We start from the raw sequence: 56,342 nt of genomic DNA, 5'->3' as shown, positions 1-56,342 counted from the left end.
TGTGGTGACTGCATTCTAATATTCTAACTGTTTTCTGAGAAACTTTATTGAAACCCGCCTTCACGGGTACAGCTTCGAGCAAGATATTCACATGGAGAATAATGGAAAGTTATGTGGCTTTAAGATATAGAATACGTAATGCTAGCATGGGCCAGAATTTTTTTTCTAAACATTAATAGAAGAGGCAATTCCTAGATTGCCCAGGCCAGGGGTGGTCAAGGGTATCCCTTCCTCCAGATGTTGTTGAACTACAATTCCCATCAGCTCCAGCCAACATGGCCGATGCAATGCAGCAACATCTTACCTGCCACAACCTGAGCTAGCCCAGATCAGAGCACCTGAGATAGTCATGGGTGGGTCAGTCCTGGCTACAACAATATTTTCAAGGCCCAAGAGATGATAGATAGATGATAGATAGATAGATGATAGATAGATGATAGATATATAGATAGATGATAGATAGATAGATAGATAGATAGATAGATAGATAGATGATAGATAGATAGATAGATAGATAGATATAGATAGATGATAGATAGATAATAGATAGATAGATAGATGATAGATAGATAGATAGATAGATAGATAGATAGATGATAGATGATAGATAGATAGATATAGATAATAGATGATAGATAGATAGATGATAGATAGATATAGATAGATTAGATAGATTAGATAGATTAGATAGATTAGATAGATAGATGATAGATAGATAGATAGATGATAGATAGATAGATAGATGATAGATGATAGATAGATGATAGATGATAGATGATAGATAGATAGATAGATGATAGATAGATAGATAGATAGATAGATATAGATGATAGATGATAGATAGATAGATGATAGATAGATAGATGATAGATAGATGATAGATATAGATAGATAGATAGATAGATAGATAGATAGATAGATAGATGATAGATAGATATAGATAGATGATGATAGATAGATAGATAGATAGATAGATAGATATAGAGTTTTACCTCGGGTTACAGATGCTTCAGGTTACATACGCTTCAGGTTACAGACTCCGTTAACCCTTCGGGTTAAGAACTTTACCTCAGGATGAGAACAGAAATTGTGCTCCAGTGGCACGGCAGCAGCAGGAGGCCCCATTAGCTAAAGTGGTACCTCAGGTTTAGAACAGACCTTCAGACCTTCAGAACAGACCTTCAGAACAAATTAAGTTCTTAACCTGAGGTAGCACTGTACAGTGGGACCTTGGTTCTCAAACGCCTTGGTACTCAAACAACTTGGAACCCAAACACTGCAAACCTGGAAGTAAGTGTTCCAGTTTGCGAACTTTTTTAGGAAGCCGAATGTGCTCCGTTTTGAGTGCCACACTTCCGTTTCGATTGTTACGCTTCCATTTTGAGTGTTTTGTTTCTTATTTGAGTGCCACACTTCCATTTTGAGTGTTATGCTGTCTGTTTTTGCTATTTATTTTGTGTTTTTGTGACTGTGTGGAACCCAGTTCAGCTACTGATTGATTGACTGATTGTGTGACTGCAGTACATTGTTTATTGCTTTCATTTTATGGATCAATGGTCTCGTTAAATAGTAAAATTCATGTTAAATTGCTGTTTGGGGGATGTTTTTAAAAGTCTGGAATGGATTAATCCATTTTGCATTACTTTCAATGGGAAAGTGTGCCTTGGTTTCAGATTGCTTCGGTTTTGGAACGACTTCCGGAACGGATTAAATTTGAGAACCAAGGTACCACTGGATATATTGGCTGGGGTGAGGTGAGTGGGGACCCAGGAGAGGGCCTTCTCGGTGGCAGCCCCTAAGCTATGGATCTCCCTCCTCACAGAGGCGCATCTATCATCTTCATTCTCCACCTTCCAATGAATGCTGCAGACGCATCTTTTCCCCTTTGCTTTTGACACTTGAGATGTATGTTTTTAGGACCCACCTTGCTTTGGTGATTTTAAGTTATTTAAAACAGTTTTCAGTGTTATGCTTTAAAGTTGTAACCCACCCTGGAACCTCAGGGTGAAGGGCAGGTAATAAATAAGTACAGTGGTACCTCAGGTTAAGAACTTAATTCATTCCAGAGGTCTGTCCTTAACCTGAAACTGTTCTTAACCTGAAGCACCACTTTAGCTAATGGGGCCTCCTGCTGCTGCGCGCCACCGGAACACGATTTCTGTTCTCATCCTGAAGCAAAGTTCTTAACCCGAGATACTATTTCTGGGTTAGCGGAGTCTGTAACCTGAAGCGTATGTAACCTGAAGCGTATGTAACCTGAGGTACCACTGTAAGTAAGTGCAAAGTGGGTCCTCTGAGATGGGCACTCTATAATTGGGGGTGCAATAACAAAAAAGGACATCTCAAAGGAGCTCAGAGAAAAATCTCAGAGTCTAGGAAGTTACATGTGGTAAGAAGTGATTCTTGGTGTACCATGTTCTCACATGATAAAGAATTTTGGGGGTTTTGTCATAATGTTTTGGTTTTCCTAGGTAAAGGTAAAGATCCAGTCGCTGATGACTCTGGGGTTGCACGCTCATCTTGCACTATAGGCCGAGGGAGCCAGTGTTTGTCCATAGCCAGCTTCCGGGTCATGTGGCCAGCATGACTAAGCCGCTTCTGGTGAACCAGAGCAGCGCACAGAAATGCTGTTTGCCTTCCCGCCGGAGTGGTACCTATTTATCTACTTGCACTTGGCATGCTTTCGAAGTGCTAGGTGGACAGGAGCTGGGACCAAACAACGGGAGCTCACCCCGTCGCAGGGATTCAAACCGCCGACCTTCTGATCAGCAAGCCCTAGGCTCTATGGTTTAGACCACAGCGCCACCGCGTCCCATTTTGGGTTTTCCTACAGTTTAACAATTTTAACAATTTCGTAGAATTTAACAAATTCAGTTTCAGTTTCGGTTTCCATACAATTAGGTGACCAAAGTAGTTTCAGCACCTAAATTCTAAATGAAATGGATTTAGGAAAATCAGTTTCATTCCAAAGTGCCTTGAATTGGCCAGCAGACATTTCCTTAGGAAAGAGCAGTTAGCCATAAACCAATAGTTGTTCCAATATATGTTTGTTTGTTTGTTTGTTTGTTGTTTTTCAGGAGCAGCTATACTCCATTAAGGTAGCAAGGATCACCCCCTCTGTCAACAAGGCATTTGTCAGCTTCCTGCTAATAAACCAAGAGTGGAACATGCAAAGTTGTCAAACAGACTTGTCCAAGCATCTTGTCCCCATCCTCAGGCCTTCAGAACCGATAGTCAATCAACAAATAGGATCAGGCAGGACTTTGGACCAGGGCCAGCCCACCTATGAGGCAAGGAGAGTCGACAGCAGGAGCAGCAGATTGGATGTTGATCTCTGTTCCCTCCTTGTTCCTGATGTAGATCTTCATTCAGCCCTTCTTCCCTGGCAGGGTAATGGGGCCCTCAGGTGCCAAATTGTCTTGGGCCTGCCTTGTTCTGGACTAGGGATGTGGGAGAAATTCAACTTAGTTTGCATCTGAAAGCAAACTTGCCTAATTTGCCTTTTCTGAAATGCAATGCAAACTGGAGAGTGGCCATCCTTCAAAATTAATTATTAATTAATTTAATTAATTAATTCAATTCATTTTAATTAATTCTCCAAGCAAGCAATGCACAGAGGCATATATTGGGGGTAAAATCTGCACACAGGTGCATGTATTGGTGAAAATAATATACAAAAAAAAATTCCTTAGATGCAACCCTATTCCCTGTATAAGGAAGCTTTTTAAGGTTTAAGGTTTTACTTTGTTTTTATATATACTGGAAGTCACCCAGAGTGGCTGGGGCAACCCAGTTAGATGGCAGGGGTACAAATAAACAGTGGCGTAGCATGGGGGGTGCAGGGGGGGCCGGCCGCACTGGGCGCAACATCTGGGGGTTAGGGGGTGCAAATCCACGGGTTAGGGGGCGCAAATCCACGGATTAGGGGGCACAAATTACTTGCCTTGCCCCAGGTGCTGACAACCCACGCTACGCCACTGCAAATAAATTATGATTATAATTACGATTATGATCCATTTTCAACAGAGCTCAGCAACAGAAGTGCAGAAGTGTATTGAGGCAGCACCAGGTGTTGAAATTATGCACCCCCTAAGAATTTTGCACCCAGGGCAACTGCCCCTGTGTGGACCCCCCCCCCCCAAAAAAAAAGCTACGTTACCCCCAGAACCACTTCTACTTCACTTTCATTTTGGGGCTGGTCACACTTCAACACATCCTTGTATATACCCATAAAGTACTCCTGGTGAGTTTTTTTTTGCACCTCTTAGTTACTGAACTAAGGCAGATTCATCTACAAATTGTCACTGTATAGCAGATAAGAACTCCTGACTCCCATGGGAAAACCACCATTGGTACCATATGTAAGCAAGGAGCAAAGCATGCCTTGCAATCATTTGGCAATTTGACTGAGACTAAGTGATTTACCGGGGAGGACCTGGTTGGTGGCAGCAGGCTAGTGGTGTACGGGTCAATAGTCCGTGAGATGACCGTGGGCTCTGTATGGATGCCACACATTGTACTTTCACACCTGGGTCACTGCATGCTATATTTTAGACTCGTGATCTGGCGAAACAACTCCCCCGTTGGACTGTTGAAGGAGGGTGGGAATGGGGAGCGGCAGATCTGCAAGCAGCTATTACAGCCACATTTATAGAGTAACAAGTCACTGCCTAGTGAAAATTTCTACCCACACTCATCATCGGATTCAATGAAGAAACACCAAAATAATGAAAACAAGCTTTGTTTGAAGCAGGTTTTATATGAGGCAATTAACAGAAAGCTAATGCTGAGCAAATGGTTGCATTTAATTACAAGGTAATTAGCAAAACTACTGTCATTCAGCAAATCTTCCAAATCCGCTACGTTATTTGCCCCTGTGGCTACTTATTAGTGAAAGCTTCCAATTTCCTTTTCTACCCTAAAGTGGAAGTTTCTGACATTTGGAACAAAATTGCAGCTATGTATTCCTCAACTTCGAGGAAATATGTGTGTGGGCACACACAAACTTGCATTCTTGAAAGGACATCTCTGAGGACACAAGCTGTTTTAATTAGAAACTACCCCTATTTGTACTGCCCAACTGATACACGAGACAAAACCCTTCAAAATGTGCACTTCTCCACAATAATGAAGGACCAAATGATGTGCACAAAAAGGCATTGTACTGGAGGAAATGGCATTCCAAAAAAAAGGGTAGATCAGTCAAAACTGCGTTCAAATATGTGTGCATTAGGAGAAGTTTGCAATGAGACGACGAATCTTCGTGGGGATTTTTAAACAAAAATATGCACATTGCTGCGGAAGTGCGGAGAACGGAACTTAAGATCAGAAAAAAAGAGAGAGAAACTGAGGGGAACAAACAAATAGACATAGCGGAAAAGGAGTGGGGGGAGGGCAGCCAGGTGAAAAAATGGACAGGGCTTCTGCACCATTACTAGTTGTGCAGAAGAAGAGGTGATTTCAGTGGGTCTGCTTGCCATTTAAGCTTGTGATAGGAATTTTGAAGTCTTAGATATATGGTAATGTTCATAAGTGTACCAACCAAGCACATACATAGATCAGCACAGGAAGGCCAACCTGGAACCATTTTGATTCCTAAACTGGCCAAATCTTTTCTCTGCAAGGTCAAAATGGAAAAGCCTCCCCATTGTCTTTTCCTTCACAAATCCTGTCTTAAGGGTATGTCTGTGTTTGAATAGGGTGTGAGCCTGTGACCTGGCCCAGGAACTAAGTATTTATCATTACAAAAGACTGGCCAGGCTACCCAGGAAATCCAATCAAGTAACCTGCCAGACAGGAGATAAACAAGGGCAGGAGGAAAAAAAAACAATATTAAAATTTCTGTTTTAGACCGCCTTTTCTGTGATGTAGGTGTGATGTATCTGAGGGGTGGTCTTAGGTTACACCCCTTCTGTGATGTATGTATGATGTTTCTGGTCTTGATCTACAGGGTGGGAATTTTTAAAGTCTTTATAAGGCCTTGCATGCCATTTTTCTGGGTCCCTCCTCTCTCCTGCAGGTGAGGGGAGCACCCTGTTGCAACAGATCAATAAAGGCCAAGCCTACAGGCTGCTGTTTTGCTCCACATAATCCTGGTTGGTTTCTTTGTTTTTGTCCAAGGGAGCCCTCAGATTTTTCCGTTAACAAGCTACACCTGCTGAAATCCCCGCTTCTATGCAACTAGTAGGGGTACAGAGTCCTGCCTTCTTTTGCACCTGGTCTTGCTAGAGAGGCAGTATAGATCATTAAGATGCCCATCTTCTCTGGGATTACATTTTATTAAACTGGGTAGGATTCAGTTCCAAATCAGGCATCAGATCAGATTATACATTATAATTGGTAAAGAATGAGCAGGGATGGGAGATGGATGCAGCCCAGTTCCATGCATAAAATCAGAACTGTAGAGTTGGAAAAGACCCTGAGGATCATCTAGTCCAAATAGCTGTCTCATATGGGAATCAAACTCGCAGCCTTGGCATTATCAACACCAGGCACTCTAACCAACCGAGCAATCCAGGAATCCTCAGTTCGAAGGAACTTGCGCCCAAGTCAATGGGCAAAGCATTGCAGTTGAAGGAAACTATGCCGAGGTACAGGAAGTCCTTGGCATAGCTGTCAACTTTCAGATTTGGAAATAAGGGAACAGCAGCCTCGAAAATAAGGGATCAGCAGCCTCAGGGACAGTCTACGGGATATCTAACAATCTGGGATAGCAGTGGGAAGCAGCGGAGGATAAAGACCTTCTGGGAAATGATATATAATGAAATGAAAAAGGTATTTAAATATACCTTTCTGAAGAAACCAGAGGCCTTTCTCCTAGGCATGGTCGGCCAATTGGTGTTAAAGAAAGATAGAACCTTTTTTATGTATGCTACAACAGCAGCAAGAATACTTATTGCAAAGTACTGGAAGACACAATAACTACCCACCCGGGAAGAATGGCAGATGAAACTGATGGACTATACGGAAATGGCGGAAATGACTGGCAGAATCCGAGACCAGGGAGAAGAGTCGATGGAAGAAGATTGGAAAAAAATTAAAGTATATTTACAGAAAATTGCAAAATAAATGAATGTTAGAAGTATATTGGAATGAAGTTATATGGTTTTAGCAGAAGGGTTATTTAAGAATTTGAATATTAAGTGTTAATGTGTTAAATTGGAAAATTGAAAGTTAAATTGTGTTAAGATAAATTATAGAACAAAAATTGAAGAAGAGGGAAAGGATTTGTCGAATTAGATAATTAGAACTAGAAAACGAAAAAGGGAGGTGCGAGGAAGTTGAGGAAATAAGCTAACGAAAGATTTGGATATAAAAATTTGGATGTGTGTTTTTGTTTTGTTTTTTCTTATGTTGTATTGTTGTATTGTTTTCTTTTTTCCTTTTTTGTTGTCAATGTACTGTTTGTTGAATTTATGTATTATTGGTTTTTTTCTCATTGGTTTTTTTTTTTTCTTTATAATTATAAAATACCTAATAAAAATTTTATTAAAAAAAAAATAGCAGTGGGAAGCAGCGGGAAACGGTGCTGGAATAAGGGAATTTCCAGCAAAAAAGGGGAAGGTTGACAGCTATGGTCCTTGGTCGCTGAGGTTGTTGATTTAAAAACAGATGCTGACTTAAACCACTTCAGGTGGCTGCATTTTGAAGAACAAGAATAGCAACAGAATTCTTAGGGATGTCTAAGGAACCTACCGCTTTGTAAACTAGAAATCACGATTCCATGTTTCAGAGAGAGACAGAGGCCTGGGAGATTGCACAAATGTATACCTGTGCTTTTTCATCAAAATGAAGCGCTTATCGTCGTTACCAAGAAAGCTCAGCTAAGTAGCAGATTAGTCTCCAAAAACACCCAAGCCTTGGATGTTCTACTGGCATAGACAGTACTAGGTGAATCTTGTCTCATTTAACGTTGACGGTTTCTTTTCCCCCACACAGAAGGATGATCTGGGAAGAAATATTGGGAAATGTTATCACAACACCGCAGTGCAAAATGAGGTTTCTGCCCCGAAAGAAATAGTTCAAAATGAAAAGAAGGCTTGCTGTCATTCAGAAAGGAACTGACCCTTTTACACCGGGTGAACTATATTCCTGTTGCAATGAGGGAGGCAGTGTGGATTCAGCCAGTGCTCAAAGAATTGTTCTTCAGATCTCTGTTCCAGTTGCTGGAGGTAAAGCAGGTATTCCTGTTAAAGGAAAGTATTTTTTTAAAGCCACTCAGAGATGGGCCACTGAGTCTGTTGGTTAGATGTACTGAACCACCTTAGAGTGACTGTTGCTTTACCCATAGTATATGCTAAGAGCAAACTTATTGACCCAGTTTGCACGTAATGCTAAGCCAAACTATGGTTTAGCACGAATGAGTTAACATGCAGGTTCCCAGAGAGATCACAGCTGCTTCTCTTCCTTTTGCCCTGCTGCTACTATGTACAGTGGTACCTCGGGTTAAGAACTTAATTCGTTCTGGAGGTCCGTTCTTAACCTAAAACTGTTCTTAACCTGAAGCACCACTTTAGCTAATGGGGCCTCCTGCTGCCGCCGCGCCGCTACCAAGCGATTTCTGTTCCCAGCCTGAAGCAAAGTTCTTAACCTGAGGTACTATTTCTGGGTTAGGGGAGTCTGTAACCTGAAGCGTCTGTAACCTAAAGCGCCTGTAACCCGAGGTACCACTGTACTAAGCCATGGCTTAGTGATGTGTCTGAATTCCGGCTTGTGGTTTATCTCACTTCAGGCAAAAAACAAGCTGTAGGTTTGTTCTATGACTTATCCCTCACCGTTCATGTGTAGTGAGACAAACGCTAAGCCAAACCACAGCTTAGCTCACTATAGAGCAGTAGAACTGAAAGAGGAGCAAAACAGCCCCAATCTTCTCTCCAGGAACCTACACATTTGCACATTTCTGGTACTACCCTTATGAGAAAAACCCCACCCCACCCTCCCACTATATATAAGGGTCTGGTGACTTCTGTTTCAGTGTATCTGAAGAAGTGTTCATGCGCACGAAAGCTTATACCCAGAACAAACTTAGTTGGTCTCTAAGGTGCTACTGGACAATTATTTAAATTATTTCGACTGCGTCAGCACGTCAACACGGCTACCTACCTGAATCTGTTTTATTAAACTCAATTTTATTAAAGGTTTTCAACGTATAATACAACAAAAACCAAACTAATCTGCTATCTAAAGAGAACAAAATAATAAAAAATGAAAAAAGAGAGTAAAGACAAAGAAGAAAGAAGAAAAACACTCACACACAAACAAAATTTTATATTCTGTCAACTTTCTATCTTAATCTTCCTTACACAGTGATCCACATCTTCCCAGCTCCCACCTGGGACAGCTCCCATCTTTCTTAGCATCACATCCTGGAAAAAACACTCTATTCTGTCTCTCTACTATCAATTTTCTCTGTGTATGTATCTCCATATCATAGTTATAAGTAGTATGATTTAATATTAATTTTAAAAAACTATCAAAAATTAAATAATAAGAAATAAACAAAGAAGAAAGACCTAATCAGGTTTGTTTGTTTTTAAGTATCAGTAAATAAATACAGCACATTTTAAAACACTGCGCAGAGACACCTAGATCTCCATTAAGGCAGAGGTCACCTGCATGATCGCCCCCTCCCATGCCTGCTTTGCATTTAAGGCAGTGTTCTCTGGTACAAACGGGACGTGGGTGGCACTGTGGGTTAAACTGCAGAACCTAGGACTTGCCAATCAGAAGGTCAGAGGTTCGAATCCCCACGACGGGGTGAGCTCCCGTTGCTCAGTTCCAGCTCCTGCCAACCTAGCAGTTCGAAAGAACGTCAAAGTGCAAGTAGATAAATAGGTACCGTTCCGGCGGGAAGGTAAACGGCGTTTCCGTGCGCTGCTCTGGTTCGCCAGAAGCGGCTTAGTCATGCTGGCCACATGACCCGGAAGCTGTTCGCGGGCTCCCTCGGCCAATAAAGTGAGATGAGCGCCGCAACCCCAGAGTCGGCCACGACTGGACCTAATGGTCAGGGGTCCCTTTTCCTTTACCTTTACCTCTGTGGTACAAGTTGCTTGGCTTGCGGACAAATCAGAGACAACATGAAAAAAGAACATGATGGTGTAATGTGGCCTCGCTTCACAACAGTTTGTAGTGAATGCTGTAAGACCAAAGTCCCTCCTGTGTGTGAATGGTAGTTGAAGGTCTGTAAAGATGAATAAATGACAAGCATATGGAATATATGAGACTAAAAGGGTAGACAACTGGGGGGTGGGGGAATCCTGGTCTCTTTTATTAAGTTCCTAAAAATGATCAGTAATGTAAATATAGAATTACAGGCTTAATATTATAGTGGGTCGTTGTTGTTTTTAAAAAATGAGGATTTGTCGTGCATACTCTTCTATCCTTCATTTTGTACATTTAAAGCATTGCTTGATTGGTGCCCCCTTCCTGCAGATGAAATACAGCTTTCTTAACTAAAAACTGAGCCATTTTGTTAGAATGGAGTAGCAGGTGTGTACAGTTATTGATTCTCAGACCTGGAAAGCAATGGCAAGAAGTCGCACAGATAGAACACAGAGGTACATTCAATCATGCCGTTGTAGAAATGATCCGCTTGAGTTTATTTTGGCAAAAAAAGTGTTCAAAAGCTTAACAATAGAAGCTTTGTGCTGATTTTAATGGTTTGCTTAGAATCTGTCGCATTTAAAGATAAGCCAGCAAAAACAAATAACCTAAAAGCATCTGTTTTACTTAACTGAAATATTAAAATCACCCTCATTGGTTCATCAGGGAAGCCAGCTTTTCTTGGTCTGTCTTCACGACGGGTTCTCAAAAGCTGCTTGGCTTGTTTTTCTGGTAGTATTGGCGAGGCATCTTTTTAAAAAAGCGAAATGGACAAGAATAGTTAAGTTTTCAGGTACAGGATAAAGTGTTTGGAAGGCTTATATTATAGATGTGTGCGTGTATCTCTCTCTCTCTCTCTCTCTCACACACACACACACACACACACATATATATATATATATATATATATATATATATTACAATACACAAAGTGTTCTTTCATTACAGTGCCTTCTCAGGAGGATATTACATTCCAGGAGGCATGAGTGGAATCTGAAACCATTTTTAATAATAAACTAGGGCTTGTTTATAAGTTGGATAGGTTAAAGTAAACAAAACCTACATAGAACCACATCTCTTCACAAAATTAGGAAAGTATAACGGCACCGTCTACTTGTGATCAGATTTACTCTTTTTCCATTGGGTACAATCCACTGGGGTGTGCGTGTGTGCATGCAAGCCCCATTGAAATGAATGGAAGGCGTGCTCTGAACAGCCCTCATTCATTTGAACACAGTATGTGCAGGAGAACATCCTGGTTAATATTGCACTTCATCGTCTAAAGGGCTGCTATGCAAGATAAAGGCATTTATTTTATTGATTGATTGATTGCTCTGAGAGCCTTATCTAGGCAAAGAAACAGCATGGATCACTGAGCAAGAGCTGCAGTAAAATACTGGCAATTAAAAAAAAACAGGTTTACAACTTTAAAGGACCCTGTGCAACGTTTTGTCGAAGTTAAGTGCACTGAATTCAAAGGCAATCACTCCAAGTTAAGGATGCATAGGATTGTAGCAGCTCGGTGAGATCTTAAGCATATTTACCCAGAACAAGTACATAAACCCTAGTAGGAAGTGTGTTCAAGAGAACAGCAGCTAGCAGTTTGTTTACTGATCTCTGACTCTAATATCCACAGGATGGATCTCTTTCAGACTGCAATCCTAAGAACACTTGCTGGGAAAATAAGCTCCGTTGAATTCAGCGGGGCTTACTTCTAAGTAAACATGCGCAGGAATAGGGCTGATATTGATCTCTATAGATTATCTTCCACACTAGCCCGGTTGTCAAGCTGTCAAAATTAAAAGGCTGCAGTGTAACACCACAGTAGGAAGCTCAGCCAGAATCGTGGAGAAAATTTCAGTAGCAAAATACAACAAGCCAGTCTGCTGTCTAGAGCTCCCGACAGAATAGTACATATTCCCTTCCACCCCCATTGCTAATAATACCTACCTACAAAAATGGTTAGAAGGGTCAAAACAATAACAAAAGCTGTCTTCATTTTGATTCTGCTGCTTCTTAGTCTGCTCCTCCAAAATGAATTACCCCGACGGAGGTATTAGCCTACTTGAGGCAGCTACGTCAGTCACAGATGTTTGTTTATTCTTTGACTACTATGACTTAAGAGTATGAGTTTGAGGACATCTGGTCCTGGGTTTTGAATATGGCTATTGTGAGCTTTTGACATTCTTGGGGGGGCTAATCTATTCCTTGGGAAAAGAAACAGACAGGCCTTCTTTGCAGTATTTCAACACTTTTAAAAAACAAAACAAGACATGGAGAGGAGCATCAAAAGGGCAGAAGTAAACAAGGAGGAGGGTGTCTGAAAGGTGCTGTGTGCCAAGATGTATCGCCTGAAGTGTTTGTGTGTGATTATAGAGAAGGAAGCTAGCTCAGGCAAACACACTGTCTACACCAGAATCATTATGATCAATTGTTTCCAAAGAAGAAGAGTTAGACCATGGGTAGGCAAACTTAAGGCCCGGGGGCTAGATCCAGCCCAATTGCCTTCTAAATCTGGCCCGCGGATGGTCCAGGAATCAGCATGTTTTTACATGAGTGGAATGTGTCCTTTTATTTAAAATGCATCTCTGGGTTATTTGTGGGGCCTGCCTGGTGTTTTTACATGAGTAGAATGTGTGCTTTTATTTAAAATGCATCTTTGGGTTATTTGTGGGGCCTGCCTGGTGTTTTTACATGAGTATAATGTGTGCTTTTATTTAAAATGCATCTCTGGGTTATTTGTAGGGTATAGGAATTTGTTCATTATTTTTTTCAAAATATAATCTGGCCCCCCACAAGGTCTGAGGGACAATGGACCGGCCCCCTGCTGAAAAAGTTTGCTGACCCCTGAGTTAGACTCTGAAACAGGCCAGATGGCCCTAAGTTGTGGAATTTCCTCGCTACAAAGATGTATCTTGTACCTTCACTTTGGCACCTGAAACTTGTGTTTTCAGGACTCATCCTATTCCCATGGCTGCAGTTTGTTTTAACTGTTTTTAGTACTGAATTTTAATAATAACAATAACAATAGCAACAACTATTATTATTATTATTATTATTATTATTATTATTATTAATTATTTATACCCTGCCCATCTGGCTAAGTTAAACTGTTGTAACCTGTCATAGGACCTGTTGGTGTAGGGGTGGTTATAAAATTAACAACCAGGGCTCGCTACTGAAATTCCTACACCGTGCCGAATTCTCCTTTCTCCCCGTTATATTCAGTTCAACTTACTCCTTGCCCTAATGTCATTAAAGTGTGGCACTTTCCTCACCCAACAGGCAGGGGAGGGTGTGTATGAAAAACAAACATTGTGCCAATTAGCAATGGACCATATTGAAATAAAAATTCATTTTTGTCATCATCTTCTGGAGTTGATGCGGGATGATGGCTGTGATGGTTTTCGACCCAGAGCCTATATCATCCAGGAAACCTTATTGTGGGCCTTGAAGGGCTGGCAGAGGGGAGACAGGGTGGGGAAACTGCATTCTATTGACTCGCTTCTGGTGGTGTTTCAAGACAACAGCATCCTACTGAACTTACCAAGATCCACTTTTGTTCCATGTGCAGTCTAGGGCTGCCAGCTTCTGAACTTGGAATCTGTAGCTGCAACAGCAATTTGATTTGAAAAATGAACTGGCAATTGCATTTGGCTCTATGCCATTTAAAGTATTACCCATTCACTTCTGCATTATCAAACCTCTATTAAAGGCTCAGGAAGAAGCTGGGCTGTGATTCTATTTACTTAGCCAGTTGGAAATACAACTTATACCATGCAGTTGGGCAAATGGGTTTAGGCATCAGCCTTTGAATGCGGCTTCTCAAGCTCAGCACACAAACAGCACATCTCAGACAAGTATTCCATTTCTTCCTCATCTTCTTTCAATTTAGCTCCCTCTAGCGGGATTGCAATCTGCCAATCCACTTTCTCTGTAATAAATCCCTCTGAGGCTAGCTCCGCTCAGTAAACCCACTTGAATTAACATGCATGACTAATTGAATCTGTTAATTTCAGTGGGACTACTTTGGGTAGGTCTTCGTTGGGTACAACACTTTAAGAATTTAATCCTGCAACAAATGGATTGTGGTTGTGATATAATTAGGGAGGGAAAACCCCTCCTGATAGCACTGTTGATATTGGTCTTTTAGCTTCACTTTATGTTTGAATTACAAGGTGAGGAGCACCAGACCCTTCAAGTGTCCCTATTTTCCAAGGACAGTCCCAGATTACAGAAGCCATCCCGGTTTCTGATTTGAACCAGGAATGTCCCACTTTTCTTTAGGATGACCCTATTTTCATCGGAGAAATGTTGGAGGATATGGAGTTATGTGTGACACCTGAGCCAAGGAGATAAGTAACTACAATCTTTAGAAGACATGTGACGGCAGCCCTGGATAGGGGAGTTTTTTTAACGCTTAATGTTTTATTATGTTTTTATATATGTTGGAAGCCATCCAAAGTGGCTGGGGCAACCCAGTCAGATCGGTGGGATATAAATACTACTACTACTACTACTACTACTACTACAAGCAACAACAACAGACGAGGAAACCCCACTTTCATTGGAGAAATGTTGAAGGGTATGTATTATTTTATTTTCTTCCCCATTCTTTACCAAGACCCCAGGGTGGGTTACAGCAATTTTAAAACACTGTATAAAGCAGTTTTAAGCAAATTACAGTCAAGAGAATAAGTTAAATCCTATATACAGTACGTGTCCATTGTCAAAGATCAGGGTGAAAAGGGGACAACATCTTCAGCGTACAAGGAAAATGCATGATGGTGTCTATCTATTGGGAAAGCCAGATGGGCAAGATATAAACAAGAAAAATTATTACTATCATTATTATTACTTTATTATTATTGTTGTTGTTGTTGTGGAACAGGGTGTCCCTATTTTCATCGGAGACACGTTGGGGGGTATAGAACACCCGTGTCTTTTGGGAAAGGCTGACTTTTTCAAAAAGCAAATAATAGTCAAGAGAAAGTACAGTCCAAAGCACAGGCGGGAGGGGAGTCAGTGACGCAGAGCGGGGCGGCAGGTGATCAGCTCCCTTCCTCCTTCCCTTCGCCCGTCCCTTTCATCAGCATCCCTCGTTCGGCCTCTTCCCCCTCGTCACGTGGGCCGGCGGCCGAGCGGCAGTTTCCTAGCAACCCCGCATCAGCAGCTTCCTGGCCCGCCGTTCCTCCTCCTCCTCCTCCTCCTGACCCCGCCCCTCTCCCGCTCAGAGAGCTCTTCCGCTTCCGGCGCTCATCCCTTGCCTGGCTGCCTCTCCAGAGGGTCCCGTCGAGCTGTCGGTGAGAGACGGGGGGGGGGGGTCGGGGTTGCTGAGGGGACTTGGGGGGAGGGGGACCAGCAGCAGCAGCAGAACTGCCAGGGCTGTTCGCTGCTGCTTCTGCCTGGAAATGTCCTGGGGCGGTGAATTTGTAGGAGGGGCAGGTGGCCGCCCCAGGTTTATGAAGGGATTTCGCAGCCTCACAGTGTGTTGAGGTTGGGGGGGGGGGCGGTTCGTTACTATTATATATACAGTGGTACCTCCGGTTACAGACGCTTCAGGTTACAGATGCTTCAGGTTACAGACTCCGCTAACCCAGAAATCGTGTTTCAGGTTAAGAACTTTGCTTCAGGATGAGAACAGAAATGGTGTGTTGCCGGTGCGGCAGTAGCAGGAGGCCCCATTAGCTAAAGTGGTCTTCAGGTTAAGAATAGTTTCAGGTTAAGAACAGACCTCCGGAACGAATTAAATACTTAACCCGAGGTACCAGTGTATATGAAAAGGAAAAGCCAAGCGATAGGCCTAGGAAATGAAAGCCGAGTGAGGTACATGAAGGTTGGCAGGTTGGTATCTGAAGAAGTGTGCATGCATACAAAAGCTTAAACCAAGACAAGCTTAGTTGGTTTACAGTGGTACCTCGGGTTACATACGCTTCAGGTTACAGACTCTGCCAACCCAGAAATAGTACCTTGGGTTAAGAACTTTTCTTCAGGATGAGAACAGAAAGAAGGGAGGCCCCATTAGCTAAAGTGGTACCTCAGGTTAAGAACAGTTTTAGGTTGAGAACGGACCTCCGGAACTAATTAAGTACCTAACCAGAGGTACCACTGTATAAGGTGCTACTGGACAATTTTTTATTTTTATTTTGACTGCGTCAAACCAACACGGCTACCTATCTGAACCTAGGTTATGTAACGTTTCATTTCCGGTTATTATAAATGTCAGAAGTCACACAGAGTGGCTGGGGCAACCCAGTGAGATGGGTGGGGGTACAAAGAATAAAATTATTATCATTATTAAGGGTAGAAGAAGGTACCACAACTGAGTGAGCAGCCACTGTTTTCGTGGAATCGCAGAATTGTAGAGATGAGCCCAAGGGTTGTCTAGTCAGCCCCCTGCAATGCAGGAATATGAAGCATCTGCTGCCCGCCCCCTCAACCCTCAGGCTAACTCAGATTGTTGTTTTTTTTAATTTCAGATGACTTAATCCAGAACTGCTGCACCCTTCTGCTGTCCTGCCCTCATGGACTAAAGTTGGCCCAAAAGGCACAAGCCTGGCATTAAAAGGGGCAGGGAACCACCTGTGTTGCACCCTGGGTGTGGGTGGGTGTTAAGGGGTAAATTGATTGTTCTTGTTGTATGTGTGTAGAGCAAGAAGCAAGGTAGTGATAGCCATAACAAGGAGAGAAACGAGGTGCTGTTGTTTATAGCATGGAAGGCGAAAGTGCTTGACTCTGTTTTTGGAGTTGGCATTTGCTTCTGTGCATCGGCTTAGTGTTGGGTTTCTGCTATAACAAAGGACAGGTGAGCTATAGCAAGAAAGCAGTCACTGTTGCCGTGATGGTGTGATGTTGTAAGGGTACATTGATAGGAGAAAAACAAGTTGTGGTGAACTATTTAATAGCACGAGAAATATATGTAGCATTGGAATTACGTAAAACTAAGTCTTCTGCTTCGTCAGGTATTTTAGGACAAGTGGATATTTGATTTCAAGACACAGATGTTTAAGCCTTTCTTTAGGGGAGCCGCAAATAAAAGGAAAAAGTGAGGCTTTGTGCAGTAAGGTCTAATGAGGAAGGAACAGGCAATGTGGTTAATGATGGCAGATTAGGGAAAACTCCTGAAATGAACATGAGCAAATCTATGTTGGGACCTACATGATCAAAACGTGCTCCCTTGTATCAGGTTTAATTTGACACCTAGAGATTGATACTAAATCAATTAAGGATGGAAGGGGTTGAAAGGAACAGCTCCATATTCTCTCCAAGACCGTTTCAAGAATGGAGTCTGGCCTTCTGGACTCTGTGCTCGGTGATGGTTCCCATACTGATCACCTTGTGGTGCAGCTTTCGGCGATCTCGGAGGCAGGAACTGATGCAGGACATTTTGCGTAAGAGCAAGCACAATTGGCAGGACACAGATCTCTTCAGCCAGCCCACCTATTGCTGCATCTGCTCTCTGCACATCCTTCAGGGAGCTTTCTGCAACTGCTGTGGGCTGTGTGTCGATGAAGAGTGCCTGAAGAAGGCTGACCGGCGTTTCCTCTGCAAGGAAATAATAATGAGGGGTGAAAGCGGCTTCAGGACCTCTATGGTACACCAGTGGATCCGTGGCAACGTCCCTCTGTGCAGCTACTGTGTCGTGTGCAAACAGCAATGCGGTACCCAGCCCAAGCTGTGTGATTACAGGTAATGCTGGGAGTACAATTTATTTATTATTACATTTGTAGCCCAGGCACTCATAAAGTGGCGTACAGTTTTCTCCCCCTTCTGAATTTATCCTTGCAACAGCCCTGTGAGGTAGGTTAGGATGAGAAATGGTGATGGCCCAAAGGTGAGCTTCATGGCTGAGTGGGGATTTTAACCCTGGTCTCCCAATCCTAGTCAAACACTTAACTACTACACCACAAAAGGGTCACAGTTATGAGACACGGTGGTGGCAGAATGCTTCCCTGTGGAGGTGAGTCATCAGAAATGTGCTCTGCATTTTCTCATTGTGTTCACAGGCTACCTCTAACTTTCCATGAACAAGATGATGAGTACTCTTATCTGTGATCTCTGTACCCTGCTGAATGAAGCTATGATTTACAGTATTTCCAAAGACTACAAAGAAAGTAGGCCAAGTAGAGAGGTGTTCTTAGTGAACGCTTTTCAACTTTACAGCTTCCGTCTCCTGGAGAGCAGTACAACCTGTTCTTACTGGCTTAGGCGTTTAATTTAATACTAAAAGTACACAAGAGTCCATTTTAGTAGGTTAAAGAGATAGAAATATATATATTAAAACAGGAAGGGAAGGTATTCATTCTCTTTATTCCACAAGCTGGCCTAATGAAAGCATGAAAGGCCCCACACCCCTGGTTGCTTGTGATGAGCAAATACTTTCTTATAGGTGTACATTGGTTGGCTAGTAACTCTTTTTATGGTCTTTTAGCTTAGTCAGCCAAGCCAGCCTAGTGGGATAAGGATTACGGATAAATCAAACCAAAATAATTACTTAGTAGAATTCTAGAGTCATCTATGCGTTGTATGTAAGTACAGCAAGTGTGTTTACAAAGCATCATCTTATCTCTTAGTTTGGATGGTGCAGCCTATTGTCAGAGATTATGGGAGTTGTAGTCCATCACAACCTGAAAGAGCCAAGTATTCCCCATCTTTGCTATAGGGAATGTGACAGGCACATGACAGCTTTTTCCTCTGGCTTTTCTTGACAACTCTCTCCTTGGAAACTTACTTGAAGCCAAAAGTGGGTGGGAAAGCCTCTCTTGTTTTCTTACATTTAGTGATGAGTTGAGTGAGAACCGATGTGCCCAAGGGCAGTGTAACCGAAAGTATGATTCTTCTGATGCAACTGAAATGCATCTTTGGATTAGATTGCTGCGTGAAAAATACCAAAGGCAGAAATCCTGGGATGTAAACCACCCCAACTAGTGTGGAAGCCCAGTCCCTAATCCCAATTGCAAGGGAACAAGCTGGTGATTAATATTCATCTATGGTGAGCAAATGGTTGCCTGCACATGCTCAAAGGCTCTGTTTTATTTATTCAGTGATGTTGCGTAACTGAGCCTTGGCCTTGGAAATAGGCCCCTAGGCAAAACTGTAGCTGAAATTTTAAAGCATTAAGAGCTTTGTAACGAGTCATACATTAATTGGACATTAATACATGCAAGTTCTTGTGCAATAATTTGGCACCTGTGTGCTAAAATCAGAGTGAAGGTTTATGAGTGGAACATGAGGTTCTTATCCACTGTGTCTTGCTCTATAGAGTATACAACTGCTGTTCTAGTTTAGAATTGGATTAGCACACAGAGTCCTAAATATAGTGTCCAGGGCTTTTTCAATCTGCTCTCTGAATAGTAAGAGTGAGAATCCCACCTCTTGTCCAGTTATCATAGGCCAGGCATGTCCAAAGTCCATTTTGGGGACCTAATCAGGCCCACTGGTCAGTTTAATCCGGCTCCTGTGGCAGTTTATTTCCTGGGGTAAAATTCTAAAAAAAAACTTCAATCCTAAAAGAAGCTCAACAACTCCAACCCTAAAAAAGGTCAACAACCTTGGGGTAAAATCATAAAAAAAGCTCAAGAACTTCAATCCTAAAAAAAAGGTCGGCCCTTCACTTCATCAAATCTGGCCCTCTTTGAAAAAAGTTTGGAAACCACTGTCATTGGCCATAATATACATCACTCTCAAAGTTATTTCCTAGGGTCTTGGTCTTGCTTGAGTAGTGCACTTTCAGAATCTGGAATATATAGAACCTAGGGCAGTGTTTTGCAAACATCCTGAACGCATCTCCTCTTTCTGAAGTTTAGCTTTTCTTCCCACCTAACCCTAATCCAGCATGAACATTTCTGTAGCAGTTGTGTGGGTCAGAATCCTCGCACACAGACAAACGTGTGTACATTTCCCTGCTCTGCATGAAGTTTTCTTAACTGTGGCAAAGAGATGTTTAAAAGATTGTTGTAGCAAAAGTGCTTGTTGTAGCAAAAGTGCTTCACAATTCTCATTTCTTCATTTCCCCCCAGTTTCTTGCCTGCCTCCAGTCCAGGGTGGATTTGATTTAAATCAAATCGATTTAAATCATGATTTAAATCACTAGTCAGTAAGACATGTGATTTAAATCATTATTTTTACAGAAAAAGTCATTCTTGCTGGTATAATCTTAATGTTTACAACCAGATGAAGATTTCATTTTTGGAATAATAAATTTTCAGAGTAGTTTTTACACTTATATCAAAAATTACTGATTTGGTTATACTGTTAGAAATACACAGACGGATAATGATGAAATTATTGTGAGGTTTAATAAGTTAACTGTTTATATTTGGACAGCTTTTCTGCTGTACTTTATTGGAAGGAGAAAACGAATCATTAGTAACAATTCAAACAATTTATTTAACTAAAAGAATAACATTATAGCATATGTATCCATGTTTGTTAACTGATGTAGTTAAACGATTAAAAAAAAAACAGACTGAGTTTTAGTACACATGAAAAACTTAAAACAAATCCTTATTTCCTGATGAATAGCCTTGGACTATAATGTAACTTAAATAGAAAACTATCTTTAGAAATACTTTTCCTCCTAAAGCATTTTATTTTAAAAATCCGATTTAAATTTTAAAAAATCAGATTTTTATTTATTTATTTATTTATTTTAAAAAATCATTGATTTTTATCCACCCTGCTCCAGTCTCACTCACACACACCCACCCTCCGAATCAAGCCCAGGTCTTGATTGCATAACAGATGCATATGTTTTAATCTCTGCCTTCTGGCACAGTTGAGTTCAACAATCAGGAAGCGGAGAGAAATGCAAGCTTTTTTTCCTGGCCAGGGAAGTGTAAGTGCCAGAGAGAGGTGGGATGAGAGAGGCAGGTAGTTTGCCATCTGGCAGGGGCTAATTGTTCCAGGCAAATGAAATGGCTGAAACAATAGTACGTTAAAATGCAGTGCATTTAATTGCCTTTTTTACTCGTGCATCTCAGTGCCATTGACATAATGTGCTTGGGTTCTTTAGTCACCTTTTCCTTTCTGTTTGTTCAGAAAGTATTTTGGGTCACCTTTCCAACTAAGGACTCTCAAGGTGGCATCACAACTCCCCTGCGATGGTGATGGCTATAAAATTCTTTCTAAATTCTGGCAGCAGATGGTAAGGCTCATAAAGGTGCCCTGTTCACCTGGTGGGTCTTATATTGCTGATCTGGCGCTTGAGGGAACAACATAGTTGATTCTAGGAATTGTTTCTTTTGGAGTTTTGAGTGCTTTTTTCACCTTGTGGTTTTTAAGTTACCGGGCCAAACTGCCTCTCAAGCTTTTAGCCAAGCTTGAGTTAAATGTCCTCTTAATAGCTTAGTCTGTTTAGTGTGCATTAAGGACCTCATTCACTCCTATCCTCAATGAATCCCTACTATGTAGTATTTTACAATGTTTAATATTAATAAGTTTGTACCAGAGTATGTTGTGTACCTTTTCCAGCAAGAACAGCCAAGGCATTAATATGCCCCCCCCCCCCCGCGCTTCACAGGGGAGGATATTTATGGCTAGTCTCTTTCATCCTATTTGTAGATGTGCCTTTATTAACATGGGAACAGCCAGCATTGCTTCCTGGTCATAGTGGACATCTGCATCGAAATTATTATTTGTTGGTCCTGGCAGTTCTTTAGGAGATTATAGCCATCCATCTCTATACAAAACGTGGCTTGGCAGCACCGCTGTCAGACCCAGGATCGTGTGCATTTTCCAGGTGGATCAGGGAGTGAAAGACTTTGGTCAAGTGGAAGTGGTGATCGCACCTGTTGTGATGTAGGGTGGTATGCAACTAAGCTTTACTCCGAGTAGACCTATTCAAATTCATGACCGTGGCTAAGTTAGGACCATTAATTTCAGAGGGTGGAATTCCAGCATTGCACTATTACAGTTTTTCCATCAGTGCAAGACTCTACCCCAATGCACTGTTCTGGGGGTTTTCCTGAACCCCCCTGTCCCCCAAGCTGATTTGGGGGGGGCAGGGAACAGTGTTAGAAACTGAGATACGAAAGCTAGGAGTTAAATGGCACCTTAAACCTAGGTTATGGGCGCAACAATGGAAGGTCCAGGCGCGCTTTTTTAATAACAGGAATACAAAGCTGAAAATGAATGAACTGCGGCTAAAATATTATGTTCTACGTGGCCGTAGTCCTTCCCCTGTCTACCCTCCTCATATTCTTAAGACGGCCTCTTCTTCAGTCTTCAGAGAGTAGCTGGAAGTGGGGAGGCAGAAAAAGATCCTCCTTTCCTTCCACTCTGCAGTTTTAATCCAAAATCTTAGGCGCAGTACTGCGCCCAGAACTCAGAAACGGCTCACACTAATGAAATCCCCAGTCGCAAAATGCACCCAGAACAATGGGAGTTTCAAGCCCGGGCACAGAATTGTGGGAAAAGCCTCTCAGCACTCATGAGAGTCCTATTACCGGCTCATGCTAGCACAGCTGTTCAGTTGAATCTGGCCCAGTAGGTTTACTCTGAGTAAAACTTAGTGGGATACCACTCAACATGGGCATCTTTTTACTGTAGCTATACCAATACGCATTTTGTTATTCCAGTTCAAAGGTACAGAGTTGGTATGTAGATTTTTTTTTTAATAGCTTGACTATTGCTAGAGATTACTATATAAACCTTTCTATTTGTACAGCTTATCTGCTTGTTGGTTTTTTGGTGTTCATTTTTATAGTGTTCATTACATAGTAATGAAAATCATTTTTTTTAAAAAAGAATCCAGTAAAAATAGAATAAAATTGAATCCTGCACTGAACTTGAACCCCGAGACAAACTCAAAAACGTAGATCTTGCAGTGCTTCATTCCAGTGCTCAGGATTTGACTTGGGCTTGTCTTTAGCAAGAGAGAGTTTTGTAACTAGTGGGAAATGCTGTGAGTGTTTTTATATACGTCCTTGCTGGCTGAATCTGGCATGCATCCTTAAAGTGGGGGGGCCTCAGAGAGAATAATGTGGAGGTGGGGGAAACGGGTCTCTGGTATATTGGGGCTTTTTGCCCTTTAGACTTGATTGTTTACTGCATTTATATACAACTTTTTTGACTCATAGGTGGCTTATGGTTTAAAATAGAAAATAGGGGCTGCAAAAAATAATAAAACAGGCAAATTGTCTGAGTGTTGTAGCAAATACTATGCAAGTGGAGCTCCACTCACATGATAGGGAATCCCCTACCACTCCCCATAAGCGCCCAAAATCTGCTCTGGACAGTTCTCCAACTCTCTGGAGCAGATTTTGAGGGAGGGGATTGCTGGTGAGAGGAGCAGGGAGTTCTGTTGCTCAATTGGAAATCTGCAAGTGCTAGTGGAACAGCAGCATGGGATAAAACCCAGAACATTAAAAAGTTGGTCATACAAACTCCCCCGTCTGGTCTTCTCATTTTCTGTTATAAACAACAACTTGAATTTAGAGACTGTATAGACGTATGGATTCTGACTGGTGTGCAATTGGAATTTATAAGTTTTGGGAATGCAGAGCTAAAGTAAATTATCAAATCATCAATTCTAGCATACGGGGGGGGGGCAACAAAATAATATAATTTGGCATCTGAACAATTGTAGTTATAATTTGGTATCATAATTTGGTATTGACAATGAGGCTTTTATTGGGTTATTGTAACTGAAAACTATCTATCTATATATCTATATCTATCTATCTATCTATCTATCTATCTATCTATCTATCTATAAGAGAGAGGGTGAGACTGTATAGACATATGGAGGACATTTTTCTGAAACAGTTGTGGAACGTCTTGCATACGTCTTGGTTTGCATACGTTTTGGATTACAAACACGTCAAACCATGAAGTGCATGTCCCGGTTTGCAACCTTTTTTTGGATTACAACCCATTTTGGGGGGATTACCAACAAAAAATTTTTGGAGGCCTCATTGGCGAAAATGCGCCTTGGGTTATAACCTGTTTTGGTTTACAAACAGACCTCCAGAACGGATTATGATTGTAAACCAAGGTACCACTGTACTTGTTTCATCCTTCAAAATCCATGTAACAACCCGTGAGTTGAGAGAAATAAGGAGGCAACAGAGATTTTCTTATTTGATGATTGCACCGTGCAAACTGTGGCCCCACCTACTTTTCTTTTGGAGCCTATTAAAAATGTCTTTCTCAGCAGCTGCCTGGCAAAAAAGAAAAAGAAAAAAGAAAACAGTTGCTTGAGTTCAGTCAACCTTATTATTTTCTTTTCAGGTGTGTGTGGTGTCAGCAAACCGTACACGATGAATGTATGCAGAGCGCTTTGAAGAACGGGGTGTGTGAGCTAGGAGAATTTCGCAACTTAATTATTCCTCCATATTACTTATTCAACGTCAGTCAGATGCGAAAAGACAAAAAAGTGGACTATGGCAAGGTAAGCCTTGCTCTAGAGCTGCATCAGAGATGGGGAACCTATAGCCCTTCATAGGATGGAGGAGAACATTGTGCAAGTGGGAATTAAAAGAGAAAAACCAGGAAACCATGGTTTCCCCTTTACATCCCAACCAGGGAGTGTTTTTTTCCTCTGTGTCTCCTGCTGACTTGCTGGCCATGGTTTGATAGAGGGCAACAAATTACAAACACTGGTTTGCACATAATATAAAGCCAAGGCTTCCAGATTTGTTTTATTTTGCTAATACAGTGGCAGGAGGCAGCAAAGCAGGAGCGGTTGGTATGCTGTTTATTCCAGATAAACCATGCTAACCCAATGTCCGTGGCTCCATTCCATCTGAAGGATTAGGTAATAATCTCACGGAGTTCTTCCATGCTGTAGGAGCTGTTGATCCTTTGAAGATGTCACTGGCATAGTTTGCATTAAATTTGCATAAAATACAGACACACAAATTAGCTTATGTGATTTAGCCCTTAAATATTGTTTGGAAGTGGAAAAAGTAGCGTTTTGTCTAAACTGCAAAGCTGTTTATTTTGCTGTAGCTTTTTTTCTGAAATATTATTCTAAAGGGTTCAGTCTCTCTTTCGTAGTTTCAGTTAGTTACCCAACAATGAAATAAGAAGGGAAAGAACCAAGTGCTTTTTATCTGCTTCATCACACAGATCTGCATGCAAATACTTACTTGTTTGTTTCTGTTCTGCAGCTAGCTGCCTCCTGTGGGAAAAACTGGACTCCCCTAATCATTCTGGCTAATACTCGGAGTGGAAACAATATGGGGGAAACATTGCTTGGGCAATTTAAGATGTTACTAAACCCAATTCAGGTAATTGTATTCATTCACTGAAATTGTTTTATTGTTGAATCAATCTTATTGCTGCGTGGGGGGTGGGGATGATATATTTTAAACACATTATGCTAAAGTCCCTCAGGGTACAATCCCGAACATGCTTTCTAGGGAGTAATCCCCTCTGAACACAGTAAGATTTAGCAAAACATGCACAGGACAGCATAGTGTAGTGGTTAGAGTGTCACACTAGAACTGAGGAAACATCTTGGGCTGGTTACTGTCTCAGCCTAAATCTACCCCATGGCAAGTTTAAAAGGAAGGGAACATGCCCTACTACTTAGCTGCTTGAAGGAACAGCAAGACAAGACCATAGTTACAATAATTATAGCCTGCTTGTTTGCTCAGGAAAACCCTGTTGTCATGTTTTAGAACTAAGCTTAAAGTGTGTTTTGAGAAGCCTGATCTTCCTGAAGTAGTACTACAGCCTTGCAAATCAATTTACAAAAGTTTTAGCCTACAGCTTTTTTAGCAACTAATTTTGCTGTATATGGGTGGCTTTAAAAACAACAACTTAAAGAAAATGGAAACTCAGGTTTGGGTCATAGGAAGAAAACGTTTAGAGTTTAATCTTTAAAAAATCTTGATGCAACTTGAAATGGGCATGGGAAATTACGGGTGTGTGTATGTACCATTGCATATGAGCCTTTCATTACAGATTCCTTTGCACAAATTGTAAATGACCAAACACAAAACAAAGAATCCTTCTTACCCGACTTCCCCAGAAAAAAAACCCCTGGCACTTGTTTACAAAAAACAGCAACCATGCACTGCTGTGCAGGTGAACATTTACATCTCCCCTCTCTTCTGCCAGCTTAAGCCAGAGTTCTCTAGAAGGATTTTTTTGTTGGCTGGGCTTGACCTTAGAATGTGTGAAGAAAGAGGATCTCTGAAAAGGTTCCTTTCCCCCTTCTTACTTTTAGTACATCAAGTAGCCACAAACAATTCTGCATAACCCTCAAACCTCACACAAACACGCTTTCTGTTCCAAGCTGTTTTGTCTGAAGGCTTTTGCTGCAGAAACTGCAGGTGCCTTAAAACCATTCCTTGGGTTCTTAGGCTTCTGCTTCAAGACAAGGACAAGGTAAACAGGATGGGGCTTGTGCGGGGGGGGTGGGGGAGTAGACACTTTCTATCCAAAGCTGGACAAAATTCACAGGATGTACATATCACAGAGCATACACCATCTTCTGACCTGGGTCTTAATTAGGCTTGCCATATTTCAAAAAGTAAAAACCAGGACACCCTTTTTTTAGGAAGAGCCCAAAATTACTGAGCTTTTTAAAATGAAAATGCAACAAAAAAAACACCCAGATTTTCCAGTTTACTTGCTGAATATCCAGGATAAACTGCTGCCTTCCGGAAATCCCCGCCCAGGATGTCGCTTCCACTTTTGAAATCCTGGTAATAGCTGGGAAATCCCCGGCATAGGGCAGCCCTGTCTTGATCTGTTGAATTGGTTCTGTGGACATAGGGTGGTCCTTGGTTATCATTTGTGGCCAGGGGCAACACAACGACTCCCTCCCCTTAAACGTGTTGTGCCGTTTTGTGACCTTCCGTTGCCAGTTGTTATGGAGTTCCTGTGCTTTCCTGCTGATCAGGCTGTGTGCACAGCAGGATTTAATCAAATGTGCTACACGGCAGCAAACATATCTCCTACGAAAAAAAGAGCGCAGCACATTGTTGTGTTTACTCTTACAGATTGGACACTGCACAGTTGTTTTGTGCAAGCCTTTTGCACTATGGTTACACTGCACATGGAGAAAGGCCCTTCTTGTTTCTCCGTTTTAAATTGGTCAGGAATGTTAAGTGTGTTTTTAGAGGAGGAGGGGGAATGGGTGCTGGTTTTTTCCCTCTCTTTGCGTTGTGTATTTTCTTTCTTCGTTGTTTGTTTCAAAGCCGCACTAAAATAACCCACTTGCATTTCGAAACACTTGCAGCGTTCTCCCTACGTTTTGTGCCTTGAACTCAACTGGGCAATGGCACAGGATGCTATGACAGGAGCCTTTTGTTCCTTAAGTTTCCTGTTTAATTTTTTTAGTTCTCTTCCTCCCAAATCTCAAATGAGTTTTTAAATCTAGGGGAGCCAGGCTTTTGAAATTCTCTGTGCAAACAGGCTGTGTCGCAAGTAGCCTCAAAGCGTAACACACCTAACGTATTCAATAATATCTTATCTCGCTTGTAAAGACAAGGCAGAAAATCATCGCTATATAGATGGAAATTCTCTTTAGGCACAATTAGATTGTAGTGTATCAGTGCATCGTTTTGCTGTTTGCTTTCTTATCATAGTGACAATATTTGACCTGTGAAGTAAAATATTTCTGACTGCCATTTTAGGAATAAGCTCCTTTTTAAAAGGTACAAAATAATAATAATAAACCTGTCTCTTATTTTGTATCTGATTTCAAGTCTTAAAAGGTATACCGCTCTGGTATTTGGTGGTCCTTGCCGTTAAACAAATAAATTCTATTTAATTTCCAGATTTTTGAACTAACCAAAACAACACCTGCAAAAGCACTGCAGCTCTGCACTTGGTTGCCTTGCAATTCTGCTAGAGTACTTGTCTGTGGTGGAGATGGCACCGTGGGCTGGGTCTTGGATGCGATTGATGACATGAAGATCAAGGTATGGTGTCCCAAAGTGACTTGGCAACCCACTGATTTCTTCGCACTCCCATCTGTGCCAGGTTCACTTGACCCAGTAAAGGTAAAGGTAAAGGGACCCCTGACCATTAGGTCCAGTCGTGGCCGACTCTGGGGTTGCGGTGCTCATCTCGCTTTATTGGCTAAGGGAGCCGGCGTACAGCTTCCGGGTCATGTGGCCAGCATCACTAAGTTCTGCTCTGGCGAACCAGAGCAGCACACGGAAAAGCCATTTACCTTCCCGCCAGAGCGGTATCTATTTATCTACTTGCACTTTGACGTGCTTTCGAACTGCTAGGTTGGCAGGAGCAGGGACCGAGCAACAGGAGCTCACCCCGTCACGGGGATTTGAACCGCCGACCTTCTGATCGGCAAGTCCTAGGCTCAGTGGCTTAACCCACAGCGCCACCCACGTCCCTACCTGACCCAGTACTGCAGGCCAAACAACCCATGTCGTCACTTTACTATATGCTCCCGGAGTAACTTTAATCTGCCTCCTTTTTACCAGGAGTACCATTTAAAACTTTTATGGGGTGGGGAGAGAATGTTCTCAGCAAGGCGTAGCCTTGGATTTCTCCAAACCTTTAATGGCACAAAGGCCATTTATAAGATCATAAAATTATAAATGAATTCATTAAAAATAAGTGAAAAGTGCTTATTCCGGAGACCATTTATGAAGGCTACCTTTTCATATTTCTAAATAGGACTGTCATAGATCATTGGCAAAGCTGCCATAAGTAGTCAGCCCTCCTCTCTCCCCACCCATATGTTGTGCATGGGCACATTTAATTGTTCCACAACCCTTGCTCTGTGCTTCTAACACACAGTTTCCCAAAATGGCACCCTGTCATTTTTCCTGTTTCATTCTTCACTACTGCAAATTTTGCTACTGCTTGATTTTTTCCAACAAAGAACTGCCTGCTTTTAGGTGCATTTGGTCGCTGGTGTGGTTTTAGTTCTGCTTTCTTTTTTTTTAGGGCATTGTTTTTATTTTGTGACAATTACCTTTTTCATGACTGGAAAGGATGTTTTGTTGGGCGTTATTGTCGGGTGATCAGTTCCAATGTAACTGATCTCAAAGGTGGTTATAATACTTCACTTGTTTTCCCCACCTCAAAGACTATCATAGCTTTGGAAGCAGGTTGCAGACACCCCAAGGAACCCCGTTTTTCCATTTGAGAATCCCTGTTTATATAGGTTTCTTACAAGCAGCTGATTTCAGGCTCCCATCCTTCATTATTATTATTATTATTATTATTATTATTATTATTATTCCGGTCTGGTCTCTCTCTATTTGTTGGTATCTGAAATATACATTTAAAGGTAGAGAAGAGGAAAGTTACATACCCTTTCCTTTGATTAGTATTATAATTTTGTCATCTGCTCTCTTTAGCCTTCCACCTGTAACATAGAATAGTAATTTTTGAACCTGATTTCCAGTTAATGGTGTTTTTAGGCAGTCTTTTATATTCTGGGATTAAATTTGAGGAGTTGCCAACCATGTAAAATCAAGAGCCTTAATGCTGAATCAATACTTCTGTTTGGCAGGGCCAAGAGCGCTACATCCCACAGGTTGCCATCTTACCCTTGGGAACGGGAAATGATCTGTCGAATACACTGGGCTGGGGGGCTGGCTATGCCGGAGAGATCCCCGTGGAGCAGATTCTGCGCAACGTGATGGATGCTGATGGAATCAAGCTGGATAGGTGAGCTTCCAAGCAAGCCATCTCTAAGATCCTTGCTTGTTCCTCCCATCCTCTAACCTCTCTAAAATATCACTATAGGGGAACTGATACACTGAGTTCTGACATCTGTCCTCAGTTCTGTGCATTGCTACAGCTCTGTTTCAATGCCTGCCTGAATCATATCTAGGTGTGAGTAGTTATGATTAATTTAATTTAACCAAAAAAGATTAAACCCAGGGGTGAGTGGGGAGGGCGGTCCAATTAAAAGGGGGAAATGGTTAGAGGTCACATAGGAAGCAGCTGTACATGGAAGCAAAGCCCATGGTGATTAGAGATCACGGAGCCCTTCAATAAGCTGCTTTGCAGAAACTGAACGTCTCATTTTTAATCCAAATGCAGGCAAGTACAAGCGGAGCATTTCCAGTTTATAAAACTGCAGCAGGATTTTAATGGGTTTAGGTACTGGGGGCCCCATGGCATATGCTATCTGTATTTATTTCTTTATATAAAATTTGTTCTCTTGTACACGCTTTCGAGGCTTTGGGATGTTAGGTGGTCTCTAAATGGAATCACAGAATTGTAGAGTTGGAAAGGGACCCCAAGGCTAATCATCCAGTCCAGCCCCCTGCAGTGCAGGAACCTTGCCCAATTTGGGGCTCAAAATCCACGACCCTGAGATTAAGAGTCTCATGCTAAGATATAGAACTTGCTAACGCAAGTTAGGAAAGAGATCATTAAACAATATATCCTCTCCTGCATCCCTGAACATGCCCACATGCTAGAGAATTTGGCTTTGAAATGCAAACAAAAATGTACAATCTGCGCCTTTTGTCCCCTTCTGTAGGTGGAAGGTTCAGGTGACAAACAAAGGATACTACAACTTAAGGAAGCTTAAGGTACGATTTGGAAATGTGTGCATGTATTTAATCACTCTAAGCCTGGGGAGGACAAAAAACGCTGCTTGGTCACCAATGGACACCTTCTGGCACTGAAACATCTTGGTCCTATGGGTTGCTGGGATTTTTGGAAAGAATAGAGGTCTAGTTAAATTGTGGATCTAGTAAGCTGCTGCTCCATCAATCATGGTTCCTCAGGACCTCTGGATTCAACTTAGTTACACTCTCCAGGGGTGGGACTGCATGGGGCTGTGTGAAGGGAGATTTTTATTCCATATACTACCACCCTCCAGTGAGTGGATCAGGGGTTCGGACAGCTGCCTAAATCACATTGTACAGTGATACCTTGGTTGTCGAACAGCTTGGCTCCCAAACAAATCAGCTCCCGAACACCACAAACCTGGAAGTGAGTGTTCAGTTTGCAGACGTTTTTCGGAAACCGAACTTCCGACGTGGCTTCCGATTGAGTGCAGGAAGCTCCTACAGCCAATCGGAAGCCACATCTTGATTTCTGAATGGTTCTGGGAGTCAAACGGACTCCTGGAATGGATTAAGTTTTACATCCACTGTATAAATTTTTCTACAAACATAGAAAACTTTAAAAAATAAAATAAATCTGTTAAAGCAACTTCTGAGGAAGATCAGGATTCACAACAGCCAAGTGCTAAAACTGTTAATGCTTCTCCCTCTTCTTGCAGGTCTTCACAATGAACAACTACTTTTCCACAGGTCCAGATGCCCTCATGGCTTTAAACTTCCACACCCATCGTGAAAAGTCTCCCTCTCTCTTTTCCAGTAGGATTATTAACAAGGTACGTCGGGTAAAACCAAAGCTTGTTTTAATACTTACCTTTTCAGAACCCTAACATTTAATTTAAAAAATCTCCAAAAGAAGTTGTGGTAGCAAAAGTAAAAGCTCCCCTATGTGCAGGCTTTCTTTTTCACAACAGTCTTTCTTTCTTTCTTTGCAGGCAGTATATTTTTTCTATGGGACCAAAGATTGCTTAGTACAGGAGTGTAAGGATTTGAACAAAAAGATTGAGGTAAGATGGTTGTTTCCTCCTCTTCATACTTAATTCATTTTGCAGTAGAGCTGGGCAGAGAAACCATCTCAGAGATAATAAATCCAAAATGCCCTTGGAGATCAAAAATGATTGACCCTTCTGTGCAGATGAGAATTGGAGGTTTGTGGTAGGCCTCAGCCAATAATGGGATTATTTGGCTTGGCCTCACTCCCCATAGTCTTCTCACTTTTATTGAGCCAAAAAAAGGAGGTTGCCTTGAAACCCTCAGAACTCTTCTGTGTAAAATGGCAGCATTAGAGTACCTTCCTGACATATCCAAAAGTCTAGCTTTGAATTTGCTCTTGGCAATGTCTTCTTTTCTTCTTCTCTGGCAATCACTTGTAGGCGAGTAAGATTGTCTTCCATAAACATGATTTTAAAAGTGAGTCTGTAAGTGACTGTGGAGGCCGATTCTGGATCCACACATCCTTCCACAATGGGGACATAGATTTCTGGGCGGGAGCTGATCACAGTGAGGGTTTGCCAAGTGTGCCTTCCTCTTAGCACGTTTCTCCCTTTCGTCCTGAGTTCGAGAGTCTTCAAAGTCCACGACACCTTTGGTAAAGGCTGTTCTCCAGTTGGAGCGCTCACAGGCCAGTGTTTCCCAGTTTTCAGTGTTTATACTACATTTTTAAAGATTTGCCTTGAGAGAATCTTTGAACCTCTTTTGTTGACCACCAGCGTTATGCTTTCCGTTTTTAAGTTCGGAATAGAATAGTTGCTTTGGAAGACAATCATCAGGCATCCACACAACATGACCAGTCCAACGAAGTTGATGTTGAAGAATCATCGCTTCGACACTGCCGATCTTTGCTTCTTCCAGTACACTGGCATTAGTTCACCTGTCTTCCGAAGTGATGTGTAAAAATTTTCAGAGACACCGTTGATGGAATCTTTCAAAGAGTTGGTGATGGCGCCTCTCTCTTGCCAATGTAACTTGCTAACAATCTGTTGTATCTCTTTTAAAGCTAGAGTTGGATGGAGAGAGAATTGATTTGCCCAGCTTGGAAGGCATCATAGTTCTGAATATCGCCTACTGGGGAGGCGGCTGTAGACTGTGGGAAGGAATGGGGGATGAACTTTACCCTCCGGCAAGGTAAGAGTATAAACGTTTTGTACATGATCTGTGTGCATTTGGTAAAAGTTTTGGGGCCCGTGCATCCAGGGGTTTGCTCACTTTGTGGGGACTTGTAGACTTGTTTTGCAGCATCATGCATACTGGACTGCTGAAGCAGCAGAAACATTTTGAAGCAGTATGACTGAAGCGTTCTTCTATGACGAGTTGTGTTTAAAGTTGTGCTTATAATGGTAAGAAGCTCCCCTTTTCTCTCTCTTAGGCATGATGATGGGCTGCTGGAAGTTGTCGGAGTCAATGGCTCTTTTCACTGCGCTCAGATTCAAGTGAAGCTCGCAAATCCCATTCGGCTGGGACAGGCCCACACTGTGAGGGTAGGTGATAATTTTGGGGTGTGCCTCCAGGGCTGCTTTCCACGCTCTTGGTTCAGCCTTCTGGCACTGAGCCTGGAAGTACAAGCAGCAGGTACCTTGGCTCCATCTTCATCTGGAAGCTAATCCTCAGGTTGTTATGAGGGCCACACATATCTTGTGGATTCCAAAGTCAAAGTTGTGTGGACAGACTGACCAAAGCAGAGGAGGACCTTCAGAAGGATGCTGTGTGACTGCTTTGTATCTTTAAAATAAGTGCTAGGCATGTGCTTTTGACTGGTGGCTTAGTTAACTCTTGGCTAACCAGCCTAGTACTTTTTTTTCTGCAGCAGGCAGTCAGCAGAGTTAGTGCCACTTAATTTTACTGGGGCATTGGTAGTGTTACACCCCAAATAGTGGCCTCAGAGCAACCTGTTCAGTGACATTCTAGGAAACTCACGAACCATACATATGGAAATGCTCTCTCCATAATCTACAGTCTTGGGGGTTGATTTGAAAAATGGGGTGGTTGCTTACTTGTTTATTAAATCTACTATTTTTTGACACACACACACACATTTCATCTGGAGAAGCTAGGGCAGGTTGCAATTCAACTTAAAAACATAACATACATCCAAAATATATTTTACTCGTGGATTTCTAGCCTGCCTTGTCTCAGGGTGTGGGGACCACTAATGGCCTTTAACAAATGCGGTGGGTTTTGCTGTTGTGAAATAAGCTCAAGTAGCATGAAAGAAAGAATAGGGAAGGAAGGAAACAGGAATCCCCTTTCATTATCTGTATGTCACCCTGCTGGTTTGAGCCAAGTCTCCTTTTTCCACCCGTCTAAACAGTCTTGAGTTGAACAGCTAGTTGCCTCCTTCCTCCCCTCAAGTCCCCCATTTTAACTCCCCTTTTCCCATTAAATCCCAGTGAAGTTTATTTTTTGCCCCTAAACTTTCTCTTGCCATTTAATAAATGCCATGAGCTGATCTACTACCAGACATTAAGCACCCTGCACTAGTTCATTTGCCTGGCCTGACGTGGCTTTCAGGTTTTGCCGTCTCTACAGTGGTTTGACTTTGCTTCTTTTTCTTTACGTACCTTCCCAATTCCAGTTAATCTTGAAGAATTCAAAGATGCCAATGCAGGTGGATGGAGAACCCTGGGCACAAGGCCCTTGCACTGTCACCATTACGCACAAGACGCACGCGCTGATGCTCTATCACTCAGGGGAACAGACAGACGATGACGACGTGTCCAGCGTATCCGAACAAGAACTTGCCAAGGATCAGACAGATGAAGATACTTAGGTCTGGGCCAAGTTTTTGGCATGCTAAAAATGGTAACTCCAGCTTGGCTTTGGCTGAAAAGCTTAGCACTAGATATTCCGTCTCCAGTAAACCTCTTAACGCCATGCCAATCTCTGTACTTACAACTGGCACAGGAGTAACTAAGCCATGCTTTTAGTGAGATAGCGATATAGATATATATAAAAGCTGAACCAGGCTTAAATTCAGCAAGCACTTTTACTCTGGTTTATAGCACCAAGCTGAAGCAGATGGAGAAAGAAACTGTCATGGTTACTTTACACTGACTGCTCTGCAGACTGAATGCCGCCTTCTGTAGGCTTTCTCTCAGAGTTTGTGTATAGTCCTATGGACTAGCTGCTGGTGTCTGTGATGTCTAATTGTGTAGATTTGAAGAGCATGAAGAAATGTCGTTTGGGGACATATGGGCTCAGTGCTGATAGGCCCCTGTCTGATCACTTGAGAACCCTGTGGACTCAAGTGCTCCTTTTCCATCCCATTTTTCTCATGAATTCCCCCTTCCCTCCTCCTCCTTCTTTGAGCCAACCCTGGTGCTAAGTCGTATCAGCACCAAGGTTTTCACTACCCGTGGTTAGCTTTGAAAATGAAAGTGAATAGGGAATTTGCACGTGAGTGAAGTATGATGAACCACAGGATACTCTCGATGGGGCAAGCGCTATGTCCGCACCAGACCATGACTAGCTTCATTTTCAATAATAAAATCACAGCACCAGATGTTATTTGACTTGCACTTAGTGTCGCTAGGCCTCATAGATATTTAAAAACCATTGCATATCACAGCACTTGATATTATTACCTTCTTAGGTGCTGAACAGAAAGAGTTCCTGAACAGTATGTTGCTCATCTAACCAGTCAAGACCTGATAGATACTTATGGTTCTGGTTTTCAAAGAAGAGTATTCGTTTGACCAGTACGTAATGCTTCCTTCCTCACTGGCTGATCAGAGATTAAAAAGGTGTGTTAGATCCCTGAATTGTGCTCATACAAGACAATAGCAACAAATATTCTAGATGAAACTGTGCAGTGCAACTGTAGTCTTGTTTTCAGGGAAACAGATTTGCAAAATTCAGTAACCAAAGCTTTGCCACCTGACTGACAGTCCCAGTACTTGTAAATTTTAAATTTCAAAGAATTCCTAAATAGTCTGTGAACGATGCACTGATTCCGTTCAGACCACTTTGAAAGAAGAACTCAAATGAGAACATATTATCCACTATCTCCGAGTCCGATCCCAAATTGCCTTCTGTTTGCAGAAGGGACTGCAATCCAGCAGGGACTCCTGATGGAAAAAAAGGAGGAGGCAAGTTTCATTTATTTCCCCCTCACTATTCCGGGGTGTCCCGCAACCTTCCAAAGTAGATTTTCAGGGGGCTGTAAATTGAAACAGGAATTGGTGGAAATCACTCTTGCCACTGGGAAGCACACTCCCAAGTCTGCTTAGGTTACAGATACTTTTTTGTTTTTTGCTTCTTGTTCACAAATCCCACTGAAACAAACCAAAGTAGCACAAAGATAGAAATTCCTCCTTGTTTCAGTGAGGCTTGTGGAGGGATACATTCCTGGCATATTATGCCCTTGGTCTTAACACTGAATTATTCTTTCCCCCTTAGGAAAGATCCCCAACTCCATGTGTATGTGTGGTAGTACTTTTAAGAGACTGTTTAGTAATGCACATTATTCACTTGGGTAGTATAATTACAAGTTTTAGAAACACTAGCTTGTATAGCTTAAATTAAGAGTGCCCCCATGCTCATTTTGAGCAAAGGAAAAATACGTCTAGAAATCAGGCAAGTTTCAGTATTGGTGATATAGTTTAATATATCACCAATATATTATTGGTTGGAGCGGACTATGTAAGTTGACAGACCAAATATTATCCGTTGAAGTCAGGGTGGTTGTGTGTTTGTTTTTGTGTTAAACCTTTTTTCACTGGACTGATTTTGACGGTCAGCTAGTTGTATTCTTAAGCTATTTGTAGCGTTAGCAGCGTGCTTGAAGGTCCATTTGAATCCGTGTATGTCTTCCGTTGCACAGGACAGTTCCCAAATATGCATAGAATGAGTATGTTGTGTTATTGAGAGAAATACATGCCAGTGATAGCCAGGACTTCATGGTCAGGCTACCATTGCTGTAGGACTTCTTGGTCTCTCGATAACCATGTCCAAGAATCTGTTCTATGGGGAACATCACTGCTCAACGAAGACAAAAGGGGCCTTCAATCACCACCTGCACCTTGTTGAAAATGGTTACAAATTCTTGTGTACCATCTTAGCTGATAAGAAGAGCAAAGAGGTATATGAAAAGTCATTATCCGTGTCCTCAAAGCACTTGACCAAGAAACAGATTCTGAGCTGCTAGGTGGATGTTAATAGAGACCTAACCATTCGATTTCTGTTCTTATTTATTTGAATGATTCCTATGTAAGTGCTATGCTCTGATTTTGAGTGTCCTAGTGTTTACATAGTAGGCATTTCTGCAAGTGGATTCCGGAAAGAATCTGCTGAATATGCTTTACCGTTTCCTACTGAAGAATGTATTATTAGTTCAGCACCTTGGAGAGGTAGCAAGGCACTTTCACCTTTATTCTTCTGTTACCTGGACCACTTCATTCTGCCAGGACTGCAAGGACATTCCTGCTTTGAGTTGCTTCCTGTGCCATTGTACTATTCATCTAGCTATCAAGGGGCCAATCTGAGCAGCTGTTGGGCTCTGTAGGATAGGATTGTAACACTCGCGTTCTGGTTGATGCATTCTCAGACCACCAGGAATCTTCCAGGTGGGGTGGGCCCTTCTACTATACGATGCAGTTATAAGCAGGCGTCTCCAGTTTGTGAAATCTTACCTTTGTCACGCTCTCTCGAGTTTCCATGCATAATCCCTGTACTCCTCATTACGTCAAAACAACAGTGAGAGCTGCAAGGACATGCCTACTGCAAATAGAGGATTTCTCAGGCTGTTGGGTGTGTGAGCTGGTTTTAGTGTGTTCATGTGAGGCTCCAGTTTGGTTTCAATATTTGTTCCTGTAAATCAGCTAGGGAACACACCCTTGAGAGGAAATATCAGCTCTTTTTTTCATTACTTAAACTACTGGATCTTGAACAAAATTCAACGGACTTGGCAACTCCCTCAAACAGTGCAGTTGATCAGTTATCCAAAAGGGGGTGCTCAGCTACTGAGTTACAGCTCTAACATGAGCTGTGGTTTCCCCACTCAAGTAGTTTACATTATGACTAGATTTGTAAGAATCTCTTGTTGTTTAACACTTCCTGATCTGCTGCTGCTACTAACCACCCAGAGTGGCTGGGACAACCCAGTCAGATGGGTGGGTACAAATAATAAAATTATTGTAACCTGGAATGAACAGTTATTGCATTGTAGATGTGGCAAGCTGTGTGGAATGCCCATATCACACAGACTTTCCATTTCATCCAGGTGATCTATTTGCCCTGACAGCTTTTCGTACCACTATGGTGCAGTGACCACTTGGATGTGTGGCTGTCTGGAGGGCGTGATGAGTGGATAAGCCCTTGGCTGCTGCCCTCAAATTGTTACGTGCAAATTTCCTCTTAATGAGTGACTAGAGATAAGGCAGAAACAGCTACCAAGAAGATTGCCACCCCTTGCTTCTGTCATGGCATTGGGAGTATATAGTAAATATCCTGGAGCAAAGTTCTCCAAAACCATTGGCAATACTTAAGTAGCTTCAGCCTCTCTAACTAGCAAGAGTGAAATGAATTAAAAGTTACTGCTCCCTGGCTAGTGGAACTTTACAAACTGGTTTTGGATAAGACTCAGAAGAGCAAACAGACACACATGGTCTTGCTTTTCTAGAACTCTCTAAGGAAGTCTTTTTTTTAATTAAAAAAATGGAAATTGTTGGATTGTGTGAAATACTTTGCTACTGAAATAAAGCAATTGAAGCACTGGTGTCTAGTTGCTTTTCGAGTTTATTCTTTTTAGAATAATTTGTATGATATGATCTTTTATAATCTGCTGCTTAATGTTGTCGTGAGAACCTAGGCCAATGAGAAACGTAGACCTGTCTGTTGAGCTTATATGGTCTGCATCAGCTAAAATAGTCCCCTTTTAACTTTTAAGTCAAAGTCCACCTTATGTCTGAGTACTTTACATAGCTTTCCACCCCTCGCCCCAAGAAAAAAAAGGGTTGTATCTTATTTGTAGTGAAATTAGGGCTGGTTGTGATGGTGACTTCCCTGGCACATCTCAAGGCAAAAAGCTGGGAGGCGAAAACCAGGAGTCCTCTGCATACTGGTCAGAAGTAAATCTGCCGCACAGAACTTGGGAAGATTCCCCTAAAGGATCCACAAGTTCAGAGTACCAGCCTCCCAGCTCACTTGTGAGAAAGTGCTGAGCATTTCTACTCATTTCAAATGCTGGAAGGCACTCAAATTCAGAAGTTAGTGTTGTGGTGCATGTAGAGAGCAGCTTATGCGCAGGGTCCCTCGTTCGAGAGAATGAGAAGCCAGCAGATATCTGAGCACAGGGGTGCGTGTTTGGGTGTTGATGCAAATGAGGAGCCTGTTGCAGGTAAGAAGACTGGAGGTGTCCCCTTGGAGCTGCTGCTTCTGATTCAGATTTGCTGCATTAGTTTTTATGCACTGAGCGAAGCGGTGTGCTTTGGTTATAGACACAGGGTGAGCGCTGCTGCAGATAACAGACCCCTCTTCCGCCTCTGTAAGTGGCATGTAGGCTGAGTTACCTTGTGTCCTTACAATAAGCGTTTCCTTCCCTCTGCCCTTTCTGTTGATGGCAGGAAAATTCTCAGCAGCGTGATACCAACACACAAGTTGGAGTAAGCATTCCAGATGGGGCTCTGGGAGTTTCAGCCCTGTGGCCCTTTATAAGAGTTCTTCCGAAAGGTTAACCGTTTATGCTATGTCAGGTAAATTTTAGAAAAATTCTGCTCCCTTTCGAGTGCAAACTGTCTCGCCATGTCATTCCCCGTTGCAAATGAGATCTCTCGTTTGTTTGCTCTCCAGTACCAGCACTGCATCTTTCTCAGGTATTTTTTTATATATATATAATTTATGTTGCTTGAGGTATTTGCATTCTAGATTGTGTCTTTTTGTTTTTCCAAATGCACACACTTCTAAAATGGGTGTCTTTACATGTGAGCTATTCTACCTTGCAATGCTTTCTGTGACTATGGGTTGTATTCAAGCAAGTTCTACTTGGAGTAAACCCACTGAAATTATGGATAGCTCAGTTGTTTAGAGTGTGGTTCTCATAACACCAAGGCTGGAGGTTTGGTTTGATCCCCTTCTTGCGGAGCGGGGGGGGGGGGCGGAGTGCTATCTTTCAGAAGGTGTGCGTGTTGTCCGCATGTTCAGTTTGCGTCAACCAAAAGTCCCTAACCACTTTTGTCCTTGAATTTGTCTTCAGGTTAATTCGTTGAAACATAGAAGGCGTGCAGAAACAATTAGAGCATGCAAGTGGTGGCTGCTCATAGGGCAAGGATGGTGTTTCAAGGCCTTGTGTGTGCGCACTGCTTATTTTGGAAACTCAATGCCCTTGGCAAAGTGCATGCAGTTCCCTCCGCTCTCACGATCGCTCCGCTTTCTTCCTGAGAGATGGTTGTTGCCCACCATGGTCTGTGCATAGCCAGAATTGTGCTTTCAAGCTGGGGTTATGTAGAAGAGGCATGGAGGAGTTAACCAGCCTTTTCCAGGATACACCCCATGTTTCTGATGGCATGGGAAGAGAGAAAGAGAGATGCTAGCCAAAGAACTGTCGTTCCGGCTTTCAGAAGTTCAAGGGCATGTGTTAAACCCTAGTCTCGGGTCCTTTCCTAATGAGGAAAGAGCAACTATGTGGCCAAAGCAAATATCAATGATGCTGGATTTTCACCCCCAATGTGACTAGTGATCAGGGATATATTCCAGCAGCTTTCAGGGGGCCACAGGTCTCCACTTCCCTGTGATACAGTCTACATCCTTGCTTAACATTTGCTCACTTGTCACCATGTCCTCTTCTCCACAACTAACTCCTGGAGACTGCTTTCCATAAAAGAATTGCCCCCCCCCCCATTTTAACCAAAATTGTAGAAATAGGTCTGATATTGTTATAGTTCTAAATTATAATAAGCTGGAATGTAGCCTCCAATTATAGCCCCTTAACCTGGGAAGTCGGCTTATAGCTGTGGCTGCCGCTGTCACTCTTTTACATACCAAAATTTTAAGGTAGGGTACAGTTTTACAACCTGGGGTGCAGTTCCGTTCTTTTTAATGGGGCTTAATTCTTAGTTAGCATGTGTAGGATTTCCCTCTAAGCCAGAGTAACTATCCCTAATAAGTCAGTTGTGGTTGTAGGTCTCTTTCTCTCTCTCTCTCTCTCCCTCTTTCTCTATATCTCTATCTCTTTCTCAATGGTCTCTGAAACCCTCAGATAGGTCATAGCTGAAAGGTGAAAAGGTAATGACATGTCTTGTTTTTAACCACATCATATCCTTTGGATGGGTGCTGTCAAGACATGGTTGAAACATGAATGTGTTCGTCATTGAATGTGTTCTCTCAAAGAGCTTTGAGAGCTTAGGTGGAATGATAACTCAACCACACCTTCCCCTGGGTGGAATCCAGTTTCACAAGGGTGGCTTAAGAGTTTTTGGGGGGGTTTTAATGTCAGGCTGGTGGTCATACTCTGATTTTAGAAACCTGCTGTTCCATGTGAGCACATCTGAGTTGCCACCGCAGTGTATAGCTGTTGTAAATTATTCCAAACGTCTGACCTGCTTTTCAGGGGCTTGGGGCGGCTGTCCTACATGTGGGCATTCTTGGCTTTTCAGCATTTAAGTGAGATTCCGCTTTATCACATCCCAGAGATCCAGAATCAGGGTAGTGACTAATGCTTAGCTTTCACAGGTTACAGGTGAGGCAGTCAAAATGTTCCTGAGCTATAGTCTTTCAGACTGCAGGTGGCAGATTACATAGAAGGATCATTTTCCATTGGGGGGAGAACCCATTCTAGTTTTGTACGTTACTGGGAGCAGGCTAGGCTAGAACCCCTTTCCTTTCTATGTGCATGGATATCTTTTTCCATGAAAGAAGCCTTCTGCCTTCAGTCTGAAGTGTTGAGGAACAGCTCCTCTCGGTGGGAACTAGGCCTCAGAGTCTGAGCTGAGACACACAGGACTCGCTGGGTGGCATCTTTTCTCCCTCTGCTTATCTTCTATATAAGGTGGGGATGAGAATACCGTTCTGTATTAAAGGAGTGTTGTGAGAAGTACTAAGATGACGTGGGGCAGTCCTTCAGAATATTCGAAGTGATTTAGGAAACAGAATTTTAACCTGCACGGCTCCCAAGTCCTACAAGCTGTCAGAATCGGTTTTAAGAGTTCTCTGTACATCTTCCTTTCCCTGATGCTGCACAGGTGATGTGCTAAAAAGAAACCTCTTGTCTCTTTTTTTAAGGGACCCTGTTTTCATCCTTTGGAGCGCTGCCGGGTTTCCTATCAATCGGTCTGTTTGTTTGTTTGTTTGTTTTCCTCTTGTGTGAATTTAGACTGAAGAAAATGTGTGTGGATCTGAATCTGTATTGTCTGCTCTTTGGTGAGACACTGATCTGAATTTGCTTTGTTTTGTTTACATAATCTGTTAATAAAAGATTGGCACCGAATGTTTGTGTCCCTCTTTTTTTAAATAATAATGGTTTCCAATCAAGCAACCTATTAACAAAAATATGAATGGCCTGTGTCAGTACAGAAGAGGCATGTGACATTTGATGTTATGTGGGCTCTAGACTATGAAAGTGGTGCCACAATAAATGGTTGCTTTTGGGGTGCTGTGATGCTTTTTTGCTTTTGCAGCAATAAACAAGTAAACCTACTGCCTGGAAGAGAAGAGAAGAGCCGCTAGTTTATTACGCAGATCATAAACTTTAAACAAGGGCTTTAGGGCAGACAATGTAGTTTGCCTGTGGTTGCTCCCGAGTTCAACTTTGGGCACCTATGAATTGAATGTGAAAGACTTCTTCCTGAAACCCTGGTGAAATAATAGTGGCCATATGGCCTGACTCTGTATAATGCTGCTTCCTATGTCCCTAAAGCAGGGGTTACTAACCTGCAGCCCATATGATGCATGTGAGCTCTCCCAAAAATTTTGTGGGCAAAAATTGCCCTTTGAAAACAAAATGCAGACGCCTTCACAGGTCCCCTGCTGTGATCAGCGATACCAAAAGGTTGTTGTGAGAGGCCCCCCCCCCGAATGTATTTTTTTAAGAACTGTAGCAGGAAACCCCCCCCCCCATCATTCAGTTTGTACAAACTTCACACACACTCACATTCACACACTACATACGCTACACTTCTGTTATAAATTCATAGAAAATCAACCATACATCAGATTTGCACTGTTCCACTTTTATTTTACTCCATGAAGGAAAGACTACAAAATGGGGAAGGTTTGATACAGGGCACCATAATCCCTTCACCATACCAGCACATCCACAGGAGCCCTGTCCAGTTGCTATGCCAACCCTGATGATCCCAGACAGAAGACAATCAAGATCACAAAGATCTTGCATATGGGAGTGGATTCAGCACAGACTGGAACAAAGGACAATGATCAGATCTTCCCTCAGGGGGCAGGAAACTGCGACTACCTTTTGTCTTCAGAAAATGACTCATAGGGAGGGGTAGAAGGGAACCAGCCAGGTGACAGGACACTCAGGTTACCACCACAACTCCTCCCTCAACCCCTCCTTTCTGTAATGTATGCACGATGTTTCTGGGGGTGGGCTTGACCTAGAGGATGGGAATTTCAAAAGTTTTTATAAGGTCTTGCACACCATTTTCTGTGTCTTTCCTCTCTCCTGCAAGTGAGGGGAACACCCTGTTGCAACAGTTCAATAAAGGCCAAGCCTACAGGCTGCTGATTTGCTCCAATTTACTCTGGTTGGTGTCTTTACTTTTTGTCCAAGGGAGCCCTCGGATTTTTCCGGTAACAGAACTGAGAATGGTCATGTACCCTTTCTAAACTTTGGTCCCTGGGGGGTTCATCAGGGATCAGTCCATCCCTCTGCATGAAAAAGCCTAGCTTACCTTTCTAAAACAAATTATTCAGAGAGCTGCAGATTTTCTTCACTCCCCCGCCCCTCGTGGAAATGCTTAATACAATAGCTAATAAGTGAATCTTCCAGCCGTGGGTTGTTTTACCCATGATGTTCTGGTCCTAATGTAAACCATGGTTTGCAGGATTGGAGATGTAGTGTGGGTTTGCAACTCAAGTTTCAGTGGGCTGAATCCAGTGGTGTCGCTGTGCCGATGGGTAAGACTTGCATCCCCAAAACATAGCGAATTTTTTTTAGTGACTCCCTCTTCCCCTTGCAGTCCAGTCCTCTGTGTGCCCCCTATAAATTTGCTTGGGGGAGCCTCCTTCGGAGCAGATTTAGGGGAGGTGGGGGGGGCTGCAAGGGGGGAGAGGGAATTGCTGAAATTGTTCCTGTCTTTTGCTAACCTTGTGATCAGGTGAGCAACAGCATTGGATGCGATCCAATTTGTTCTTTCCCGGTTCTGGCAAACTCTAGTTTACGCCCCCATCCAAACCAGCAACTAGGTTCTGTGCTTGCCTTCCGAGTTAGGACAGAAAGGCCTATAGTTTGAAGCTGTTTTCCCATGCGAAACTGAAAGACGATGACCAGCCACGGCTTGGTGGTTCAGACGTGAACCGAGCTGATTTGTGGAGCCATGCAATTTTAAATTGACTCTGCGTAGAGGAGGAGTGCACAGCCCCATTTGTTATCTTTCAACACACGGAAGCCAAACTAAACCATGGCCTTGGTTACGTTTGCACCAGGCCATGGAGTTTGCAAGTCGGGGTGGTACAACCGCAGCAGCTTGAGAAAGGCAGGCTGTGATTTCATAAAATAGGCTGGGATGCGGGCAGAAGGAGCCCCAGTGTCATGCAGAAATGAGAATTGTTCTGTAGTTCAAAAAGCATTTCATGTGTTGTGGAGTTTTCATATATATATATATATATATATATATATATATATATGCTTTCGTAGATTTTCACGGGTACAGGAATGCAGGTTTTGGTGTCCTCGGGTGTCTTCCCGTGTAAAAGTTGGGGTGTCTAGGCGACGTTTCGACGAGGTCTCACTCGTCATCTTCAGGCTGGTGCTTTCGGCTTCTTGTTACTGGAACAGAGCAGGATCTCAGTGTTTGAGTTCCTATAAATACTGTTGAGGAGGTGTGGTGTATAGCCTCCAATGTTCTGGGCAGAGAGGAGGTTCCCAGGCTAGTGTGCCTTTTCTTCTTTTGTTCCTTAATTACTTGAGGGATATCTTGAGTGATTTCTTGAGTGATTTCCTGAATCCCACTTAGGTGGGTCATTAGGTGTGGATTAGTTGCTAAAGCCTTCGTGTCTTGAACTCTTGAACTTTGTGAAGAGTTTTTCTGAGAAGATGGCTGTACTGCACTTGGTTGTGCTCTGGCTTGGCTTCGTGTATAGGGGCGAGCTGTGGTTTTGTGGCCTGTGCCAGCCAGATCTGTGTAGGGATTGCAGGGGGGTGCAGCATCCGGAGGTGCCACCCTGGTTTGGCTACTGGATGGTGTCTGTAATTTATCTGTGGAGAGGGTCTGGGTTTGGGTCTGGTGTGGTTGATTGGTGATGGCGTTCTGTGTGCCTCTGGATCTGGTGTCAGATTTTGTGGGGAGGGCTAATTTCCAGATGTCTGGCAAGCGGGATGTGTCGTCACGCTTGTTCATGTTGTGAGGGTGTTTCTCTATCTCGATGGCTTCCATGATTATTCTCTTGTGGTGATGTTCCATGTTAAAGAGCAATTTGGAATCTGCAAAATTAATTTCGTGTCCTGTTTCTTTCATGTGTTGGAAAAGAGAGGAAGTTTTTTCTTCTTTTTTGACGGCATTCTTGTGTTCTGCGATCCGTGCATTTATTCGTCTGTTTGTTTGTCCAATGTACGTGGCTGGGCAGACTTTGCAGGGTATTTCATAGATATATATATATATATATATATATATATATATATATATATATATATATATTTACAGTGGTGCCCCGCAAGACGAATGACTCGCAAGATGGAAAACCCGCTAGACGAAAGGGTTTTCCGTTTTTCAATGCGCTTCGCAGGACGAATTTCTCTATGGGCTTGCTTCGCAAGACGAAAATGTCTTGCGAGTTCCTGCGATTTTTTTTCCGCTCCCCACCCCCTTTTTCTAAGGCACTAAGCTGCTAATAGCCTTTTAGCAGCTAATCCGCTAATCCCTTAAGCCTTTAATAGCCGCTAATAGCCGCTAAACCGCTAATAGCGCTAATCCGCTAATAGGGTTGCTTCGCAAGACGAAAAAACCACACGACGAAGAGACTCGCGGAACGGATTCTTTTCGTCTTGCGAGCCACCACTGTACTTTTTTAATTTACGTTTCAAAATATTCATTTAAACAACCTTAATTCAATGACTTCCCTTCTCTTTCCTGGTTCATTTTGCATACCATACATCCCGGCATATTTTACATGAACTAAACCATTCAGTAATCCATTGTTACATCCACCAAAACTTATTTACACTGTTGAATTTATCTTAGTGCTGCCAGCATTTTCAAATGAACACAATTTTCACCCATATATCCAGTAAAAATTTTCTAGTCTTCTTTAAAGATATGTTCTTCTTTTTCTCTTATTCTATATGTTAAATCTGCAAGCTGCACGTATTCCATCAGTTTAAGTTGCCATTCTTCTTTGGTTGGGACCTCACTCGTTTTCCATTTTTGGGCTCGCAAAACATGGGCCGTGGTAGTAGCATACATAAATAATATTTTTTAACACCTGTGAATTTCCCTTTGAATTATCCCCAACAGAAAGGACTCTGGTTTTTTGGAAATGTACTTTTCAACATTTTTTTTCCAATTCATTGTATATTGTTTCCCAATACTCTTTTTACCCTTCTAGAAGTCTACCACATATGATAGAATGTACCCTCAACCTCATTTCATCTCCAGCACTTATCTGATTCGGACTTAAACATTTTAGCAAGTCTAAAAAAAAGGTAAAAGGACCCCTGACCATTAGGTCGAGTTGTGGCGGACTCTGGGGTGGCGGCGCTCATCTCGCTTTATTGGCCGAGGGAGCCAGCGTACAGCTTCCGGGTCATGTGACCAGCATGACTAAGCCGCTTCTGGCGAACCAGAGCAGCACACGGAAATGCCATTTACCTTCCCGCCGGAGTGTTAACTATTTGTCTGCTTGCACTTTGATGTACTTTCAAACTGCTAGGTGGGCAGGAGCAGGGACCGAGCAACAGGAGCTCACCCCATCGCGGGGATTCGAACCACCGACCTTCTGATCGGCAAGTCCTAGGCTCTGTGGTTTAACCCACAGCTCCACCCGCATCCCTGTTAGCAAGTCTACACAAAGTTAAATACCATCTATCAATCATTTTCAGGTAGTTTTCAGATGTTCGTAAAATATAAAGCCGCACTGGGGTCCTCCTGCCCTCTAAAGTGGGCTCCCATTTTCACTAGGCCTGCAGTTAGGGAAAATGGCCCACTGACAAACCCAACTAGCTGTGGATGTGTATGTCCACTGGGGAAGGGGGGGAAGGGGCTGTGAGTTTGCTGGTGGTAGAAAGAGCGGTTCAGAGATCAAGTGCCTCAATGGCTTCTAATGGCAGCAGATGGGCTGGTTTTGAGTGCGGAGTACGTTGGGGCTGAATGAACCCTCCCGGGGGGTCACTTCATCATGGTGTCAGCATCCTCCCAACATCCTTTCCTTTCTGGTTCCCTGACTGATTCGGAACAAAGGGGGAGCTTTGGCATTTCGACTCCCGATATTGTGCCTGCGATCAGACCTTTTAAAAGACTATTTGCAAGTAGCTTTTGATTCCAAAATGAGGTCGGGTCAGATACATTCAGCCGACGTTTTGCTCTGAGCGACGGCATAATTGTCTCGAACCGAGCTTCAGAGATCACTATGCTGCCTTTGTTAGCTCAAGATCTTAATGCCAGCTCCCTCCTTCCTCCTAAGGCTGGCAAAAGCAAAATTATTTTTGTGCGACATATTAAAATTACAGTAACCTAAGTCCCCCATAGTGGGGCGTGGGTGGCACTGTGGGTTAAACCACAGAGCCTAGGACTTGCTGATCAGAAGGTCAAATCCCCGCGATGGGGTGAGCTCCTGTTGCTCGGTCCCAGCTCCTGCCAACCTAGCAGTTCGAAAGCACATCAAAGTGCAAGTAGATAAATAGGTACCACTCCGTCGGGAAGGTAAACGGCGTTTCCGTGCGCTGCTCTGGTTCGCCATGCTGGCTCCCTCGGCCAATAAAGCGAGATGAGTGCCGCAACCCTAGAGTCGGTCACGACTGGACCTAATGGTCAGGGGTCCCTTTACCTTTTAAGTCCCCCATAATAGAGAAACAAGAATTCCCATCCCTTCTGAACTGTTGTTTGTTTCAGCCTTCCCCAACAGTGCACCCTCCAGATGTTTTTTGACCATGGCGAATGGCCGAGGATGATGGGAGTTGTTCAGCAACATCAGGGCTCACAAGAGACAATGCATCACCTAATTTTGGATTGCCTTCTTCTCAACACCCATTGCAGAGATCTCCTTGTGACTCCCTTACAGCTCAGATTATCGATTTGCAAAGAGTCTGTAATTCAATATTTGTTGAGGGATTATACTCCAGAAACTACCAAGATTGTTTCGGGGTGCTTAGCCAAGATCATTAAAAGTGCCTGATTTATTCAGTGGTGGTTATCTAGTCTTTATATTGTATGTGTTTGGGTGATCAATGTACTTGGATGAGTTTGTATGATTTTACTGTTTTAACTTATGCCAATAAAAGCAAGTTACAAGTTTAAATCTGGGCTCGCAAAGGCTGATTTATGCTGTCTCATTTTTAGAGCACTTTTCTCCACAAGTGTGCAGTGTACAGTGGTACCTTGGGTTAAGTACAGTGGTACCTCGGGTTACATACGCTTCAGGTTACAGACTCCGCTAAGCCAGAAATATTACCTCAGGTTAATAACTTTGCTTCAGGATGAGAACAGAAATCATGCTCTGGTGGCACGGCAGCAGCAGGAGGCACCATTAGCTAAAGTGGTGCTTCAGGTTAAGAACAGTTTCAGGTTAAGAACGGACCTCTGGAACGAATTAAATACTTAACCTGAGGTAATGACAGTTAACACATCTCATCTCGAGTTACACTACTACTTGCATGGGGTATTGTTTGATTCTCTAGCATGTGAAAAGAACTGTTTTCCACATTATGCTGTGAACCAAATATCTGTGCAATAATAATAATAAAAACCTATTTTCACATGTGAAAATGGCAGGAGGCAGTATTAGAAACTCGTATGTATATGGACACGTAAAAAGCTAAAAGAATATTAGGAAATGATCTATTATGAACTGAAAAAAATGTTTAAAATTACTTCCCCCCAAAAAAACAAAACAGAGTCCTTTCTGCTGGGGATAACCCAGACTGAAATCCCCAGGTACAGTGGTACCTCGGGTTAAGTACTTAATTCGTTCCGGAGGTCCGTACTTAACCTGAAACTGTTCTTAACCTGAAGCACCACTTTAGCTAATGGGGCCTCCTGCTGCTGCCGCATCGCCGGAGCACAATTTCTGTTCTCAACCTGAAGCAAAGTTCTTAACCTGAAGCACTATTTCTGGGTTAGAGGAGTATGTAACCTGAAGCGTATGTAACCTGAAGCATATGTAACCTGAGGTACCACTGTATCAGAAAAGGTTATTCATGTACGCAACAACTGCGGCCCATGTTTTGTTAGCTCCCAAATGGAAAGTGAGCGAGGTCTCAACTAAAGAGGAATGGCAGCTTAAGTTGACAGAATATGCACAACTTGCAGATTTAACATACAGAATAAGAGAGCAAGAAGAGCATACATTTAAAGAAGATTGAAAAATGTTTATTGAGTAATATGGAAAATAACGGTGTACAGCTGAAAACACTGGCAACATTAAGATAAATTCAACAGAGTAAATAATTCTTGATGAATGTAATAGTGGGAAATTGATTTGAATGGTTATTATAAAATACGCAGGGATGCAAGATATGTAAAATGAACCACGGAAGGAGGAGGAAGTCACTGGATATTTTAACGTTTGTAAAATGTTTATTTGAAATTGTAAAACAGAAAATTTAATTTTAAAGAAAAAAGAAACTCGTATATCTAAGCTAGGTGCCAAATGGCTCCTCCAACTAGGTTACAGTCACCAGAATGACTGTTGCCCTTTTGTGGCCAGATGGTTGTAGTGATGGAGCCCAGCAACATCTGGGTGGGGCAAGTATTACACTCCCGTCATACTTTTACAGAATGATTTGCTTAATTGATACGATTCTTCTATGCCTGGCTTTCGATTTGCCTTAAAACTGTTATCAGTTATCTTTCTTTCTTTCTTTCTTTCTTTCTTTCTTTCTTTCTTTCTTTCTTTCTTTCTTATACCCCGCCCATGTGGGCGGGCCTCCACTCTGGGCAGCTCCCAACAGAATATTAAAAACACAATAAAACACCAAACATTAAAAACAGGGCATATTGAACTTGCTGCCCTTTTCTCCGTGGGGCAATTGTGGGTCTGTGGGTCAGTGTTTATTGTAATAACCTGCAGTTTGATAAGAGTATATATTTAAAGTAGATGAATAAATGAGCAAATTAAGTTAATTTGGATATGCAGAAGATATTAAAAATAAATTTAAGAAACCACAGAAACGGGGAGGGAAGTCAAGTTTTGGAATGTTGAAATGATTGTAAAATTAGTGAAATGTATAAACTTGAAAAGCATAAATAAAATTTATATATATGTTTATGCCTAAAAACTTTGTCTCCATGCTATAGGGCAATTGGTGTTACCTTGCCCTTTGCTGACAGAGAGGTCACTCCAGCTTAGCTTAAAATATCTTACGGTTATCCTCATATTGGGACACGGGTGGCGCTGTGGGTTAAACTACAGAGCCTAGGACTTGCCGATCAGAAGGTCGGTTGTTCGAATCCCCGCAATGGGGTGAGCTCCCATTGCAGGTAAAGGTACCCCTGACCATTAGGTCCAGTCGTGACCAACTCTGGGGTGGCGGCGCTCATCTCGCTTTATTGGCCGAGGGAGCCGGCGTTCAGCTTCCGGGTCATGTGGCCAGCATGACTAAGCCGCTTCTGGCGAACCAGAGCAGCGCATGGAAACACCGTTTACCTTCCCGCCGGAGCGGTACCTATTTATCTACTTGCACTTTGATGTGCTTTCGAACTGCTAGGTGGGCAGGAGCAGGGACCAAGCAATGGGAGCTCACCCCGTCGCGGGGATTCGAACCGCCGACCTTCTGATTGGCAAGCCCTTGGCTCTGTGGTTTAACCCACAGCACCACCCACGTCCCTTCCCTTTACCTTTACTATCTTCATATTGTCTGAAAAAGCCTGAATAGTTCAGCTGGTTAGAGCATAATGCCAAGGTCGCAGGTTTGATCCCCGTATGGGACAGCTGCATATTTTTCAGGGTCCCTTCCAATTCTATGATTCTATGCTCCTCAGCAAGCCATTCGGTCTGAATACAGTGGTACCTCGGGTTAACAACTTAATTAGTTCCAGAGGTCCGTTCTTAACCTGAAACTGTTCTTAACTTGAAGCACCACTTTAGCTAATGGGGCCTCCTGCTGCCGCTGCGCCGCCAGAGCATGATTTCTGTTCTCATCCTGAAGCAAAGTTCTGAACCCAAAGTACTATTTCTGGGTTAGCGGAGTCTGTAACCTGAAGCGTATGCAACCCAAAGTACCACTGTATAGCTGTTTCTACTGCCCAGGACCATAAAGAGAGCTGGACCGCCGAAGAATTGATGCTTCTGAATTATGGTGCTGGAGGAGACTCTTGAGAGTCCCATGGACTGCAAGAAGATCAAACCTATCCATTCTGAAGGAAATCAGCCCTGAGTGCTCACTGGAAGGACAGATCCTGAAGCTGAGGCTCCAATACCTTGGCCACCTCATGAGAAGAGAAGACTCCCTGGAAAAGACCCTGATGTTGGGAAAGATGGAGGGCACAAGGAGAAGGGGACGACAGAGGACGAGATGGTTGGATAATGTTCTCGAAGCTACCAGCATGAGTTTGACCAAACTGCGGCAGGCAGTGGAAGACAGGAGTGCCCAGCGTGCTCTGGTCCATGGGGTCACAAAGAGTCAGAAACGACTAAACAACAACAACAAAACTGCGCAGGATGCAAGGAGGGACCGCAGGAACTCCACCTTGACCCACACTTTCCATTTCACATCAGTTGGCCTTAAAAAGAGCCTTTTTCCCTCGCAGAGGCGGGCTGCGCAGAGCATAAAACACTTCTCCGGGAGCTGTTCAGAGCCATGGCTCTCTGAGCTGCCACTCCCCTCGCTCTGGGCAGCTGTGGACAATGTGAGAAGGTTCTGTTGGCAACGAGGTAACAGATGGCCTTAAAAATCTTGCTGCCCGTGAGCCTTGCCTTATTGAGGGGGGGGGGTGGGGAGAACAATAGCACACAGAGCTGAGCATGTGCCACACAACAGCGCACAGAGCCATTGTCCGTGCCCGGGTGCGAAATCCCGATTCCACGCTTAAGGGAGGCCGAAAGGGAGCCTCGCTCCTCGAGACCCGCAAAAGAGCAGCTCCCCATGTTGCACATTGAAGCCCAGGAAAGGCAATGCATATAGAAATCTAATTATTGGCAGGCACAGAGCGGGCTTTTAGCATGATAATCGCAGGGACCCCTGGGGCTTTCTTGTTCAGGGACCCCTGAAAGGCGATCCTGAAAGCCAAAGTTAAAGCCATTGAATTTCCATCAATCATTCAATGTTTGCTTTGATTGCGCTGACAAGATTCTGTTTTGTTGGCTCTTAAAAGTGCAGTGAGAAACTCTTATTAATCACTTTAAGATATATATTTTTTTCTTTCCAAAGACAAAAGGAGGTTGGTCTCCTCATTAACCGTCAGCCGGAGCCAGAAGGGCTGAGAATGAGCGCTTTGTGGGACAGAAGGGGTTTCGGGTAACGTGCACTCAGGCGGACTTTTTCACTGCTATCCAACAGGGTGCTGCCGATTTTGAAACCGTGCTGTGCTTTCAAAGCCAGAGGGTCGACTTGATGCGCACATCATCCTGGCGGTGCAACGAACTGCCAGATGTGCGAGCCAGGCCGACAGTGAGATCCTGCAGCAGAGATTCCTCACCACTCATTCCCCAGGGGTCTTAGTGGTGACTGATAAGATGCTTTGCATGCAGTCCCAGGTGGAACTGGGGAAAACGTCTGCCTGCAACCTTGGTAAGCAGCTGCCTGTTAGTGTAGACCAGGCATAGGCAAACTCGGCCCTCCGGGTGTTTTGGGACTACAACTCCCATCATCCCTGGCCACTGGTCCTGTCAGCTAGGGATGATGGGAGTTGTAGTCCCAAAACATCTGGAGGGCGAGGTTGCCTATGCCTGGTGTAGACTATACTGGCCTAAGTTTGGGCTGGTCATGTGCGGATGCCTGATGATCGTCTTCCAAAGCAACTACTCTATTCCGAACTTAAAAATGGAAAGCGTAATGCTGGTGGTCAACAAAAGAGGTTTAAAGACTCTCTCGAGGCAAGTCTAAAAAAAAAATGTAGTATAAACACCGACAACTGGGTGGTTCCCAACAGAATATTAAAACATCAAACATTAAAAACTTCCCTAAACAGGGCTGCCATCAGATGTCTTCTAAAAGTCAGATAGTTGTTTATTTCCTTGACATATGGTGGGAGGGTTTAAAGACTCTCTGAAGGCAAATCTATAAAAAAAATGTAGTATAAACACCGACAACTGGGAAACACTCACCTGCGAGAGCTCCAGTTGGAGAACAGCCTTTACTAAAGGTGTCATGGACTTTGAAGACGCTCGAACTCAGGACGCAAGGGAGAAACGTGCTAAGAGGAAGACACGCTTGGCAAACCCTCAGCTCCTGGCTGGAAACCAATGTCCCCACTGTGGAAGGACGTGGGGATCCAGAATTGGCCTCCACAGTCACTTACGGACTCACTGTTAAGACCGTATTCATGGAAGACAATCTTACTCTGCTACGAGTGATCACCAAAGAAGAAGTGGACCCAGTGGTTTGACTTGCTATAACACATCATAGCTGCATTCCCATATTTTAAAAAGCCAAGAGGTGCAGTGGTGTGCGGTCAGTGGACCAGGGGAACTAGGCTAGTCCCCTAAATTTCCCCGCTGGCAGCTCCTTCCCAAAGCCCAGGAAGCTTCTGCCCAGGATAGGGAGGGAGGTGCGATGCTCGGATTGATCCAAGAGCCCTTCCACCACCTTCCCAAAGCCCACCTGGGGAGGAGGCAGGAGGACTCCAGCATCTTGTCAGAGGCCTGGCATCTCCTTCCCCAAACCCCTGAAGCTTCTTCTGTCTGTCTTATGGATGGAGGCACGAGATGCTCACGTGATCACTCACAAGCTGGGGCCTCCAGCCCTAACGGTTCTCCTACAAAAAAAATCACTTCATGCCTCTGAAAAGGTTCACAATTCTTCAGTGTTTTTTTCCTGGTTTGGTCTTGGGAACTCCTCTTGAAATCAGTGGGATGCAGCTATGCTTGACTTTGAGTGGATTATTGTATTGTATTGTATTGTATTGTATTGTATTGTATTGTATTGATACATACATACATACCCTGCCCATCTGGCTGGGTTTCCCCAGCCACTCTGGGCGGCTTCCAACACAATATTAAAATACAATAATGCATTAAACCTTAAAAGCTTCCCTAAACAGGGCTGCCTTCAGATGTCTTCTAAAAGTCTGATAGTTGTTGCTCTCTTTGACATCTGATGGGAGGGCGTTCCACAGGGCGGGTGCCACTACCGAGAAGGCCCTCTGCCTGATTCCCTATAACTTGGCTTCTCGCAGTGAGGGAACCGCCAAAAGGCCCTCGGCGCTGGACCTCAGTGTCTGGGTAGAACGATGGGGGTGGAGACGCTCCTTCAGATATTCTTCAGATTCCTGACTTTAGACGAGGAGAATTTAAAACTTCCCAGAAAGTTCTCACAAAGCCATGTTGCCTCACCTTGGTCCAATTGGTCTCCAGCAGTAGCCACTTCACAGTCCCTTGTACTCAAATCATTAAAACCATTTCATAACCACCAGCATTTGGCCAAAGGAAAACAGGCACTTTTGTTTCACAGAAAATGAATCGGCGGTGGGGGTGGGGTTCAATTATAACGGCAGCTGGCAATTATACTGGTGGCTTCCTCCATTTAAAAAAAAGCAAGTTAGAAAAATCATCTTAATAAAATGCACTTCCATGGAACACTTTTCCAGATTTAGTTACTATGCATGTTTATGCATTGAATATGAAATACCAGTCAGATTGCCTGCACAGAACCTGAAAATTTGGCAAAAAAAAAAATCCCACAACCCCTTTTTTTTCTTTAACAGAGGATAGGAACAGCCTTGGGGCTTCCTGCTGGTTTTCCTCCTTGGCCTTTTAATTCACCTCTTCTCTGCCTGCTGTGAAGCACATTAGAGTCCTGCTCACTACAGCTGGCAGAGACAAAAGAGGAAGGAATAAACAGCAGCAGGTTTAAAAATAACAAAAGAGCCTTCCCCGGTGGCAACCTGGCAACGCTTAGAAACACCAGCGCACTCCCCAAAGGTGACTGGCTTTTTAAAAATGCACTGCTCAAGAGCCAAGTAAGATTGTTTTCCTCTTTGGCACTGTCATTACTTTTGAGCCTTTCTCAACCGTTACTGTACTCCAAAACCCAATGGAGAGGCTGTTTAAAATCGAAGGTGCATTCTTGTGAGTTTATTGCAGGATGGGGGGGAATGGATAACATACAAACAAAAACCGAAGCCCCATACAGCTGTGAAGAAAACCTCAGGTACACGTTGCGCACTTAGCAAAAGCGTACAAACAGCAGGTGAAGTATTAAGAGCCAGTGTGGTGTAGTGGTTAAGAGCAGTGGACTTGTAATCTGGTGAACCAGGTTCGATTCCCCGCTCCTCCACATGCAGCTGCTGGGTGACCTTGGGCCAGTCACACTTCTCTGAAATCTCTCAGCCCCACTCACCTCACAGAGTGTTTGTTTTGGGGGAGGAAGGGAAAAGGAGATTGTTAGCCGCTTGGAGACTCATTAGGGTAGTGATAAAGCGGGATATCAAATCCAAACTCCTCTTCTAAGTGCATCAACACACACCTGCAACTGGCATACCAGATTACAGTGGTACCTCGGGTTAAGTACTTAATTCGTTCCGGAGGTCCGTTCTTAACCTGAAACTGTTCTTAACCTGAAGCACCACTTTAGCTAATGGGGCCTCCTGCTGCCGCCGCGCCGCCGTAGCACGATTTCTGTTCTCATCCTGAAGCAAAGTTCTTAACCCAAGGTAATATTTCCGGGTTAGTGGAGTCTGTAACCTGAAGCGTATGTAACCTGAAGTGTATGTAACCCGAGGTACCACTGTATAACAATCATCTGGACAACCGCAATAGCATATATACAAGGGTGCTTGCTGAAGAAGGCTTAGAGGTTAGAGTTGCACAAAAAATTATAAAGTGGGAGCTGACCCTTTTAAGCCACTTTTTAGGATCATGGAATTGTAGAGTTGGAAGGGGTCGCAAGAGTCATCTAGTCCAACCCGTGATAGATGGCCACCCAACCTCTGCTTAAAAACCTCCAAGGAAGGAGAGTCCACCACTTCTCGCAGGAGTCTGTTCCACTGTCAAGCAGCTCTTACTGTCAGAAATGTTTTTCCTGCTCTTTTCCTACTCATATTAAGTAGTTTAAACCTGCTGCCTTTTGCTTATGTGGCACCTCAGGTTAAGAACTTAATTCATTCCGGAGGTAAGTTCTTAACCTGAAGCTGTTCTTAACCTGAGGTACCACTTTAGCTAATGGGGCCTCCAGCTGCCACCACACGATTTCTGTTCTCATCCTGAAACAAAGTTCTTAACCCGAGGTAATATTTCTGGATTAGCGGAGTC

The 56,342-nt window shown here is 43.1% G+C and overlaps 2 protein-coding genes across 2 annotated transcripts; one reads left to right on the top strand and one right to left on the bottom strand.

Moving 5' to 3' along the window:
* Window positions 1–7,505: 7,505 nt before the first annotated feature.
* Window positions 7,506–12,191, bottom strand: LOC310671707 (uncharacterized protein C17orf67). The gene is made up of 4 exons (XM_083428146.1): window positions 12,052–12,191; window positions 10,751–10,851; window positions 8,066–8,186; window positions 7,506–7,947 (listed from the first exon to the last, which is right to left on the bottom strand). Exons 1-3 carry the CDS (start codon window positions 12,098–12,100, stop codon window positions 8,070–8,072), a joined length of 267 nt encoding a protein of 88 aa, XP_083284272.1. The 5' UTR covers window positions 12,101–12,191; the 3' UTR covers window positions 7,506–7,947; window positions 8,066–8,069.
* A 3,108-nt stretch (window positions 12,192–15,299) lies between these two features.
* On the top strand, window positions 15,300–42,030 carry DGKE (diacylglycerol kinase epsilon). The gene is made up of 13 exons (XM_083427583.1): window positions 15,300–15,404; window positions 16,581–17,790; window positions 24,334–24,493; window positions 25,215–25,334; window positions 27,837–27,980; window positions 29,546–29,703; window positions 30,527–30,578; window positions 31,277–31,390; window positions 31,550–31,621; window positions 32,611–32,738; window positions 32,980–33,091; window positions 34,186–39,558; window positions 39,691–42,030. Exons 2-12 carry the CDS (start codon window positions 17,330–17,332, stop codon window positions 34,378–34,380), a joined length of 1,716 nt encoding a protein of 571 aa, XP_083283709.1. The 5' UTR covers window positions 15,300–15,404; window positions 16,581–17,329; the 3' UTR covers window positions 34,381–39,558; window positions 39,691–42,030.
* The last annotated feature ends 14,312 nt before the right edge of the window (window positions 42,031–56,342 follow it).

Source organism: Podarcis tiliguerta, assembly GCF_965153285.1.
Source record: "Podarcis tiliguerta genome assembly, chromosome: 2".
NCBI classification, from domain to species: domain Eukaryota; kingdom Metazoa; phylum Chordata; class Lepidosauria; order Squamata; family Lacertidae; genus Podarcis; species Podarcis tiliguerta.
The sequence above is the reverse complement of the archived record's forward strand: the minus strand, read 5'-3'. Positions and strand labels throughout refer to the sequence as shown.

Coding starts and splice junctions, on each gene's coding strand:
- LOC310671707 (XM_083428146.1), bottom strand. CDS start 12,100: ATGAAGACAGCTTTTGTTATTGTTTTGACCCTTCTAACCATTTTTGTA. Junction 10,852..12,051: donor CCTTCTAACCATTTTTGTAG/GTAGGTATTATT, acceptor TTTTTTAAAAAG/ATGCCTCGCCAATACTACCA. Junction 8,187..10,750: donor TCCCTGATGAACCAATGAGG/GTGATTTTAATA, acceptor TTCCTTTAACAG/GAATACCTGCTTTACCTCCA.
- DGKE (XM_083427583.1), top strand. CDS start 17,330: ATGGAAGGGGTTGAAAGGAACAGCTCCATATTCTCTCCAAGACCGTTT. Junction 27,981..29,545: donor TTGATGACATGAAGATCAAG/GTATGGTGTCCC, acceptor TCTGTTTGGCAG/GGCCAAGAGCGCTACATCCC. Junction 32,739..32,979: donor GAACTTTACCCTCCGGCAAG/GTAAGAGTATAA, acceptor TCTCTCTCTTAG/GCATGATGATGGGCTGCTGG.